This window comes from Gossypium hirsutum, chromosome D13 (genome assembly GCF_007990345.1).
Source record: "Gossypium hirsutum isolate 1008001.06 chromosome D13, Gossypium_hirsutum_v2.1, whole genome shotgun sequence".
In the NCBI taxonomy this organism is placed as follows: Eukaryota; Viridiplantae; Streptophyta; class Magnoliopsida; order Malvales; family Malvaceae; genus Gossypium; species Gossypium hirsutum.
Window position 1 is genome coordinate 56,178,953 of NC_053449.1, and position 72,089 is coordinate 56,251,041.

General features: G+C 33.5%; 1 protein-coding gene, 1 long non-coding RNA gene and 1 other non-coding gene across 4 annotated transcripts; 2 read left to right on the forward strand and 1 right to left on the reverse strand.

The window, feature by feature from the left end:
- Nucleotides 1-1,056: 1,056 nt before the first annotated feature.
- On the forward strand, nt 1,057-46,045 carry LOC107937285 (caffeic acid 3-O-methyltransferase). The gene is made up of 8 exons (XM_016870152.2): nt 1,057-1,478; nt 1,578-1,706; nt 5,314-5,345; nt 5,428-5,528; nt 29,091-29,518; nt 43,247-43,557; nt 44,048-44,112; nt 45,441-46,045. The coding sequence occupies exons 4-8, from the start codon at nt 5,484-5,486 to the stop codon at nt 45,756-45,758; spliced, it is 1,167 nt and encodes a 388-aa protein (XP_016725641.2). The 5' UTR covers nt 1,057-1,478; nt 1,578-1,706; nt 5,314-5,345; nt 5,428-5,483; the 3' UTR covers nt 45,759-46,045.
- LOC121226005 (small nucleolar RNA R71) lies at nt 17,983-18,084 on the forward strand. Its single transcript, XR_005923905.1, has one exon. It is a non-coding gene; the product is annotated as a small nucleolar RNA R71 (small nucleolar RNA).
- LOC107937295 (uncharacterized) lies at nt 32,620-41,476 on the reverse strand. 2 transcript variants are annotated; one of them, XR_005923066.1, is made up of 3 exons: nt 41,019-41,476; nt 38,736-40,873; nt 32,620-38,649 (listed from the first exon to the last, which is right to left on the reverse strand). It is a non-coding gene; the product is annotated as an uncharacterized lncRNA (long non-coding RNA). The 2 variants fall into 2 exon arrangements; XR_001694640.2 differs by having other exon boundaries at nt 32,620-40,873.
- Nucleotides 46,046-72,089: the final 26,044 nt, after the last annotated feature.

A 72,089-nucleotide genomic window follows, 5' to 3' on the forward strand; every position in this document is an offset into this window, starting at 1 on the left:
TTCAAATCTCCAATTTATCCCAAAAAAATTATAAAAAAAATTTATAAAAATTACAAAACAATCATAAAAATATTAGAGATTATAATTTTTAAAAATAATTTAAAAATTAAAATTATAGAAAATATAATAATTATTAAAAATAATTAAATTTACAATTGAATATAGAAACCAAGATGTAGTCAATAATGACATTCAACTGAATATAAAAAATCACGAAAAAAGTTTTGGAAAAAAATCTCAACATTGTTAAAAAAAACTATAGATACTTATAAATATATATATATGAATATCTTATTAAGTGGATGTCTATTATGATCAAGATAAAGTTTTGATGTACTTTAAATTCTAACAGTTATTAGAATTAGATCTTTACTTTTTTTTATACTTCTTATGGCTATAAATAGAGACTCTGATGAAGAATTGTAAATCACCCTTTTGATCAATAAAGTACATTATTTATTGTTTTCATATTTTCTTTATTCTTTATTCTTTCCATCTCTCTTAATTTTATAACAATATCTAATTTTTTTTTTGTTTATTTTTCTATATATATTTGAAATTTTTGCAGTTTTTTGAATTTTCATTTTTTTGTATTTTAAGTATTTTAAAAAAGTAATGTATAGTTTTAAATTTTTGGAAATTTTCTATATTTTTCTGATTTTTAAACTTTTTTGAGATTTTCTAAACTCTTTGCTCTTTTTTTAATTTTCACTTTTTTGTATTTTATGTGTTTTTAAAAAAGAAAAGTATATTTTTAATTTCTAGAAAATTTCTATATTTTTATGCTTTTTTTATTTTTGGATATTTTTATTTTATTTTTTAAAATTTTTTGGAAATTATATATATATTTTTATGATTTCCTAAATTTTTTTTAGATTTTTTAAAGTTTTTGCTTCCTTTTTTTTTGAAATAAATTTGGCCACTTTATTAATATAAGGAAAGCCAAGTAAAAAATATAAAATCCTAAAAAGAAAACCCTAATCCACCTACCATTGCCATCTATCGTCTTATAATTGCAAACTTAGGTGGTGCATTGGTTTTGCATTTCCTAAAACCTGAAACTAGACCCCTAACTTTTGCAATGAGAAAGTAAAACGTTTCTATATAATACTAAAAAATAAAAATTGAAAAAACCATAATCCTAAACCATAATCCTAACTTTCCTTTACCCTTCTATTCTGTCACTGTGTTACCGAATGTTTCCTCGTCGATGGACCTGGTAACCATAAACTTTCAATCTTCATAATTTTTCCCTAGATCCCACCATTTTTGAGTTCCTCGGAGCTTCGATCACACCTTACCTTTCTCCAGACTCAGTTCACCACACCATCGATATTACTCCTTCTAAACACATCCCCCTTGTTCTCTTAAAACTATGGGCTCAACCTCCAACGGTGTTTTTCCTACCCAGTAAGCCGGACAGATGCTTCTTTTCCCCCAAGTAGCCACTGCATGCGCCGCCTCGTTAGCTTCCTATGGTACGTAACGAAACGCAAAATCCCTTAAGTTTCTTACTTTTTCTTGTATATCATTTATAAAACCTTGATTACTGATCTGTCATATTCTGGATTTTGTAGCTTTTTCATGATGATCCTTGAATCTCCTTCGATGATAACTTTGTCAAATACTATTTCTCCTACAAAAACCACTCCTTAGAGGCATGCATAAGCTTCAGCGGTTGTCGGGTTACAGATATTGTTTATCTAGTAAGTACTTAAACCCATAACTAACCCCATATGATTCCTGATAGTTATTCCTGAAATTGCTTTGTTGCTCTGTTGGTTAAACGCGGTATCAAAATTCAACTTTACATGACTTTCTATCGGGTGTGCCCACTGGGTTTTTTTAACAGCTCGTTTTCAGTGAAATCAAAATAGTAGAGATCGAAAGATAATTTATTCTAATATTATTTTTTGGTCTACAGTATGATAGAAATATCGTATAAAAATTTCATTAAGAAATTTTACCGTTTACATTCCTAACTTGATACAAAGGAATAAATTGCATAAAGTGCAAAAGTTGAATTCTAGTAGCTAAAGGTATTAAATAGCTATAGAATTTTAAATTAGAGGTCCTTATATGTAAAATAGACCATTTAGAGTAGTTAGTAGATAAGAATGATTATTCATAATTGGAAATTTAATAAATTAGTAAGGTTAATTTTGGAAAGTTAAATAAAATAATGATGATAAATAAATTAAATAATAATTATTATCATCTATTATCATCATCTTTCATAAAAAAAAAACATGGAAACCCTAGCCATGGAAGCTTGAGTTTTAGCAAGCTTATTTTGCTTATTTGGGTAAGTATTATTGTCCCGTTTTTAATTATTTTTATGTTTCTGAGATCGTAATAGCTTAATCTAGGTATCTCAGGGATTAATTTGCAAAAATTTTAAAGTGATAGGGTTTTTCCATGGATGAGTATAGTTGAATTTTGAAGTTTTATGATAGAAAATGAAAGGTTGTTGTTAGATAAACAACTTTTGTAAGGAGAACTTTGATGAAATTGTCAAATAGGGGCTAAGTTGAAAATATGAAAAATTTATAAAAAATTCTGAATTTTGTGAAATACATAGGCTGCTATTGATATGTATGAAAATCGACTAGGCTTGAATAATGATTAAATTGTATGAATTTCATTTTTGGATCCTAGGGACTAAATTATAATTAATTAAAATATAGGGGCAAAATAATATTTTTCCAAAGATGTGTGTTGGATTAAATTGAATATGAATCATATTAAATCGAGTTAAATTCATTCATATAGATCCGGATAGACCTAATACGGAGTTAGATCGAGGCAAAGAAAAAATATAGGATTAGTAGCCTTCGTATCTACGAAACTTATCGAGGTAAGTTCGTGTAACTAAATTGTATATTTAAATATTGTAAATTAAATATTGTTGTATGTGATTTGTACAAACTTCCATGTGTAATAATGATCACATATCTGATAATTATCAAGTCCCATTTGAACCTTAGAAATTTGAAGGATACAAATGACATGTCATTAGGGTTCCCGATATGGTTGTAATCCTGCATGTGTTGCGAATACACCACAACTCTCTTAAGCTTCCTGATGCTTGGCTCTCATGAGCTTCTCGATATTTGGCTCGCAAGAGCTTCTCGATATACAGCTCGGGCTTCCCATTATTTAGCTCACATAAGCTTCTCGTTATATGGCTCGAAAGAGTTTCCCGTTTATATGCTTATATAAGCATACAAGTACATGAATTGACGGATTATAGATTTGTACACTTCGTGTGTACTACCCGTGTATCCAACGATATTTTAAATGGTTCAACGGGCAAAGTTCTGATATGAAACAATATGAGTTCAAAATGAACAATTACGAGTATATACTTGAATTACATGGAAATGACATTACATGATATATTGAAATATGAGATGGATGATACATGTTTGTGAATCTTACCTAGTGATTATATACATCCATGTTTATTGGTTATGGAAAGTGTTACATGGCTAACATGTCGAGGATATGTGTTTAGGCTTTTGGCCAAATCGGTTTGGTTATATTAACATGCTTACCTTAAATGTGATTAAATGGTAAGTTAATTTCCTTGTTATATGAACTTACTAAGCTTAAATGCTTACACTGTGTTATTTTCCATGTTTTATAGTAATTCAGAAGCTTATTTTGGTTGGAAGCTGATTGGATTAACTTCACACTATCCATCGGTCTTTTCGATATAATTAGTAAATAAATTTTGGTTATAATGGCATTTATAGGTTAATTTGACCAATGATGGCATATAAATGTTTTGTTGGAACTAGCCATTTGAATGGTTATGATGGATAAATTTGATGTGTATGTAAGTGACCTTATCATGTTTGATGTGTGATTGATTGAAATGGTTAGGTTGAATAGGTATATTTGGTAAATTATGCATATATCTATTTGGTCATGTAGGTGAAATTGGTTATTTGATTGATATGAGTTATGTTGTCATTTAAAGAGCCTAAGGGCATATTGTTGGTATGTGATAGTATTACATGTTTAAGTATTGATTTTGGCTTGATTTGAATGCCTTGTTATGGCTTGTTGATGTCCAAAAATGTTGATTTAGGTTGATGACAAATTGAGTGAGAAATGGCTAGGAAAATGACCTATTTTTTGTTCACATGGGCAGAAACATAGAAGTGTGTCTCAGCCGTGTGTGACATATGGCCAGGTGACATGACCGTGTATCTCCTGTAACTTAAATTTGCACAAAACAGAATGCTCACACGGCCTAGCACACGGGCGTGTGACCCAAGTCAGAGAGCTCATAAGTTTGGACACGGGCTGGGAAATGGCCGTGTGCCCCTATTTCGAATGCTAACACGGCCTGAGATACGAGTGTGTCTCTTAACCGTATGAGACACACGGCCTAGCCATACGAGCATCTGTCCCTTGCACCTTTGAAAAATTTTAATGTTTTTAGAAAAATTCTTTGAGTACCTGATTTAGTCCCGACTTGTTTCTAATGTGTATTTTAGGCCTCGAGGGCACACATAAGGGACATTATATTTGATTTCGATTGGATCCTAATATGGATGCTATATGATATGAAATATCTATTTATTTGATCTGTAAATTCTAGTAATGCTCCGTAACCCTATTCCAATAACAAATTCGGGTTAGGGGTGTTACAGTTGTCTCCATATTGAATTTGCATGTTGTTGCTTCCTCCAGCATGGCCAGTTCTGTAATTTATGCTTTAGTAAAAGCCATAATCTCGCATGAACTTTGTCGAATACCTTCGTGATAGTATTTGTTTATGTTATACCATATTTCCCATAGTGAAACTGCCAGACATGTAAATTTGTATGCATTGTTGATATTGAAAGTCTTAGCTAACCATTATTTCCATGTTTGATTGACATGTGTTGGTGCCACTGTTACTACCAATTATTGGAGGCCTATTTTGCAAGGTTGCAATCTCTAAATAAATGGCTAACTAATTCATCATCTTCTCTGTATAGTGGGCACAAGGCATCATACCTTAGTCTGCAAGCTTTTAAATTACTTAATGTAGGCAATAAGTTGTTTGTGATTCTCTATATATTAATCCGTACCTTGCCGGGGACTTTTAAGCTCCATATCTTTGTATAATAATTTCTAGTAATTTCCAAAAATATTTTAATTTCATTCCCCAGCAGGTTTAGTTTTTCTGTAACACATCATTTGTAACCGCTTTTTACCATATACTTCCCTGATCTATCCCCCTGCCAAATTCTGATATCTGGTTGCAAAGAGTCCATTAGATTCATGTTAACTAAATTATGTTACCTTGTTCTTCAGGGAAAAGCCTCCTCAAGGTTTCTTCCCTCCAGGTATTAGATTCATGGTCAATTAGATCTGCAACTAAAGTGCACCTATAATCTATATTTTGAAACTATAACTTTTCTTCTCCAGGGAGCCAAGCATCATTCCATATATTAATTGGCTTTCCATCTCCAGTTTTCCAACCCATGCCCGATTCCAGAACACTTCGAGTGCCCTATATACTCCTCCAGGTAAATGAAGGGTAAACACTTAATTCGACATTAAGAAAATCACTTATTGGGTAGTATTTAGACTTCATTACTTGCGTGAGTAAACTTGTGGGGTTGGTGATTAGCTTCCACCCTTGTTTTTCCAACAAGGCTTTATTAAAACTTGATAAATCTTTAAAACCAATCCCTTCTTGCGCCTTAGGGACGCATAATGACGCCCAACTACACCAATGAATACCCTTATTTGTTTTTAAATTTCACCACAAGAATTTGCACATAATGATCTCTAACTCTCGACATAATAAAACTGGTAATCTTTAAACTTGCATAGCATAGAGTGGAATGGCTTGCAAAAGAGATTTGATAAACACCTTTTTTACTCCAACGGATAAATTATGAATACTCCAATTTTTTACTTTCGCCAAGAATTTTTCTTTAATTTTAACGAAGGTGTTTCTCTTCCTGCTTCCCACCGTCGTTGGAAGTTCAAGGTATTTTTTTTGGGTTGTTAGCTATTCAAACCCACAAATCACTTCCTATCTGCCTTTTGACCGTATCATTAACATTGTTACTGAAATAAATTAGTGACTTCTTGAAATTCATCATCTGACTTGATATCTTTTCGTATTCATTGACCACTGACCTTATGGCTAATGTCCCTCCACTGTTGCTTTTCCAACTAAGATGCTATCATTAGAGAAAAAGAAGTGGGTTATGGATAAACCACATCTTCCAATTCTTGCTTTTAATATTCTTCCTTCACTTCATGCGTTATTTAGGAGTCTTGATAACCCCTCAACGCAAAGGATGAAAACATATGGGCTTAAGGGGTCTCATTGCCTTATTCCTCTAGAAGGGTTTAATCCAATCGCTTTCCCTCCATTAAACACAATAGAATATGAGACACTTTTAATGCAACACATGATTAAAGAAACCCACTTATCGTGGAAACTAGGCTTCCTCATCATATTTTCAACGAAAGTCCACTCTACCCTATCGTATGCTTTTCTCGTGTCTAGTTTTAGGGAAAAATTTCCAATCCCATATCGTTTCTTCTTAAAGGAATGCAACAATTTGTATGCCACTAATACGTTATCATTAACATTGTTACTGAAATAAATTAGTGACTACTTGAAATTCACCATCTGACTTGATATCTTTTCGTATTCATTGACCACTGACCTTATGGCTAATGCTCCCTCCACTGTTGTTTTTCCAACTAAGATGCTATCATTAGCGAAAAAGAAATGGGTTATTGATAAACCACCTCTCCCAATTCTTTCTTCTAATATTCTTCCTTCACTTCGTGCGTTATTTAGGAGTCTTGATAACCCCTCCATGCAAAGGATGAAAACATATGGGCTTAAGAGGTCTCAATGCGTTATTCCTCTAGAAGGGTTTAATCCAATCGTTTTCCCTCCATTAAACACAACAGAATATGAGACACTTTTAATGTAACGCATGATTAAAGAAACCCACTTATCGCGGAAACTAGGCTTCCTCATCATATTTTCAACGAAAGTCCACTCTACCCTATCGTATGCCTTTTTCATGCCTAGTTTTAGGGAAAAATTTCCAATCCCATATCGTTTCTTCTTAAAGGAATGCAACAATTTGTATGCCACTAATACGTTATCAATAATTTGTCTGCCTGGGAAAAAAGTCTCAATGCAGTAACTAATAGCCTTTCTAAACCTATTGACGATAGCTTTCGAGATTATTTTATATGCTACATTGTAAAGGTTGATTGGCCTAAATTGGTTCATAAATTTTTGATTATTGACTTTAGGGATTAAAACTATGTTGGTACTATTAATAATGCTTAGCTCTTTCTAATTGTTCAAAATTTCTAAACAAAATCTAGCTACGTCCTTCCTTATAATATACCAATAGTTTTGAAAAAAGAGAGCAGGGAATCCATCTGTAACTGACTCTTTTAAAGGAGACATTGTTTTTAGGGCTTCCCACAACTTATCTTCTTTAAAGTTAGTTAAAAGCTCCTCATTAAGATGTTCAAGAATGAAAAGAATGCAAGGTTGATCTTCTGCCCATAATTTTTCACAATCTTGCACATGTTTTGTGGAAAAAAGATCCATGAAATATCTTGTTGCTAAATTTAGCAATTTGTTGTCCCTCTCAATCTATCTTCTATTCTCATCTTCAAGCTGTTTGACTGTGTTCCTCTTCTTGCAATAAGACACATGGTTGTGAAAAAACACTGTGCTACAATCACCTATTTTGAGCCAATTTGCCTTTGCTCGTTATTCTCAAAAAAATTCTTCTTTATCACCTTCTATATTTAAAGCTAGTTTGGCTTCAGTGATCTCTGCTAATCGCTCTTCATCGGGATCTTCATCATTCAACTCCTCAAGCTTTTGGGTTAATTCTTTTCTCATTTTGTGACGCAAGCTTTTATTGGTTCAGGCCCATTCTTTTAAGGAATTACCCAAAATTGAAAGTTTCCCTAGAAGTTCTTCATTAATTGAGCCCTAGATTCTTTTTACATGTTACTCAAATTTTTCTTCAAATACCCATTTGGTGTTCAAATGGAAGGTAAGTTTCTTCTTCTTGTATCATTACGAAACCCCAACATATCTATAAGTAATGGGTAATGGTCCAAAAAGTTGTGTATTAAGTGACATAAAGAGTAACTAGGGAAACAACTTCACCATTCTGGATTTGCCACTCCTCTATTAATTTTTCTCGTATATTATTTACCACTACTCATCCTCTTTCCCATGTAAACCATTGCCTTGAAAAACCAAGATCAATTAATTCACGATCTTCAAAAACTTCCCTAAAAGCTACCATTTTTCTTTCTTCTCTCAACCTCTCCCCTTTTTTTTTCTTAAAAGAGTACATTATTTCATTAAAATCTCCCATGATTAGCCAAGGTAGTTGACAAACCTCGCGTAAACACTGTAGCTTATTCCATGACTCCCTCATTAGTTGCTCTGTTGAGGACCTATAAAAACCTTTAAACCTTCATTCGGCCTCTCCGCTTTCTTCTTTGAATTTCACATTAATATACGAGTTAGAAAGAATTTTCAGATCAATAATTAAATTTTCCTTCCATTCTAAGGAGAGGCCCCCTCTAGATCCCTCCACTTTTACATCAATATTGTTTCCACAACCACACTTTTGCCATATTCGTTCTATCTTTTTTTAGCTAAATTTTGTTTCTATAATAATCAAAAGCTGGACCAAATACTGTCTTAAAAGATTTTTGAGACGTCTTACTGTCCGTGGTTGCCTAAAACCGTGGACATTTCAGCTTAAGATTTTCATTGTAACCAATCGGCCTGCTTTTTAGCGACCACCGATAAATTATTGTCAAAATTGGTTTCCATACTTTTTGTGTATGTCTCCTAATGTTGATTCCTCCTTTGTCGTTTCTTCCCATCTATTATGCCAATAGGGTCCTCCTCTTGTTCTTTGTCCATTCCTATGATGGATTGCGCTCCATCATATCACTACTTCCATCTCCACTGACATCTTTTCGGTAGTTCTCCATAATTTCTTTCCCATTGGGCCTTATAATTACTTCCTTGCCCCTCAGTCTGGTTGGTTGAACTTCTGACTCCCAATCAATAATTCTCTACCCGTACATTCCTTAGACTCGTCTCACTTTTGACCATATTCCTTGGCTCCTCTTGCAACCATCGACTCTCAAACTATACGTTCCTTTTTGGAGGGGCCCGTAGAGAAAGATCCCATTCCATGTTTATCTTTTGTATCTCCATGTTCAATCATAAAGTATATAAACTTTCTCCACGCCCTAATCTTCCACATAAAAATAAAATAATGATAACTTTTCGTATTGGAAAGTCACATAGGTAGAATTATCCTTCCCATATATTATGCACTTCTTATTTTCAACGGACTACGGACATCTAAGCAGACTTTAATTCACAAATATTTCTTCACACCTTTTGTTATTATCATTGCATCATATTCTAAGAACCTTCCGATGAAGTTACCCAGTTGTTATGCCATTCCTTCTGACATGGAACCAATGGGCAAATTGTGAATTTGTACCCAAAAGTTACGAATAATTCAAGGATACTTGAGTTGGGTCTTCCCCTTTCTCCAATTAGTGGAAAAGAATTAAATGTTTATTGAAGAGCCATGGCATTCCTTCCATTACCCTCCTTAGGTCCAACTCATTATAAAACCGAAAGAGGACATTTTTGTCTTCGATTTCTGTTATAGAGACACGTTCTATTGGGTACCATAATTCAACAAGGACAAATCTCATAGATGGGAAGTGGATTGCACTATCTGTTAGGATCTTTCCTACCAAACACAAATTAAATTCATCCTTCTTTCCTTTTCTTCTTCTTGATCACGAATAGGTTTTTCTTCTTCATTGGCTATGCTTAAGTTAGCCAATTCTTCCTCCATTGCCTTGTATTTTTTTAAAATTTTGAATTGACTTTAATGTACCTCATGTTTGGAAACTTCAAGTATTAAATTGATATAAAAAAATCTTTAAATATTAAAATAATATTGTAACTTTGGGGGTAAATAATACATTAACCCTTTTCCAATTTTAGCCATGCGCCATTCTCTTTTTAACTTTGAAAAGTAACAGTGACGAGTACAAACTCACTTGAAATAATATTTTCCTTCAAAATAGCATGTATATATAATATGCATTATGTTGGAAAAATTCGATTTAGAAAATAATTTTTTATCATAACGAAAAATAAAATTTTGAAAACCAAGTTTGTTTGTGATATTTACATGAATAAGCTTTTTTCCTGAAAAATACTCATGCTTTGTGCGAGACAGATCCTAGATGTTCTTGACTTTCAACTGAACGATATTCTCCACTATTCTCGTACCACGAATTGCCTCGAGTGTTAGCTCGAACAATTACGAACTAAACACAAAACCAGAAAAAATTTATTGCTTTCAGTAGAAAAGTAATTCTCTCTCTCAATAGAAACCGGCAGAATTGTAATTTCCAGAAAATAAAATTTATTCGAAGGAAATAAATTCTCACTATTTTTTTAGAACAATATTCAAACATGAAACTTCTGTAAACAAATTTACCAGTGCTATCTATTTATAGGGAGAAATAAAAGAATTTGGTTGAATTAATAAAACACAAATAATATTTATTTAATAGAAAATAATATTTATTTAATAGAAAATACCCTTGTTAAACTATTGGGGTTGTCGCTCCTCTCATCTTGTATGAGAGGAATTTAGTCTCTCCTGTATTGAGTCTATTTATATGTGTTTCTTGGGTTTTATGATTTAATCCAATTCAATACATGTTTTTTATTTCTCAAAATAAATATTATTTACTTAATTAGTTCAATTAGATAAATTAATTTTCTAATTAAATATTTTTCTCAACACAGTTCTAATTCCATTAAAGTCACGACAACTTTACCGTTAAAAAAATTATGAGGAAATATATTTAATTTCTATATTCAACAGATTCAAAATGACTAATTACTTTAATTTCATTTTCAAACTTCAATTATATAATTAATTAAATAATAATTCAAAAACCTTAAATTAATTCTCAAGTCATTTCTGTACTCAGTGAGGAAACATATTCATTTGTGAATGTGACCCATTTCTCAAACTTCATCATTTTCATCCATTTATGTTCATTTGGTTCTATATGCAACTTATTTATGATTTTAATGAACTAACGGATTGATCGATTAGACATATGTAATTAGGGTTCAAATAATTTATAATTAAGTTTAAAATTTTCACTTATTAATTATATGTATTTAGTTAGGAAGTCATTCCACTATAGTATTGTGACTGAGTTCTCCCCAATTACATACAATTACGAAAGTTACTTTACCAATGCTCGTCCAATGAAATTGTTATCAGTGTGTTACCCTTATAGGACATTCTTAATCTCTTTGGGATAAATTTTTTCTCCCAATAATGTTCTATTTTATATCATGGTAACCATTACATCTTCCTTCATGAAAAGTTCATTACTATCAAATAATAATTAAGTCATTCATCACAAAGACAGATGACTCGTGGCTACACTTACCTTTTCATCTATTATGTAATGTTGATGAGAGGATATCATTTACCCTTTAATTGGACTATGAATTCCACTGTTGTTAATGATGCTACATACTGCAGAAGTCATATACCCAGCACACCAACATTTGGTTAATTATCTATTTAAACTCAGGCTTTTACTTATATTAATGTATGACACACTGTGAACGTCACAAGTGAATAAATCCATAAATGGATTTAGGGTCTATTCTACTTGGGTTATGTACGATATACTATCAATTATCTATTTAAACTCAAGCTTTTACTTATATTAATGTATGACACACTGTGAACGTCACAAGTGAATAAATCCATAAATGGATTTAGGGTCTATTCTACTTGGGTTATGTACGATATACTATCAATCTAGTTAATCACATCTATGTCTCGATCTTTTGGAAGTCATCTGCTCTAATGCCCAAGACAAAACATTTTCCCAATTGGACTTGATAGATGACATATTAGTTGTTCAATTGGTTTGCTCATTTCTGATTAGACTAAGGATATGTTTAGGTTCATCTACTAATACAAGCTAACTTTCCTTATTATGATCCAACCATGTGATACTACTTACTATTCGTTAAACATTAGATAACCAATGAGTCAAAATTTGCTTCCATTTTACTTTCCATACAAAAATATTGAAGAGATTATACAAAGGGTATTAATGTAATTAATGGATATTATTAAACAAATTTGTTCGAAAAATAAAAATATACAAAATAAATATACTACACTTAGTGCACTAAATCCAACAAATTCTTCATGTCGTGTACGCAAATTTATCAAGAGGTGTTGTCTACAGGACTCTTTAATAGCTCTGTATTTATGAAAGGCCATGATTGAGGTTTTGTTTGAGATTCTAGATGCTAAGTTGGCATTGGGTTCCATTGTAGATCGTAAGGAAAAATATTGGGAACAATGGGCTCGATTTAATTGGCTACAACATGGCAACTCAAATATTTCTTTATTTCTTAAGTTTGCTTCTGTCTAGAGACATGCTAATTGGATATCGGGTATTGAAGAATCCAAAAAGATTTGGCATGAAGATGTAAATTCTATTATTGAAGTGGAAATCCAGTTTTCAATGACCTTTTCTGTTGTCACACTACAAACAACCTTGCACATCTGTTCTCCTCTGGTACTCATTGAGTTTTTTATGACCAAAATTGTTCACTTGTTCGGGACTTTTTTGCTGATTAGATTTGGGGTGCAGTGAAGAGTATGGAATTTTTAATGGCCTATAGGCCTAACGGCTTTCCTGCTTTGTTCTTTCAGTCTTATTGGTCTGTTATTAGGACTGACATTGTTGCTTAGCCATATTGATTGATCAGATGTCTATGGCGGTGGTTAAACATACTAATATTGTGTGTTGATCCTAAGGTTAAAACCTACATACTATTTTGCATTTTTGGCCAATCAATCTCTATAATATTTTGTATAAGATAGTTACAAAAGCCATGACAAACCATATGAAATTGGTTATGGATTCATGTATTGATCTCGCTCAAAGTGCTATTGTCTTGGACTATTTGATTTTGGCTAATGTTCTAATTGTGTATGAGCTCCTACACTCGCTCAAGCAAAAAATAGGTGGGTGGGGCAAGTAGGCTGATTTGCACTCAAATTAGATATGAGTAAGGCCTACGACTATGTTGAATGGAAATTTCTTGAGGGTATGCTTTCTATACTTGGATTTCATAGTTGATAGATTGCTATTGTTATGGATTGTCTTACTTGTGTCCTACTTGAGTAGGCCAATTTTCGGTCAATGGGAAATGTTTTTCTTCTTTTAAACTAGGGAGAAGGTTATAGCAGGGTTGCCTGCTCTCGCCATACCTTTTTTATTTGTAGTGAGGGTCTTTCTTCCCTCCTCAATACAACTCAAAATGATGGTGTGCTTAAAGGGACATCTTTTATTCGCTGACGACAATATTTTGTTTGGTAAAGCCATTTCAGTTGGTGTTTCTGTTATTTGGTCTATAGTGGGTGAATATGATGGCTACTCTGGTCAGATTGTGAATTATGATAAATTCATGGTGTTTTTTTTGTTCAAATACTACAGTTGCTTCCAAATTTGATGTATTGTAGGTTTTCCATGTCCTTTTGGTTATGAATCCAGAAAAGTATCTAGGGCTTCTGTCTATGATTGGGCGGAATAAGCGGTCATCTTTCTGCCATTTTATCGATAAAGTTTGTAACCTCCCAAACTTGGCCTAGACATTTTTACTAGATTGATAACGCTACATTAGCCATCGAAATGGCTAAGCTAACTTACGTTGCTTTTTAAGACTTAAAAAAAAAACTCATTTTAGAGAAAATCGTAGTTGTACTTTGAGTTAGCTTAAAAGCATTCATTCATTAGGTCATGTATGCTTAGGATTCATTTTATTGTTGACATTGTTGTTTTGGAAAAAAACCATTTGCTTGTCGCTCTTCTTTAAAAAAAACCTCGAAGTTAAACTAATGCAACCAAAAAAACCATTTTTCAAGTCATTTTGGAAAATTAGTTGCCTTATCGGTTTGTTTTTCAAAAATAGTTCCTTTTCAGTGTAGTGGAAACTAGGGAATAGTATCAAATTTTACTTAAGCCCGATATCATGCATTATCCAGTTATTATGCTTAAGTAATTCATGCATGCAAAAATCCCTAAAAGAAAAGTTACCAAGCCACAGACTAGAAATAATTAAAAATTATAAACTAAAACCAATAAAGACTTAATAATACTTATTAAGAAAAAGAATCTGAGGTCCAAGGTGATTCTTTGAATGCTGAGTTCGGTCTTAATTTCGAGGTTTACCTAAAAAGTTAAACACTATTGGGGAGGTAAGCTTATGAAAAGCTTAGTGTGAGTCAAACAATTATTTAAACAGAGAAAAACATCAAATACAGTAAAACATATTAGTATTAAGAAAAGAATACAGAACCATCAATGGAACTTCATATCATTACATAACTATTATCAATATCGATGTCAAACGGTGTATAAGCATCAGTCATCATTCATTCGAGTAACAATCATTAATTCCGACACCATTCAATACAACAAAATACAATAGTAGCATAAATCAACAACATTCGAATATGTTGTGCACGTGATGCAATGCAAAAAGGTTCCTACCCATACCATCCGTTACACACCACGAGTTCCCCATAACCCGTCATCCGAACTCCAAAACATTATGGGCTTAAGCCCGTTGTGGTTAAAACCACCAATAACAATATGTAGAAAATTCTGCCAGTAAAAGTGCAGACAAGTTGCCAATAAAAATGCGATAAATCGCCATTCCCCTCGGTACTCTAAGTGCAGTGCATTGACTACGAATAATTCGGACTTAATATGCCACCGGTACTCTATGGAACTCCTTTGTCAACCAAAAAAAACCAACCCAATGCATATCTAAACGTCACACAATCTCATACATAATCATATCTCAATACTTTTCACATTTATTTGACATGCTTAGCATGTCCTCAAAAATCACATACCTTCAATAAATGGAAATAGTGTTCCAATCATTCAAATTACCATTGTGTTGGCATCAATCAATATCATTCAATTTCACATACTTTGCGAATTTTCTTTGTGCATAAATAGCACCCTTTTCAGTACACAATATAACAAATATCTCATACGTTTAAATCATACATAAGCTTAATATCTCAACACATATCATTCAGTCAAACATTCTCATATCTTATAACTCAAATATGCAATTACAAACTTAATAAAACATTCATACTATCAAACTAGCAATTTTGCCAACATGTTAATCTTTTAAGGCTCGAAACATACCTGGTTCGACCATTCACAAAAAAAAATATAATTTGGCTATTAAGCCAATCCAATCAGAAAGCTAATTTATCAAATGTAACATGATATTTAACATTTTCAAACAATTTTATGAGTTTAGGACCCACACCTTATTTTTCGCTTCCTCACAGCACACTAGCGAATCTTCCAATTTTCCTTAATAATTCCTTAAACGAACCTAAACCAAAATTCAGTATAAATTTGATAAATTTACCATTAAACCAGCCCCCAAACACCCACTTATGATTTCAAACCAATTGTTAAAATTATGACTATTTTATGATTCGAAACTAGTTAGATTCCTTACATTGTATCGATGCAAACAGTACGTACAATCGTTCTTTGCCTTTACGGATGATTTGAGGCATTTGGGTCAACACCTAATTCAATAATATACTGGAAAATTAGTAACTAATTAATTATTAAATTTCTTCATTTAATCAATTCATAAATTTTACCCAACAACTTTGTCAAAATAACAAACTAGTTACCCTTAATAGCATTTACGCTTCACGATTTGTGGGATCCAAATGGCCAATTGATCAAGTAGATTTTTTCGTAATTGAAATGGGTCTAAAAGCTGATTAGGAAGGTTAAAGAGCTCAAATTAATGCTGGAAAAATATATGCAAGAACCAAGAAACAAAAAAACCCCATTTCTTGCACATAGCCGCAAGCACCACCACCCATGGTGGCCAAAATTGGGGATGAATATTAAAACGGTTTAAGATCTCATTAAATTCTAGAAAAATACCTTTGAAATCATTTAAAATCTCCCAAATTCCAGATCTGGAAATTTAGGTTTTTAATAGGCAAGATTAATTAAGAAATTCAAGAGAGAAGAGACCTTCCTAAGCTAGTCGAGAGAAACGACAATGGTACTTTCTTAACAATGCTCAGGATCGATCTTGGAGTTCAAGATTTTAGATTTGGGGCTAATTTTAATGAGGAAAAATGACAGCAATATGGTGAAAAATATGTTAACAAATCTTGTGGAAAAAAGAAAAAGAAAAAAAAGAAAGAGATTATAAAACTAGGTGTAGGCGACGACAACAATGGAGGAAAGGGAAAAAATAAAATGAAAGAGAAGGAGAGGAACGACTAGGGAAACAAGGAGGAGGATTAAAGGTTGATTATTAGCGAAAAATTAGTATTTATACCTAGGTTAACTAGGCTTGGATGGCCCACACATTAAAACAAGGGGTTTTTGTCAAAAAATTAAATTATTTGTCAAAAAATTAAAATCTAGAATTACAAAATCAACCGAGATGATAAAGTTACGCACTTTAACCAACATATCTTCAAGTAATCCCTTAGGTTGTACTAAAGACCTGTTGGCTAATTGTAATGTGATATGCATATTTTTAAGTTCCCTAACCTGAGTTTCTTGTATAGAGATAAGGGCATCAAATTTATACTTGACCCTAGATCACATAAGGTCTTACTGAAGTGAATATCCCTTATCTCTACAAGAATTGTAAAACTCCTTGGGTCTTTCAATTTTGGGGGCATTTGTTTAGAAATTATCGCATTGTAAGATGCGTGATTTCTTTTAAATATTTAGTGCATTTAAGAAGTTTTTCAATTAATTCAATTAAGAGTAAGTTAACATTAAATGATTTGAATAAGCTTAGAAAACTTACAAATTCTGCTTCATCCAGTTTCCATTTATCCTCTAACCGTGAGGGGAATGGTACCGTGGTTGGTGTGGGTTCTCTGTTCGGCTCATTTATTGGCTCAGTTGCTGGGTAGATTACCTTCTCTGGTTCAGGTTCAGCATCATTATTTCGAAGGACTTCTTTTTGAAGATCACTGGCGTCCTCTTCATCCTCCTCTTGAGTTGGGTACTCTGAACTATTTAGTACTTTACCCGAGTAGATCACGATTGCCTTCACATGTTCCTTCCATTCTCTCCGAGAATTATTCTTGGTATTAGTTGGGATCCCAGTGCCAATTTGATTTCTAACATCTCCCATCATGTTCATCAATTGGCTCATTCAGTCTTTAAGTTTAATCAACGTCTTAGTGTTTGGGTGAACTCAAACTGTTCCTGTTTTACTTTGATCCTCATTGACTGTATCTCTCCTTCGATTCGATCCATTCGTTGACCACATATAGTATGGTCGTTTGGGTTGGTCTTTTCTAGATGTTTCTGTAAATATAGAGTTTGGTAAGTAGTATTTTTAATAGGGTTAGAACTATTACCTCCTCCCTGATTTTCGCCCCATCTCAAGTTTGGGTGATCTCTCTAGTCGAGATTAAATGTATTTGAATAGAGATTTCCATCCCTATTCCCTATGTAATTCACATTCTTAGTTGGGTTATTAAAATATTAGAGAAAAGGTTTATAACTGCCAAATATTGAAGATGCGCTAGATGTGGACTCTATTCGGTTAAGTCTGTCCAGAATATGTTGATACTTGTCATACTCCTAGATAGATTTTACTATAGATTGAATTTGTTCATAAGAAAACCTTTCGTTCGACCACTAGCAGTAATTCATCGCCATGTTCTCTATAAGATTATACACAACCTCGTATGTTTGGTTCATTGAGGCTCCTCTTACGGCTCCATCTAGTCTTGATCGCGCGTGTGCATCGAACCCATTATAAAACATCTATGAACATTTTTGTATTAACATCTTAAATCACTTCCAGGCTTCCTAAAAGCTTTCTCCTTCTAGTTGTTTAAATGTGGCAATCTTTCTCTTGAGTTGGACCATTTTGCTAATAGGAAAGAACTTGTGTAGAAACTTCTTCGCAAGTTCGTTCCATGTTGTGATAGATCCTGGTGCTTGTAATTCTAACCAAGAAAAAACGTTATTGATTAAGGAGAAGGGGAACAACAGAAGACGAATTAACATCATTAGTGACCCCGTTAGATTTAAATTTATTACAAAGTTGGAAAAATCGTTTTAAGTGTTGGTTTGGGTCATCCGTCATGGTTCCTCCAAACTGCAAATTGTTCTGGATCATTTGGATTATGGCCAGCTTGATCTCAAAATTATTTGTTGTAATAGCTGGCCTTGTAATGCTACCTTGTACCAAATCCAGATTTGGTAGCGCATATTCTTTTAAAGTTCATTCTTCTCCCCCATCAGTTTAACGATAGTTGTGGTGGTGGTGGTAGATCTTGCATGTTAGCTTTGTCAAGGTCATCGAACAATGAGTTTTCTCATGGTGGGTTGCCCGCAGCAAGTGGGTTATTTTGCACCTGTTGCTGTTGTTGCCGTCGATGATTTTTATGAGTTATTGTTTCTGGATCAATGGGCGGCTTTATAGATGTGCCCCTACTTCAAGTCATACACTGAAACCACAAAGAAAAATAATGATGTTAGTTAATAAAAGAAAATAAAAATCGTATCTATATTTTAAAATGTTCCTAATTATTCTATTACATGCAAAAATTAAAATTAATTCAATAGCATTGCCTCCTCGACAACGTCACCAACAACTTGACCGCCTCCCGACATACTAACGTCAATAGTATGAATATTGCTACAAAATATATGGAATTGAGGCGATGTTCGCAAATATACGGGTCAGGTTGGAATATAGTTTTTACAATGAAATATGTGAGTAATTCGGGGATCGTACCTAAGGAAGGCGAGTACTAAATTAATAATAACCTAAATGTTAATAGATCTAATTAGTAATTTAAATAAGTTATAGTACGATAAAACATAAAAGGAAAAGAATTGGATTTTATAAGAAAATAAATAAAATCACATAAAAGAATAAAATTCGAGAACTAATATGTTCACTCAATCAAATCTAAGCATGGGAGAGTAACTCGCTTCGGTGGTTATAACTAATTCCTATTTCGGGTTCTATTCAACCAACTAGTCACTAACCTAGCAGGATCTATTGATCTTCCACTAAACTAACTAGACCTCACAGTCCAGACCAGATTGGAGTTAATCTGCTACAACAAATTGCAGTTGATCAGTTGTCAAGCCTATACCATAAATAGGGTCCTTGTCCAAATGATTCATTTGGAACTTTGAAATAGGTACCAAATGATTCATTTTTACCATAAACAGGGTCATTGTCCTGAAAAGCATCTTTTCTCGTCGCAACGTCGACTGACAGTAAGTGCTGCCGCGATGTCGAGTGGCCTGACGCCATGATGTGACATACTATTTTGGCGATGTCATGACTTGGAGGAGATGACATCACGACATCAACCCTGAACTTTAAAACTTTGCAATTTGGTCCTATTTCAAGTTTGGGTTGACAAAGGAGCTTTCGTAAGCTCGATTAAGACACGGAATTGATTGTGTAACATGTTTTAGATGTGATTGACACTTAGTTTGCTTATGTAAATGATTATTTATTGCGTATTTGACTGTAGTTGCTTCGAAAACAAATGTGACATCTTGTAGCTCAAACCTGATGATTGGGTCAGGCGAGGGGTGTTACATAGAGTATCTATGCATATTTGACACATAATTTAATAAATGAAGCTCAATAAGTCTTAAGCATACTATATCCCTTTCAGTTTGGGCTAACCTTTTATGATAGAAAATAATAAAAAGTTTCTTATTATATATATATGTGATGTCGATATTATCCAACAATCTCCCACTTGGACCACATGTAAATAAACTATTTACCTTATAATCACATATCACCATATAACTTTATCAGCTCAAAATTTTACTATTATATCCGAAAGGTATTCCGAATAACATAATCTATTAATTTTGCAATGGCTTTCTTCAAGGTCATCATACACATGCGATTTGATCTCCCGCACATTTTCATCTCCTTCTTTTGATTAGAGGTACTCTTCTCTGTAAGTGCTGGAGGAGAATCAACCCTTAATGCAATGTTGAGATCTACGAGTATGAGAACTATCATAAGATTCTCTTGCCTTGACTTGAAGTTTGTGCCATTTAACATATAAAATATAATCAATCCATGTAATGATGTTGTTAGATATAAAAGTAGTTGAATCAAACAAAACAACCTCACATAAGACTTCAAATATAAACCAAAATTATAAATTCAAATAAAGGTAAATCTCATTTCAAGATACTAGACACTCCATTAACATTTCATTTTTGGAAAAAATATTAACTTGTAAGTAATATCTTGTTGTAGTAATTAAACACTGACAATAAAAACACGTCGAACAATAATTCTTCCTTTAGGTTGATTTATTACTCACATGTAAAATCGAATAATCATGACATGTTTATTATCATAGTTGTACATATAATTTTGTTAAATATTAACCTTCTTTTGGACCGATCAATATTAACATGACTTAAGTTACATGTACACAATTCTTAATATTTTAAACAAAATAATTTTAACAATAGAGGTCATCTTGGCAACTTATTATTTCAACTAAGTTATTTTAAAGAGTTAGTATTTGATACATTGATGATTAGAGATGATCATGGGCCGGGCCGGGTTCGGGCCGAGCTCGGACAAAATTTTAGGCCCATTTTCTAAGCCTGGGCCTGACTTGGCCCGAAATATGGGCCTAAAAATTTGTACAAGCCCGGCCCGAACCCGGCCCGACCCATATTAAATTTTTTTAGCTTATTTCATTAAATAAAAAATTTTAAAACAAATATTAAAACAAAAAACAAATAAAAATTTAGACTAAAACAATTCTTAAAACAATACACAAATTGAAAATATAATAAAAAGTGGTTATATTAAAATTGAAAAAAATTAGAACTAAAATAATAACCAAATTTATAATAAAACAAAAGTATATTTGATTAAAAATAAAAAATATATATTTAATATATAATTCAGGTCGGGCTGGGCTGAGCCCGGGCTAAAAAAGTTTTACCTGAGGCCCGACCCATTTTCTAAACGGGCCTTTTTTTGCCAAACCCATATTTTGGGCCTATATTTTTACCCCAACCCTCCCATTTTTCGGGTGGACCGTCGGGCCGGGCTGCCATGATCACCTCTACTGGTGGTGTACTATACCTTTATAGGATAATTATCAACCCTTAAACTTACTTGTAAAGTCTAAAAACTCCATCAATAATGTATTAATTATTATTCTTATTTAAAAAAAAGTATATACAAACACACCAATATTCGAATTTAATATTTTCATAATAGCCAAAGATGAAAATTAAAAATTTTGATTGTACTATAATTTACAAAATAACTCAAAAAATAAATTCTGCAACCTAATTTCGATTAGTGAAAGGACAGACTAATTTCGACCGGCAAAACACTTATTCCTAAAACAAACTTGCTTCAATAAAAAAAGAAAAACTTCAAAACTTTGACAGATTTTGGTCAACATTGGGAGATGAATTGGGATTCTTTTTTAATCACAAAAAGAAAACCATACTTAGGGCAAATTACTAATAAAAGCCCCTTTATTTTTAAAATTACCGAAATGAACCAGGTTCTAAATTAATTACCGGAATGGACTAATTTCCCCCAAAACGCTCCATGTCAGCGTGATGTCAGGGGATAAAGCAGGAAAACGCTTCCTCAAGGAAGCGCTTTGTCCACATGGACAGAAAACGCGTCCTTGAGGGCGCGCTTTGTGTCCACGTGGACAAAGCGCTTCCTTGAGGAAGTATTTTTCCCATTTTTTATGGTTAGGGTTTTCTACAATTAAGGTTACGGTTTTGGGGTTTTGAGGTTTTTAAATTTTAAGGTTTTAAGGAAAAAATTAAATAAATAAGGGTTTAGGGTTTAGGTTAATTATAAATTTTAAAAAATTAGATTGGGGTTTAGTGTTTATGGTTTTTAAGGAAAAAATCAAATAAATTAGGGTTTGGGGTTACTTGAGTAAATTAATTATAAATTTTTAAAAAAATTAGATTAGGATTTAGTGTTTTGGGTTTTTAAAGAAAAATCAAATAAATTAGGGTTTGGGGTTTAGGGTTACTTAATTAAATTATTTGTTAATTTAAAAAATCTCCCATGTGGACGCTCTTTTGCTACAGTAGTTTTTGAAAAAATAATTTTGAGAAGACGTTTCTGAGCAAATAGTGTCAAAAACGCTTTAACTAGGATGCAGTGTTAGCAAAAGTACTAAAAGAAGCTCTCACGTAAACGCTCTTTTGCTACAGTAGTTTCTGAAAAAATAATTTTGAGAATATGTTTCTGAGCAAATAGTGTCAAAAACGCTTCAAGCAGGATGCAATGTCAGCAAAAGTACTGAAAGAAGCTCTTTTACTACAGTAGTTTCTATTTGGCCTAAGGCTATAAATGAGCCAATTTTTTTCTCAGGTTGCATAAATTACAGCAAAAAAAATTAGAGAGGCTAAGAAGGATAGAAATTGAAGATGAGTGAATGTATTAGTGTTGTTATTTACTATGATGGTGAGGTTCGTCACACCGAGAACGGTGTTATTTTTTTATCAGAGAATACAGTGCGACTGGTGTTTAACCAAAATATACATTTGACAGAACTTCGTAAAAGAATTAGGCATAAAATATTCAGAACGATGCCAATGAAAGTTTTGTCTATTAGGTATCGATTTTGTACTTCTATTGATCTGGTGACATATGACTCGTTTGACATCAAAGGTGGTTGTAGCTTAAAGGCAATGGTGCGGACTCATCTCGCTAGTGGAGCACCATATATTGAGTTATATGTACAATTTGCATCGCCAAATGATGCATTTGCGACTGTTGTTCGAGAGGATTACACGATCCCTTCCCAACACTCCATTAGTGGGTTACAAAACACGGAACCACCCGTGTTTGGTAGCGGTATAGAATACACAACCCTTGCACGACACTCCGCCAGTGGATGGGACATGAACCTCGGTGGGTCGATGTTTGATGCTGGAAATATGTACTACGGAACGACATCAACTTCTTGTGGTTGGCAATCTACATCCAATTAGGGATGTTATGAAATGCCAAGAAGAAGGGATGATGTATTTCCTACGTCGTCCACCAGTGAGGGGACTTCGTACGTTGCAAATGATGGTGGGTTAGAAGATGAGTCCGATGTGGATCCACCTAGACAGCCCGGCCCAGATGGTGCAGAAGTTACATTATTTTCTAAACTATAGCCTATTCCAACCGAACCTGAAGATGTTGAGATGAAGAAGAAGATCCATGATTCAGGGCATACTCGCATCTAGCCCACATGCATAATGTCAATCTATCTGCAGATGATGCGTTGGAGTTTCCAGATCTACCACACAGAATGCGTGATCGTACAAGTTCATTATTAGATTTGGGTGAATTTGAAGTTGGTAAGGAGTATTCCAATAAGGATAGTTTTCTTGGTGTATTGAAATAACATAGCATCAATAACGGTGTTAACTACCATGTGGTTAAATCCAAATCTGATAAGTTTGAGGCGAAGTGTGCAGTGCAAGATGGTATATGTTCATGGAAAATCTATGCCTCATTGAGGAAAAGGACAGGGTTGTGGGAGATAAAAAAAGTATAAAGGTCCACATAAATGTACTACAGGTACAATATTTAGGGTTTTTGAATAATACTGTTATTATGTAATGTTGCATTATTTAACGTACTTCGTTGACAGGTATTTTACAAGATCATTCCAAGATGGATTCTGCTATGTTAGCTAGCTTAATACTGCCCACGGTGAAGGCAGATCCTAGGGTTTCAGTGCCGGCCTTAATTGCCAATATTCGTAGCCAAATGGAGTACACGTCCTCTTACCGCAAGGTTTGGATAGCTAAGCAGAAGGCATTGAAGAAGATGCATAGTGGGTGGGACGCTTCATATAATGAAATATGGCAGTTGTGTCAAGTTCTAGAGAGATATGTCCCAAGTTGCATAACAGCCCTTGAAACGAAACATGCGTACTAGAACAACCGATTGCTATGTGGATGCCAAGTGTTCAAATGTCTGTTCTGGACTTTTAAGCAATACCGAGACACATTTCTATACTGCAAGCCATTGGTACAAATTAACGGTACCTTTATGTTTGGTAGATATACCCATCGGCTATTGCTTGCAGTGACACAATATGGCAGTGGGAGAATTCTTCCAATGCAATAACACCTGGGGAGTCAGCTGATGATTGAGATTTTTTTCTATCTAGGTTAAGGAGGCATGTGTGCCCCCAACTTGATATCTGCGTTATTTCGGATCGGGGCACCGAAATACTAGCTGCAATTGAGTGACAGAGAAGCCTATGTCAGCACACACACCATCGGTATTGCCTAAGGCACGTTGCTTCCAACGACTACAGGCAATATCCATCTAAAAGTGAATGACGACAAGTGACCAATATGGGTATTTAGTCTCTATTAATATAATTTCGTTTTTCATTTTGAATTTATTATAAATGAAAGAGTGGTATGTAATATTTGCTATGAACTTATATTGGCAGGGTATGAAATAAGTAAGGACCATTTTCATGAGATGTTGGCAGTTTTGCATTCAGTTAACGACGAAGGCGCGGACTACCTCTGTAACATACCTTTCGAACAAGCGCACACAAGCATACGCACTATTTACCGATAACACCGGTTGTGCGAGAAACATATTTTCGTTTAGCGGTGCTATTTCCAAAGCTAGCAGCGAGTTATGCAGGCCAAATGCAGGGAGGCTATGTATGGTGTAGGAAGGTATTGCAAGAAATTAATAAGGCGAAGGCGCGGGCGAACACCATGCATACAGTGTGTCACGATTGAGACAACCTATGGTTTCGTTTGACGGAGTTTGACAGACCGCACCAAGGTATTACTGGCGGGTAATATCGTGTACACGTGAGAAATAGGACTTGCAACTGTGGGATGTTTGATGCACTTCGTTATCCATGCACTCATATAATTGCAGCTTGTCAGAATCTCCGTCTGGATCCCATGAGCTATGTCGACGAAGTGTACAAATTAGAATACATGTAGAACATCTGAAGACACGTATTCGCACTGGTCTCAGATGAACGTAAGTGGCCATCTGTATCGCTTGCTCCCTTTAAGCTGTTACCAGATAGAAAATTGAGTCGCAAACCAAATGGTCGACCTTGCTCGACTAGAATACATAACAATATGGATATCCAAGAAACAGCCAATCAACAGAAGTTGTGCGGATGGTGTAGGAACCTAGGCCATACAAGTAGATCATGTCCAAATCGCAATAGTTGATAGTTGTTGTAAAAAAACTATGTTGTATTATTTATATTTTATTAAATGAAATAATATAAAAATATTTAAAATATTTCCTTTTATTTTATTACATGAAATAATATAAAAATATTCAAAATGTTTGTACAAATATATTAAAATAAATATTAATGTTCGTGGCCGCCGGATTCAGTGTCACATGGAGGTCGTCGACTGTTACGCGCTGGATTCCTCCTTTGTCCAGCTTTCGGCGGGGGTTGTGGTTGCTCCAGTAGGGATTCTGATTCTTCCGGTAGGGGATCTGGTTGTCGGTGTTAGGAGGATAAAGGTGATGGGGATTGGTAAAAATAAGAGCTCCCCGATGGCCCCTCGTGCGATCCCTCGTGCGACGACGGCATATAGATCGATGGTCCACTTGGAGTAATCAAAAATGCAGATGAACCGGGCCATGCATTCTAACCTGCCATAGGACTAGAAAAAGGAAACATATAAGGGTTAGGATACATAAAAGGACTAGGATACACACCTGACATCATTTGAAAAAGGCTGTGCTGTGGGTGTCGTCGGTTAAAGTGTTGGGCCCAATGACTGTGTAGGTGTTGTTGCTGGGCCGAGTGATTGTGATGGGCCTGCGTCGTCGTCCCTTCTTCTTGGATTGAAAGGGCCACGTCGTTCCTTTTGGACACGCAATTACCGTCGCCTCTCCTTTTCCGACAATAAATATGGCTTGCCATGGATCCTAAACCATGGCATGTATTCCGGCACGCACGCTAACTCTAGAACAATGATCAGTTCCCGAGTAGGTATATAATTATACTGATATTCTCACATTTAGATATAGTGTGACCAGAATCTCGGCCAATCCGTATGCAATTGTTGTAAGTCGATTCTGTGATGATCATCCAACACCTTAGGTGCCACAGGAATCGGTTGTCGGAATCTAAATTACCATAATACTCTGTCTGACTGGTGCATCTCCACGATAGCATAGTTGACCAATGGGACCTTCACATGCCAAATGTTCGGATTTTGAAAGAATTCATCTTGAATTACTGCCCGAATTGCCAGATCCTCGTATGGTGTCCATTGAAACTATATGAACATGATGGAAATATTAGTTATATACATAATACTAAATACTAAATACTAAATACTAAATACTAAATACGAATCGATTATCTCATTATGTATATCTATTTTATTTAATACTTACTTGTGCTTCCGACCGTTGGTCTAATAGAAGCCGTATATCTTCAAGAGAGGTAGGCAATCCAACATAACTTGCTGAATAGTTCCACCTAATTAAATAAATTTTTAGCATACGATTATATTTTAAATTTACGTAATAATTGTAAAATCTAATATAAAATTTACCTCATTATGAGTGGGAATGTATATGGGTGGTCCACTCGAGGACGTAAAAATGAAAAGCGAAACCGTGCCCGTGATTGCAGTAATGATAGGCAACCTCCGACATGTTGCCAACACGGCAGACCCCACTAATTCACCAGTTGCTCTAAATCAACGAGTTTCAGCAGCCATCTCAGATGTACAAGGTTTCGTGGCAACTCCGGCATCAGATAACCTCTAATTATCTCAAGAATGTATGCCCGAGCATATCGTATTCTTTCTAGTTCGGTAGAATCATCATCTGGCTCTTGGAATGTGTCTCGTAACCAGCCCATCTCAATTTGACCTCCGTTAATATTATCCGGAATAGCACCCAAAAGCTCGTAGCATACCGCTCCCCAATCACCAGATTGAACGGACCCAATGACTGCGTACCCGTCCACCGGCAATCCAAATTGCAAATTCATTTCTTCCAAAGTGATAGTACACTCTCGACATGGAAGATGGAACATGTGTGTCTCGGGTCTCCACTTCTTCATCAACGGACTAACGAGTTTCGGGTCCAACTTGCACCCCCGGCCTATCGTCGCCACATGCCAAAAACCCGCTTCCCGCAGGTAATTCTCTATCAACGGTGATAGAGGACCAGGCATATTATGGATATAGCATTGCAATATCCGATCTACAGACTTTTATAAGAAATAATAAAATAAAAATCATTTAAAATTGCATAAATAAAAAAAATCTTAAAAAATATTTAAAAATTAAATTTAACACTTACCATTTTCATTTGTTCGACAGATATGTGTTTATCATCGAGACGAATTAATTCTTCGGCCATTGCTAACACGATCAAATTTTTTTGATTTAAAAAAATAAATTCAAAAAAATAAAATTAGAACTTTTTTGAAAAAAAATAAAGAGAGCTTTGGGAGAAATTTGAGAGAATATTGAAAGATTGAAGATGGAAATGATTTAAGTGTGAAAAAATCAAAGGGGGAGGTTTTATAGTTTTTTTTTTTACCGTTGGGGGGTTACCAACAGTCAAAAAAATAGCCGTTGGTACTGTTCATACACGGGGAAAATGCTTCCACAAGGAAGCGCTTTTTCCACGTGGACACAAAGCGCGCCCTCAAGGACGCGTTTTCTGTCCATGTGGATAAAGCGCTTCCTTGAGGAAGCGTTTTCCTGCTTTATCCCCTGATATCGCGCTGACGTGAACGCGTTTTGGGAAACCGGTAATTAATTTAGGACCTGGCCCATTTCGGTAATTTTAAAAATAAATAAGCTTTTATTGGTAATTTGCCCCATACTTAACCAAAAAATTTTCTTTTCCGTCACACTCTTGCCAAAATCACCATAACTTTTTTTTCCTCTTAAAATCGTTATACTGATTTCTTCAACAGAATTTTATTCTTAAAAAACATTATTAATACATAAAAAATTCTAAAAACTGAATTCATTAATAATCAAAACCTAAAACTTAACATATATTAATTGAAACACCATATCGAAATCTTAAACTTAAGATCGAATAATTTCAAAAAGTAAATAATTAAAAAATTAATTTAGTTCTAATGAATCGACATGACTTTTATACCCTTGTTGAAACGGTAAAAAATTAATATAAATTTTAATAAATTAGAATATGTCATGTCAAATTATTAATAACAAAACTAGACGTGGAAGCATACTTGAATTTATTGATATCTTGAAATCTTGTGTCTTTGACTGTCTCTATTCTGAATATAAAATGTAAAAAAAGTTACGTATGTGTAATTTGAGATCATAACCCTACTATATATTTTTTGTATATTATTCTGAATTTTTAATGAGTCAATTATTAAATAGAAATTAGTTACTAGAGCATCTACGTATAATTAACCTATAATTTATTTAATAATTGAAATCAAATAAACTTTAATCATATTAGATAACTTTTAATTTGGATTAACATCATAAATAATAATATGTATTTATATATATATATATGTGAGGTTGATGTTATTCAACATTTTGAGGTCAATGCATGCTGTAGCCCTGCATATTAAATAAGAATTGATCAAGGAAAAACAAGTTGTTCCACAAGAAAATATGAATAAAAATTGGATCCGTGAATTAAGAAGATGAAAGATAAGATTTTCTTCTTTCGTTTTAATAAATTATTCCAAATCCCAATCTTGGACTTTTATGATATGGGCTCCATATAAGTCAGAAAAAAATAAACGTTTGCCACTGTTATAAATGTCGTTTTAGAACTGCCTATTCATAAATTTCTGTGCATTTGATTAAACTTTCTGCAAATTCTTACCCAAACCCAGAATTACGGGAAACTAAAAGTCAGGATGATGAGTTCACAACAAAGTACAACAAAGGAAGAGGAAGATTGCTTACGGGCAATTCAATACGCTACTTCAACAGTGCTTCCTTTTGCTTTGAAAGCCGCCGTTGATCTTGATTTATTCGAGATTATAGCGAAATCGGGTCCAGGTTCCATGGTTTCTGCTGCTGAGATTGTCTCCAAACTTCCAGCTAAGAACCCTAAGGCTCCCGAAATCATCGATCGTATACTTCGATTTCTGACGGCCCATTCGGTCTTGGATTGCAAGCTTGTTACTGATGAAGACGGAAACACGACGAGAGTATATGGTATTGCTTCTATCGGCAGATACTTTGCTCAAAATGAAGATGGAATTTCCTTAGTTCCAATGCTGCATTTGACTATGGATAGACATATGATGGAGTGTTGGTTAGCCTTCTTTTCCTGTGACTCTTTATATCATATTTCTGGTCACCTCTTTCGTCCCTTTCAAAAATATTAAACTAACATAATCCTAGTCCATTTCAAAAAAATAACTAAAGATAATTAATCATTATAATTAATATTTTTCATTAATTATAAATAAATAATGATATAATAATAAATTTGTAAATATTGAAAGGTTAATTTGTTAATACTATACATATAAACATTGCTTGACCAAAACAAAGACATGTAAATGTAAATATTGAAGGCTAATAAATATTGCTATAGTAATACTGATTTCTTAATATTAGTAATGTAGATATTGCTGGACTAAAAAAAATCATGTAAGTATTGAGATTTGATTTGTTATTGTATTAATTAAAATTATATACGATTGATGAAAAATAATAATAATGGTGACTAATTATCTTTAAGTACTCACTTTAAAAAATTACAAGGATTAAATTACTCTGGATTTTTTAAAGTGCCTAATTTTTTCAAAACCAAAATTTAGAGGGGCTAGGAATATATTTTTACCAATAATTTTCTGCCATTAAATATATATATTAATAAGAATATTATCTTTATTTAATATGATAAAAATATTGGTCAATTCAATATTACGATTATAGTGATGTATTCAATTGTTAGATTGTTAGGACATTAATCATACAAAAAGTTTTAAAAGTGTATAATAATTATTTAGTTTTACACAGCTGATTCATTCAATTGTTATATTTTTATATTATTTGTCCTATTTTAAAATGTGATAATGAATATCAATACTATTTTAAAATCTCTGATTAAGTTGATGTCACGAGCTAACCAAGTACTTAGTTGATTAGGAAATAATTAGTATACCTTTTTATTAAATGACTACTACAAATTTTTTATGGATTTTTTTTTATTTTTTCATACTTTTATATAGTTTTTAAATAAAATAATTGTTACCACATAAAGTCGTTAATTGCTTGAACTATCATAGTTGAATGAAAGTGCTTGATGATAGTGACTACTACGGCTTGGGACTACGAAATTTGTGTAAAAAAAAACAAATAACACAAATGTTTGTTTAGGCAGTTCGGTTTCCCTATGTCTGCGAAGCCTAACTTAGTTAGTCACACTTTATCACTCCCAAGTATAGATATCTCACCTTTGTACCTAAAGTCTAGAACACTTACCTCTAAATTCTCCCATTGAGAATTTAGATTGTAAACTCTAATGGTTTTGCAATTCAATTGCACTCTCTCAAAATATCTCCACAATGAACAAAACAAAATGCTCTCAATAAAGCTCCCTACTAAACTTAGACAAGCCTCAAAAACATATAGGATTCAACTTACTAACATTGAAATTAAATTAATAAAAAGCAAACCCTTAAAAATAGCAATTACATAAGATACTAATAAAAGCATAATCTAATAAAGATGTGGTCTTTTAAAATCAGTAGCAAGATCTCAATCAATTCTCAACATAACACGGGTTGAATTGATTCACTCGAATCTAATCCAATCTTCAATAGCCACATATTGCTTTCCATAGATGGACCATAACATCTTCAACATATCAGCACATTCACTAATCTAAAGATTTTGCTTCATTAAATTGGCAACTCAATTATGGAAAGTAACTTCATTGCCTTAGTGGAAGTTTGCACTAGGCACTACCATGTGCTAGTCAGCTTATTTAGCACAACTTGTCACATCCATCTTCACAAGGTAAGCTTCAATCCATCTTGATCTTCCTTAATATAAGCATAAAAAAGATCATAAAGTCAACCTATATCTTCTTAGATAGCATATCTCAACATAAAAGGTAAGTAGATTACATAAGAATCCTTGAAAAGTAATATTGCTTGATTCAATCTCTTCTCTAGTAATAAACACAAGATTGGCTGCACAAAATCCTCAAAAAGAGATGAGCAAATCATTAAGATATTTTGGTCAAACATGCCAACAAATAAGGCAAGTTTCATGTCTAGTGTAGTGATTCATCAAAGTGGAAACTTCAATCAGCCACTTCAAAAACTTGCCTCAACAAGAACTAAAATTAACATGTCTAGAGATTGAACTCATGTTTAACAAATTTATGAATTCATTACCACTACACCAATAATAATTCTTGAGTAAACTTTAAAAATATTAAATTTTAACATAAAATGTTTTCGCTCACCAAATTTTTGTATATAGATAATGTCACCAATTGATTTTTTGTCACAAGCCAACTCGACACTAATTCGATTGATACAACATCATGATTATCAATTGTAGTGCATTTAAATTTGTAAATATGATGTATTTATGTATTTAAATTTTTTTTTGCTCACAATTTAATCTAATCTTTTTTATTTTAATATGGTACATATTGTACCATCCCAAGCCTGACTCGATCGTCGAATACGAACCATAGGATACCACATTCGTTACCGAAGCAACTGTAATCACAAACATTCATATGAAAACATATTATGAATAAAAATTAGGCAAAAAACAAATTAAACATGACATTTGATAGTTACTGAGTCTCAAACGAGTTTATAGAATCTCGAAAACCAATTCGAGAACAAATAATGATCATACAAAAAAGGTTTTCAAAATTTGAAGATAAGCATCAATACCCACATTAGGTACCAATACCGTTTTGGCATTCTGTTCATTTTACAAAATTTATCTAGAGTTTTCTAGTATCTATACTTAGAATTTGGTATCGATACTTTAATACAAATACTGATACTTATTATGGCATCAATACTAATTTAGCAATCTATGTAACACCCCTAATCCGTATCCGTTGCCGGAACAGGGTTATAGAGTATTACAAGAATAAACTGATTAAATACAGACATTTCATATTATTATTTAACATTCATGACAGATATTATTCATAAAGTCCCTTATGAGAGCCCTTGAGGCGCAAAACATACATTAGAAACAAATCGGGACTAAATCGGAAACTCAGAGAATTTTTCGTGAAATTTCAAATTTCAAAGTAACTAAATCGTAAGTCCGTATAACGAAAAATTTACTTACCATTGATTTACATTTATAATACACATACAAGAATACATCCAAAGTAATTTGGCCATTAGCCTAACACACATAACCTCAACAAACATGTTAGTCATGTATTTCATGTAAATATCAATAACAAGGATGAGTTCATCAAATATCGAGTTTCCAAGTATTTCATGTATATACATATAATGATTTCATTTTGATTTCATATGTACTTATGTTAGAATTTCACTCGTTGCATCATTTGAAATCTCGATAGATACTTAGGTAGTACACACGAAGTGTACAATACTATAAATTCATCAATTCATATTCGGGACTTTTACAAGTACATAAACAGAAAGCTCTCTCTCAAACCTATATAACGGGATGCTCATGTGAGCATGTAATGGGAAGCTTATCCGAGCTTAATAACAGGAAGCTTATAAGAGCCATATTCAGAATGCTCATGCGAGCATATAACGGGTAGCTCCGAAGAGCACTTAATCAAGAAGCACCGGATAACCATATAACAGGAAGCTCAAGTGAGCAATAATGAGAAGCTCACAAAGAGCCTATAATCAGGAATCTCACAAAGAGTTATATACGAGACGCTCATAAGAGCTGTAGTGTGCCCACAACACATGTAGAGCCATGATCGATCGAGATGCTCTGAAGAGCATTTAACGGGAAGCTCACAAGAACTATTTAACGGGAAGCTTGATATGGCTTGTAACGAAACGAGACGCTCTTTCAAGCTACAATATGTCTGCAATATATGGAGGACCACTACAATTTCAAGAAACAGAACCCTATAGTCAATCGAATTTCATTCATTCAAACGAGATTTAACATTTATCGGGTATTTTCCAAATATGTGATCAAATTTTATATACATGGCCAATACACAATTCACATACAAGTCATTCAAATTAATTCAAACATATAATTACACAATTAAGTTACACGAACTTACCTTGACAAATGTTCGTGAATCGTAATATACTAATTCGATACTTTTTCCTTTCCTCAATCCAATTTCGTATTTTATCTTTCCAGATCTATACGAGTAAATTTAACTTAATTTAATACAATTCATAATCAATTCAGTTCATTTCACATTTTAAGCAAAATTACCATTTTGCCTTTATACTTTTAATTAATGATGATTTTGTCCCTAAGCTCGGAAAAATAAAATTCATTCAATTTAGTCTTTATTCCTAGCCTAGTCAATTTTTACTTACAACAATAACAGTCCATGAATTTCTCAAAAATAAAAAAAATTTCATGAATTTTACAACTTATCAATTCAGTCCCTAAATCATGTTTTCATCAAAATTTCCTTAACAAAAGATGTTTATCTATCAACAACCTTTCATTTTATACCATAAAACTTCATAATTCAACTATATTCATCCATAAAATAATCCTAGAACTTTGATAATTTTGCAAAACTAGCTTACAAAACTATTAGCATAGTTTCACCATTAATCTAATTAAATCATCAAACAAACATTATCCTCATAAAATCATGCCAAACCAATCCACTTATTATAACACATACATAGTTCTCACACAATCACATACAATTTCATTCAAAACTTTGCTAACCATTAATTTAGTTAATCATATCATCACTTATATAACTTATCATCAAGCACTTCCAATTATATATATATATATTCATATATACATATTCACAAGAACTTAATCAAGTTCAACTAACATGTAAAATACCTATATACATTAATAGAGCATACACAAACTATTTAACTTCTATATTCGAGTATTCAAACATAACAAAACTCAAGTAACATTCTTAAGTACATGCCAAATTTAATTAACCACAAGGAGTTCACCGACATGTTGAGTCCGAGATATTTACTAGATGCAAAAGATGATAAACAAAATAAAAAACTTAGTCTAACTTGCAAACGAGAAACAACCAATTATTAAGTAATTAACTTAACAACATATTTATAATCATATTGTTGTGAATAAGTTATGAATTATACCAATACATAACATTATATTAAATGTATCTGTTATACTATTTTAATATACTAAATCTTTCAAACTTCGTACCCGTCTACCAAAATAATGTTTGCTTAGTGCTCGTCACCATGTATTTGGCACCCAGTGCCTCATCGGACTAGTCGAAGTATTTGCGCTCATCACTCATTTATGTATTTGGCACCCAGTGCCTCATCGGACTAGCTAAAGTATTTTTCTGCACATTTTTTAGTAACAATTTCCATTGAATTTTAATTCAATTCACATCACATCAACCACCATTCTAAACTCAATTCATCCATTTATCTTAACTCAATCAAAAATCAATTTCATACTTTCATGAAAAAAATACTACTTTCTATTGTATTCAGTTTAGTCCATCTCGAAAATCAACATTTTATACCAATTTAATTAAGTTAATCAATCTCACTTTTTTAATATTTAATAATACTAAATAATGAAGATATCTAGTAATTTAGATGTGTTATAGTGTGGGATTACAAATCATAAACTCTAAAATATTCGTATCCTAATCGTTTACTAAATTCTCATGGGCCAATTATCGAATTCGTATCAATTCAACCTTTGTAGCTGTATACACGCTTTCATATTTCAAATAGCAATTCATATACATTTTAACCATGTAATATCAACATATACATATCAATTTCATAATCAATCATAACATCCACTAATTTCCATTCAACTACACTAATGTACCTCAAAATGGTACCTAAATCATACCAATTCAATTTATACAAATCTAACCCATATCATATAACATGCAACCATTTATAATCCATTCAATTTCAACCTTTGTAGCTGTATACACTTTTTCATATTTCAAATAGCAATTCATATACATTTTAACCATGTAATATCAATATATACATATCAATTTCATAATCAATCATAACATCCACTAATTTCCATTCAACTAAACTAATGTACTTCAAAATGGTACCTAAATCATACCAGTTCAATTTATACAAATCTAACCTATATCATATAACATTCAACCATTTATAATCCATTCAATTCCATAGTATTTACTTCATACCATTAGTCAATTGCTACTTAGACTATCTATTTCACATATATATATTTCACAACATCAAACATTACCGCATTAAAGGCTACAAGTATAACTTATACTGATACTATCTCACAACATAACCATTTGATACCACATATATGTTCATATCTATTATATATTTCATATTTTTCGATTTAATCCTTTTGATGCCAAAAACATTATATAATAATTCAACTATAAAGTAAAACAATATAATACAATTATATCATTAATTAATAAAGTAAGTCCCGTATGAATTTACTTGACAAAAATAATAACAAGCAAGACGTCGAGGACTAATCCATAATTTGTCTTTTTCTCAATTATTCTTTAATTAATTCAATTCTCAATCTATAATAATTCATTTTAATTTATCAATTCTAAACATCTTATAACAGCATATTATAACCATGTATCAATTCAATTTCATTTTTCAGATATCTCTTAAATTTTTTTTATTTTATTCAATTTAGTCCCTAAAACTAATTGCTATAACTTTCAAATTTGAGCTTCAATTCTGAAACCGATCTATATTACATCCTTCTACAACCTTCTATTATAAAAAATTCAAAAACATAATATCAATTTCAAAATTCATACACCTTAGTCCCTATGTTAAAAAATTAGCAATTAAATTTTATAAACTAATCATTTTTCACTTATAAGCTTAAAATCTACCAATTTAATACCAAACACTTCAAATATTCATCAATGACAATTTTTAAAAACTTTAAATGTTTTAAAAAAATAATGCTCAAATTAACTAAATCAAGCTTCTACGATCTTAAAAAAAAATTGACTTAAAATAACTTACCAATCAAACTAACAAAGTTGAAAAAGCTTGAAATCCCTGTTTCTTTCTTTGTTTCGTGAAGAAGAAAAGATGAACATAGTGGTCTTATTTTATTTTCTTTTAGTTTAATATATATACCGTTATTAATATTAATTAATTTAATATAATTAAAACAAATCATGTTTCAATATACTAATATAATAAATTTATAATAAAAATAAAAATTAGTGGAGTACAACTTACCTCCACCACCGTTTGGCCACATAAAATGAGTAAAATCACTCCTTTGGTCCCTTGATTATTTAAAAATCTATAGTGGTAAATTTTTGTGATTTTTATAATTTAGTCATTGTTCCTTAATTAACTATCTAAATGACAAAATTAATGGACCAAACTTTAAATAATCTTTATACTAATCTTGTAAATATTATTATTTAATATTAATAGGCTTAAAAGTAAAAAATGGAGTCTCAGAACCACCATTTCTGACAACATTGAAAAACGAACTGTTAAACATATTCCATGTGTTATTATGGTCAATTAGTTTTAAACCATGCGTTTTACTATTTATTGTAAGTTATTCTTAAACACACATTTATATATATTTTTTGGTAGATAAGGAAGCTAAATACATATAACCATAACAAGAATTATACCTGACACCAATACTGTCTTGTAGAATCTCTATCTCGATCATCTTGGGGGGAACATCATAAATTCTCAAACCAAGAGGAACATTTCTTCCTAATGCTGCCATAGAATCTCCAACCATATTCGTTGTGCGTGGAGTAAACATTACCTTCAGATGTCAATCCCTTGCTAACAGCTCTCTGACGATTCATGCTAGACTCCCTTTGTCTCCTCTGTCTGACCATTAAGCATATTGATCGCAATCAAACAATCACTTTCCACCAATAATTGTTTTACGCCTCTTTTCCAAGCTATATCCAATCTGTCCATGATTGTCCATAATTCTGCATCAAGTACAGAACAAACGCCTATATTCCGACTATAACCAGTAACCCATCTACCTTGAGGATCCCAAAACAAACCCTCAGTTGAGGCTCGACCAGTAGTCAAGTGTCTTGAGCCATCTGTATTCAACTTGCACCAGTCTCTAGGTGGTGGTGGCTAACTAGTAAAAGACATTGTTGGATCATTCTGTTGATTTCTCCTACTGTCCGCCAACGTGATTGATTTCGCAAAGGCCATACTTCCAGCAACCTTAATTGAAGCCTCACCAAATTCTCCATTGAAGAGCGAGTTGTTTTGTTGTTTCCATATTTTCCAAGTTATAATCCCAAATAAAATATTCCAACAGACACCTTGGACAATAGCCTCATTAAAATCTAAAAGATTTTTTATCAACCATTCTTCCAAATTTAATGAAAGGAAAATATCCAACTTGTCTGATGGTACAAATTTTACCCAGACATTTCAAGCTACCAAGCAATCTCTCTCCGCATGCAAAGGTGTTTCAACCCCACTCCCACATAAATCGTAAAAATGGCTATCAACCATTCCCCTCCTACACCGTTCTGAATTGGATAGGAGTCGATTGTGTAATAGAAGCCAAAGGAACTGTCAAACCCTCCGAGAAACATGTAATTTCCATATTAACTTCCATTTTCGATCTCGTAAGGACCAATCACCATGTGCGAATTTACTGTATCCACTAGCTACTGTGCATGTCATTATTCGTTAACCTCCATGCTGTTTGGTCTTCCCCTGTATCGTCTTTTGGGGGATGAATACCTACAATATACAAGAGAACTTCCCTTAGGAGATCCCTTTCAAAATACTCCTAATTCCATTCTCCTTCTAATATTACCATTGCATATACTGTGGCATCCTGAAAAATAGGTCTTGCATTAGTGCAATACTTAGATAAAGGTCCCAACTCTTTAATCCAGTGATCAGTCCAAAACCTTACTCTCTTACCGTTTCCTATATGCCAAAAGAGGCTACTTCAAAGTTTAGCCCAAACACTCGAAATAGATTTCCAAGTAAAACTGCAACATCATCTTTCAATGTTTTGTGGACAATCCTCATCAATTTTATATTTTGACTTGAGTATCCTGACCCACAAGGCATCTTTCTATAATAGGAAATTGAAACCAAGTTTAAGAAGGAATGCCTTATTTTGATATTGAGTATCCCCCTCGGTCTAGTGGTAATATTTTTCCCGACCAACCAGTGCTATTTTCTGAGAAATATTATTCGATCCCCAAATAAATTGACGAATAAACTTTTCAACCTCCTGGCAAACACCCAATGGGATAAGAACCGACTGCATAAAATAATTGGGAATTGATTGCAATACTGATTTTGCTAAGGTAACCCTACCTGCTAATGACAGAAGTTTCCATTCCTATCTAGAAAGCCGCTTCTTCAATTTCTCAATGAAAAATGCATAAGTGCCTTTCGTAACTCATGAGTGTAGTAAAGGAACAGCCAAATACTTACTGAGATCATCCGTTCTTGTCACTCCTAAGTATTCGCTTATCTCATTTGTTACTGAATTATCCACCATGGCTGAGAAATAAATTTGAGACTTCTGATTATTGACTTTATGCCCTGAGAAATAACTAAATTGCATTAGCATTTCCTTGACAATTCTAGCCTGTTCAAGCTCTGCTTTACAAAAGAGCACAAGATCATCCGACAAAAATAGATAAGATAACCTAGGTCCATCTACAGAAAACTGCATAGATTTTCATAACCCTTCTTCAATTGCTTGTTGAATATAGTGACCCAGTCTCTCCATGCACGAAACAAACAAGTACGAAGATATTGGATCACCTTGCTGCACCCCTCGAGTTGGTATGAATTCAAGATTAACCTCTCCATTCCACAATACTTGCATTGAAGATGTTACACAATTCGTAACTAAATTACAAATTGTTGATGGTAACCCAGCAGTCTTAAGAGTATCCTTCAAGAAATCTGATCAGATTCGGTCATAGGCTTTCTTTAAGTCTATTTTGATCACCATCCAACCAATCCTATCTTTTGAAGTGCACATCGTATGTATAGCCTCCTGAGCAATTATAATGTTGTCCATAATTGAGCGACCCGACACAAAACTAACTTGTTTTGGAGACGTAAGCTTCATCATGATTATTTTTAGCTAGTTGACTAAAGTCTAGGTAATGATCTTATATAACACTGAACAGAGGCTGATTGGTCTGAATTGAGAAAAAGCCTCAGGGTTATTCACCTTTGGAAGTAACACTAGCAGGGTAGTATTCAGACTTGGATTCAAAGGTCGACCCGCAAACACATCTTTTACTACACGACATACCATCCAAAGTTGCCTTTACTTCCAAATCTGTCACCTCCATACAAAGGTTATGTATTTCACCATCATTTAGTTGGGGAAAGTAATTCGCACGCATCAATCTCCCGCTAATTGTTCCTTCTATAGTATAGAGATTTTTGAAAAAATTAATAGCTTCTTCTTTCAAAACATCATTGTCAAAACTCCACGACCCATTGCTTAATTTTAGAGCCTAAATCCTATTATTTCTCCTCTTATTCAGCGTCTGTCTATGGAAATATTTAGTATTCCTATCCCCACTAATTAGCCAATCACAACGTGACTTCGGCTTCCATAACAGTTCCTCCAAATCTAGAATCAATTCCATATCCTGCCTTAGACAAAAATCCAACTTCCTCAAATTCCTCATTAGTTTATCTTCTAATATACGTTCCACCCCTTTAGTCCTAGCCATTACTTCTTTCTTTTGAAAAGACTACCAAAAGTGTTAAGATTCCATTCCTTTGCTACACCTACAAAATTATTGACAGTCTCCATAATATCCCCATTAAAATTCCAGTTTCCTTTAACCAATTCAAGAAATATTTTATGAGATAACCAACTATAAAAAAATGAAATGGACGCAAACCTTTTTTCTTCTCTTTCCCATCAAACGTAATAAGTAAAAGTCGATGGTCTGATTTTAATCCATGGAGATGTCGAATTGCATAATTTGGAAATTCATTAACCTATTCCATATTTCCAATTCCACGATCTAGCCTTTCAAAAGTTGTACCCCTGTTCCAAGTGAATTTGGGGCCAGAGAAACCTAAATCAATCAAATTGTGATCAGACAAAAAAGCTTTGAATCTCCTGCACCCATCTCCTCATCAAATTTGGACATTGATAATCAACTGTGTCCAAAATAGCATCCAAGGTTCCCTTGTAACCCCCACTATCTTACTTAGAGCATTCCATAAAATTTCACGTTTCCTCACATCTGGACTCCCATATACAACTATCCAATGAAATGCTTTGGCCTTTTGAACCATAAAGAGTGACATATGAATGAATTGGAAATGGCTTACCTGGATATCTATCGAAACGGATTCATTCCATAGCACCCAAATACCACCAGCAAAACCTCGCGCCTCCACTCTATGAGAGAATTTAAAACTCGAATTCAAGATAATTGAATCTGCTCGAACCCCACTTATCCTGGTTTCTAACAATACAACCACATCCACAGCAAAGTCACAAATATATTCTTTCAGAATATGATTAAATCGAGGGTGTGCGCATCCTTGACAATTTCAACTAAGAAATTCGGAAGCATAAACATATAAATTAGAAAGAAAAGAAAATCCAACCTCGAATTTAACATTTAGCCTGGAAGTTCCGCTCATCGCCTTCCGCTTCTAATAGCTCTATCCCATCTTCTCTTAGCACTTCAATATTCCTTATTGCAGAATCAATCTGCTCAGAGATGTTCTCCACTAGATCCACCACCGGCATCATAGCATCAACCTTCTTCTTGTTTCGCAACCCATGATGGTTTTGGTTTCTGAACTTACCCCATTTCACAGTATAAGGTTATGGTGGGACGAAGGAAGATGGCCCACCTTCCAAAAACTTCAACCCCAACGTATTCGACATGTTCTTACCCTTAACCAACATAATATTCGGGTCCCAATTCTCCTCCACCACAACCACCTTGTGATTCCCCTTTTCTTCTATAATTTTTTTTTGTTTTCGCCTAACGTATGAAAAGCCACCATCGTCCCAATTTTGTGAAGACTAGTTTCCTCATGTGGCTCTTTAACTTGACCACTTTTTTGTTGTGGCCCACTAGATCTAAACTTAACCCCATTCAATCCTTTCTTCCTAAGCCGAGATCCTTGCAATGCTTTTCCTTTGTTTTTGGACCCACTCAAAGATGACCCACTAGCTTCACCCAAGGAAAAGCCTAACCTGGGCATAATAACATTTATTGTACTCGATGAATTCCCATCCATATTTCCAGTTGTACCATCCCCTAATTCCTCATTCAAATCAATAATCAAGGAAAATCTTCATCCATTATTCATTTTTTGTTGATTAGTCTACATTTTAGCATTCCTCCTTAACGCGAAACAACCATCCAAGACCCAAATTCCTCTGTTTCCTCCCTACGATTTGGTTCCGTCATCGTTGACGATTTGACAACAGTAGCTACTCCTGATCCATCGGTGGGTTTTCCTTCTGTAGTTTAGGACACACCTCCTTCTGGTGGTCGTAGTAGCCACAACCAAAACAATCATTTGGTAAGCCTTCGTACTCTATCCTTTGTAATCTCCCTTCCACTCAGATTTTAGAAATTAACGGTCTCTTTAGATTAACACTCACCGCCACTCTAGCAAATTGGCATCGCATTCTATTTTTAGTTTGATTCTCCACCTTGATCACTTGACCTATCGAGCTTTCCACCGCCCCCAAGAGACATTTTCTGTAATAAGAACCCGAGAAAACCAAGAGCCGAATCCAAACCATTAAGTGTTTTGGATAACTCACAGAAGTATTGAAGGACGATGACCATGGTTGTATTGTTAAATACTGCCCATAGATCGTCCAAGGACCATCAATCAACGCTTTGTCATAATCCTCCATTGCTTGAAATTTAACGAAGTAGTAATCGTTCTCTAAGTCCATCAGTTGAAATGAGTGATTTGGCTTCCACATACTATTAAGCTTGGAAACCAAATTGTTGAATCCAATTTTCTGCCCAAGAAGTTTTATAATCACAGTTTTGGCCATACTCCTCTGAATCCACGTGTGCACTCTCTCAGAGAATTTGATATATGGAATTCCATTAGCAAGCCCAGTTGTCACATCCCCTTCTATCAGTTCAAACTTGTCCTCATCAAAGTCCTCCTCCTGATTATCATTCGATACCCAACCAAGTAATTTATCTTTAAAAGAAACGACTTTTGCTCTCCCTTCATCTACCTCCATATCACCCACGTTCGGAGGATCATCCTCCCGCCGGCATTCTTTCTTTGTAGCCCTTGCCACTCCGGACTCTCCTCCCAAAGTTTCACCTGATTGCATTTTTTTTTTCAGTTTTGTTGATTAGACGGAAATACACTTTTCTACTAATGGAATCACACCCATTTATATTTTTAATTCATAATTTTTACACGCATACATGTGTAATAAAATTTTTAATATTTATAATAGAAATATGTTTATGATAATGTAACGCTGTAAATATTACTTAAATCCATGTTTACTCTCAAAACCTTTGTCATGATGTCTTGCTGTGATTGTTAAATTTGCCTTAACTATTTTCAACATCACTTTCTATGTCTTTGAATATATATATATGGAATTTGTTACTTGTCTTTAATAGCTTCACTTTAAATTTATTTTAAATTAACTTGAGTTTTGATAAATATTTAATTTAAAGCCGATTAAGGCATTAATCTTATGAATTTATGCGAGGCATTACATATCTATATTAACTATCAAGATTTTAGAATTACAAATTACAAACAAATTTTTAATCACCGTATTTTTCATTATCTTTTGGGTTTATTAAACCATGTAAAATTTTGTGTAGGAACTTCTTGAAAGAAGCAACATTGGAAGGTGGGTTGTCATTTGTGAGGGGATTTGGAGTGGACATTTTCGAGATGGCTGCAAAAGATAGAAATTTAGCCAATACTTTCAACCACTCAATGTCCAACCACACTGCCATAGTCATGAATAAAGTCCTACAAATCTACAAGGGTTTTGAAGGATTAACCCAAGTGGTTGATGTGGGAGGAGGATGGGGCACAAATCTTAAGCTCATTATTTCAAAGTACCCTCGAATTAAGGGCATTAACTTTGACTTGCCCTTTGTTGTTAAAGATGCACCCAATATTCCAGGTAACCCTACAATTGATTCAATTTTATTCATGATTTTTCCTTGAAATTTAAACTAGGAAGAACAGTGGGAATGCTCCATCTTTTATTTTATTAAAAAAATAGAATGAAATTGAGTTGAGTAATAAATTGTAAAATATTTCGGCTTGAATCAAAATTTAGTGCTCAAAGTTTGATTGAAGCTTAATTGAGTTTTACTCTTCAAATTTTCACTAAATTTTATATAAAAGAAAATAAATTACTTTTACCGAACTTATTTACATAATAGAAAATAAATTTGATGTCCAAAATAGAACTTCTGATTCAAATATTTGTGTTTTCAAGTTCTATTTTGAATAAAATGTTTACAAAATTATGGTGTAATCACTTTTTTTTTTAACTAAACTCAAGTAATTTATAAACATAAATGTTTCCACAAAACCATGAATAAATTTTTGTTTAAAGTTTCCTCAATGAACTTTGATAACTTTTAATGGTATTTTGTTGATGTTAGGTGTGGAGCATGTAGGAGGAGATATGTTCAACAAAGTTCCTAATGCAGAAGTTATTTTTATGAAGGTTAGCGATTAAGATCAAGTTTTTTATTTTATATAACAACTTTATTTGTTTGCTAAATTTTCTAATTTTATAAAGACATGATTATTATATATCTATTACAACATTTGAAATTCACATCATATTTAAATTTTAAAAAAAATTAAATTAAAAAATATAATATATTAATAAAATATTAATTAGTGAGATTTAACTAATGCATTTAATAAAATTTATATATATAATGTCATTTATGAAAAATTATTTTATTTAATAAAATCTCGTCAATTACAATAGACATATTTCTCTCTCTCTATATATGTAATTGTATTTTTTTCTACTTCAATAAAATTGATGATTAACAAAAAAAAAATGATATTTATATAGTATACTATATTCGGAAAAATGAGTTAAATCAATTTAGTTAATCCGAATCTATTTTTCACCAGTGATTCAAACTAATACTTTCGTTTTCTATCTCTAAAAGTTTGATTTCTTTATTAAAAATTAATGTTGCTAATTTTCTTATACTTATCTCATTTGGTTTGTTTGTTAAAATATAAAATTATAATAATAGTCATTATGGCTTAGCACTACAAAAACTGTGCAAACGAAATAATGAACATCAAAAGTTTGTTTATGCAGTTCGATTTTCTTACATCTGCAAAGCTTAACTCAGTGAGTAATTTTACTATCTTTAATCACGAATACAACAAGTGTTTCAAACTCTATCAATCCCCAAGTATAGGAATATCACCTTTGCAGCTCCAAATTCTTCCCTGAGAACTTGAGTAGTAAATATTCAACAATGCTTACAATAACAGTTTGCACTCTCTCACAAAAATAGTTCCTTAATGAATAAATTAGAATGCACTCAATAAACTCTAATACAAAACCTAGACAAATGTTAATGCATATATCAATTTCGGCTTGCTAACATAGAATCTAAGTGAATATAAAGCAACTCTTTGATACGTCATTAATAATCAAAGCACAACCAATCGTAGATTTGCTCTTCAAAATCAATAACACAATCTTGATCAAATCTCCACGTTCCATTGACTTAATTGATTCACCCGAATACTATCCAATCTTTAAAAGCCACGTATTGGTTTCCATAGATAAATTATAATATCTTCAATATAACAATACATTAATAAGTTCAAATATTTTTTTATTAAATTGTCAAACCAAATAAAACAAGTAATAAACCACTTCAGTAGTAAGGCACTGTACCACTCAACTCAAATCTTCGCATCTTACCTCAACATTTTGTTTAAAATACTGTATCTTGTTTCAATGAATTGACCCAGATTATTTAAAGTAATAAATATATATTGTGGTTGGTTTAGTGGATACTTCACGATTGGGGAGACAAAGAATGCTTGAAATTGCTAAGAAATTGTTATGAAGCAATATCAGAATGTGGAAAAGTGATAGTAGTGGAATCAGTATTGCCAGAACTGCCCACGCCTAATATTGTCACAGCCACAACACTCAGTTTTGATGTGGGAATGCTTCATTTGCTCCCTGGTGGAAAGGAAAGAACATTCAAAGAGTTTGAGACATTGTTTGTTCAAGCTGGTTTCGCTGCTTTCAAACCTATTTGTCGTGTTTACAATTATTGGGTCATTGAATTGTTGAAAAATGTGAACAATTCACCACAATAGTTATTATCATTTCATCTGCCAATAACAGAGGTAAGCACCGTATATCATCCCAGAATCGAAGTTGAAGAGGAAGAAGAGAGACGAAGATACGAAATAGAAAGAAGGTATGAAGCCAGTAAAAAAGAAGATAGAGCAAGATTCCAATAAATTCAATTACAAAATCAAGTGCGTCAGCTGTAGGTACTTTGTGTTATTATTTTGGTTAATATTGGTATATTTGAATTGTTTACAAAGCATTTGTAATGAATACATTTCTAAATTTAAATATTATATATTTGAGTTTTATTTTAGTATAAATTTCTATTATTATTGACTGTAAAATATAAAAAATCAAATTGAAAATGCAAAAATAAGGAAAAGAAAATATATCATGCATATTTATTGGTGTTTTTAATAAAGAAGCGTTTCAAAGTTATTGCGATGTTTAGTTGATAAAACTCTGCTAAAGTACATATGTAAGTGAATGCAATAAATTCCACCACTTATTATCTTTCTCCTTTTGGCAGCATTTCTTTGATGCAAACACTGCGAATTTTTTACCATGGATTTTCCCACAGCGATTTTGTGCCCACTGCTATATTGTTAGTGGTGCTCCTATAACATCGCTATACATGGGGAAAAAAGCATCATGAAGTATTGGTTCTGTTGAGCACACTTACCTCTATGAGATTTTTAAAATTAGTTTATTTAATTATAATTTAGTGATTACAATATATTATATAATTAATTAAATTCATAACTATCAAACTTATATAATTGTGAAAAGTTAATTTTTTTTTTATAAAATTTATGTTCTTAAAATTCGAATTATGCTTATAATTATAATTATTATATTTGAGAAATGATTCACTTTCTCTAATATAAAACTACACTTTTATAATGCTTTTATGAAATAATTTCATAACTTTACCTTTTTATATCATCCTATCTAGTTGTTGTTTGTAGTAGTAGTAGTAATAATAATAATAAGGCTTAAAGGTGTGAAAAGCTCTCAAACTTTTTCAAAAAAATCAATTAAGCTCTTACTCTTTTTTCTTTTTTGTATTCAATTGGGCACTTGTACTTTCAAAGTGCATAAAAAAGGCCTTCAAATTTTTTCAAAAAAAAGCAATTAAGTCCTTGCCTTTTAATTTTTTGCACTCAATTGGGTACTTGAACTACTAAAATGCACAAAAAAAGGTCTTCAAACTTTTTCAAAAAAAAAATTATTGTTATATGAAATTTAAATTTATTATTATATTTTTTGAAAATATTTATGTATTTTATATATTTTTAAATTTATTTATATATATTTAAAACATTTATGTATTTTTATATATTTCTTTGAATTTTTTAGAATTAGGATCAAATTGAGAATATTTGTAAGTTTTGAGAGTTATTTTTTAAAAATTATGACTAAATCAATATAATATGTAAAAGTTTAGGGCTAAATTTGTTGTTATATATATCAATTTTTAACTATCACTTTAGCTTGACGTTTATGATTTGAACGGGAGTTACTAAAATGATCAAATTATATAATACGGGTATTTAAATTGTAAACTTTTTATTTTAAATACCTAAAATAAAAAATGATAATTAAGTAATTATATGTGCAATTTACCTTAAAATAAAACTCCAATTTAGACTACCACCTTTATTTTCAATCTCACCAAGACAATCTGATTGATAATCCAAAGGAGGCTATAAAGTCTTCCGTACTGAGGTGACCCAGCCCGACTTAACTAACAAACTAATCTACTCTAATTAATTAAATGGTTATTAATTAATTTAAGTGGGAGTATTACTTTAAACCTCGTTAGAGATAATCTGATTGATAATCGGACCCAACCCCACTTAACTACCAAACTAATCTACTTCAAGTCTACTCTAATTAATTAAATGGTTATTTAGGGTTGTTAATAATTCCCTAGGAAATAAGGCATTCACAAATAGAAGTCTATGTAGATTAAAAATCAATTAAGTATTCCATCTTCAGTAAGAATCCACATACTAGGTACAATCGTTAGGGTTATTAATTAACATTAAACTGTGATTGGTCACGTTTAAATAAATTAGGATAAATTAATAGGCCAACTAAATTTCATTTTAAACCCTACCTAAGATCATTACATTCTTAGTAAATTTAAGTTTTAATTATTAAACTTTAAAAGTTATAAAATAGTCATTAAATTATTTAAAAGATTTTATTTAAGTCCTTGGCTATTAAAATCACACTTGTATTGTCTTCTTTATTCGCACTATTTGCACCAATCGAAATCTCTTCTTCTTCTTTTCTTTTACAATTTAATTTTTTTTCATGAAACAGCTTTGAGTGTCACGAATCTGTGAACCCAAAATCCAAATGGCTTTCATTTGATCTTCAACATTGGCCGATAAATCAACTTCGATAAGTTCTTCTACTCATTGACGGGTACTGATCCATCGTACTGATCATTGAATTATCACTTAGAGCTCACTAGCTGGATTTTAAAAAAAAACATAAACTCAACAACCCAATAACTTATCAGATGAATAAGCCTATTTGACTTTATTAGTTAATTGAATAATTCAAATTTTATTTTAAATCAAATTTGAACTCAAGTCAAATTTTAAAATTAAAATTTCCAAGCCACTCCCAAAATAAAATTTTACAATTTTGTGTTAGAATCACAAAAATCTAATATAAATCTTAATAAATCAATATCCATCATGTCATACCATAAAGAACCAACCTAGATATGGAAGCGTGCATAAACCCACCGATTTTTTGAAATCTTCGAATCTTGTGGTCTTGATCTTTCAAAACAACACACAAGTATTTTAAAGAATGTGACTCTCTCTTTTATGAAGATGAGATGTCAAAAAAGTTACGTATGTGTAAATTGAGTGTAACACCCCAAACACGGCCTAGATGTTATGACTGAATTCGGGAGTGTTACGAAGAAGAGTTTTGAAATTAACGATACTTCAATAAAACCATGTTTAGTTATTTTGATAAAACGTCCAGGTTTTATAAAACATATTTATTTATATTTATATATTACTGAAACTGTTCTATGTTGTCCTTTAAAGTTAACCATTTATTTTACAGCGGAAGTTTGAAAATCGTTTAAAACAACACCAAGCTCGTGTTTCCAAAAACCATTTGTTAAAACCATTTGTTTGCGTAAAGTGCATTTGTCAACGTTGTGGAAAAGAAAGCAAAACAAAATTCAAATCCAAAAGTTGAAACCATACAGTCCAGAAAGTCTCAAAAGTTACAAACTCTCAAGAAAACCAGATTTTAAAATAAAACCGATAATATTAAATAAGATTAGTTCTCTGTCAAGTGTCACCGCTAAATCTCTGCTGCACTGACCCGTCTAAGTTAGTGGATTACCTGAATAGAACAGACAAATAGATATGAAGTTTCATAAACTTAGTGTGTAACCCAACAGAAATAGTCATGCAACATACACAGAATTTCATATACAGTTAGATATAGATTCGGACCTAAGTCCATAACAGTTACAGATATCAGAATCAGATAAATAGAACAGATATACAGAATCCTACCCCCATCCTCTACACACCATCTTCGACCATCCTATCACCCCATGTGGGGCTAAAAACACCCATCCATCCTAACTACCATATAGTGTTGATGCGACACATAACAGAATAATATGCAATCAAGCTGCCAGAGAATAGGCGAAAGGTCACCATACAGATCACTTCTTCCACATATGCAAATCCTACCCAAACATAGATACAAAATATAGAATTAACATGCTTAACATGCTCGTATATAGATAACATATATACTTAAATAGGATAGTCAGACATACTTATCAATGTCCTACTCAGATCAGATTATCAGAATATCAAATCACATGAATTAGGGATTGGTTAGCCCTTACTGTCCCTACGGTAGGCCCACAGTCGATCGAAACGACCCATGCGGCCCTAGGGAAAATTTTAGAATCTTGGGCCCAGATGCCCGTGTGGGCCTACATGCCCAAATTGGCCTTGCCCGTGTGGCCTACACAGCCTGGCCCAAAACTTACACGCCTATGTAGCCCACACATCCAATATTCACACGGTCGTGTCTCGCACATGGCCAGCCACACGGTCGGGCACACGCTCGTGTGGCATCAATAGTGTCCTTTTTCAACTTTTATCGAACCCTAATTTTTTCGTGTTTAGGGTACACACTTGATACTATTCTGATGCGAAACCACTCCCAAGACCACCAGAACCTAAAAATCAATAATACAAAGTCCCAAAATCAACCTAAATCCTCAATTACCGAACTCACAAACCTACCAACAATGAAATTCAAGTGGTCATAACTTATCTTATTTCCTCAAACGATTCCGACTACAATTCTGTAATAGGAGAACCACACTCTTCGCGATTCATTACTGCCAAACCCATAAAATCAAACTAACAAAAAAGCAAAACCAACTTAAATAAAATTTAACTCAAGCCTTCAATCTAAGAAGAAACTTACCACTTTCATTTACCTAAACGCGCAAAACAATCAGAGATTCGTATTATTACAATTTTGAAAGGGAAATTTTGACAGGAACAAAGGAAGAGAAAAAAAAGATTTTTGGTGGGGAAAGAACAGTGTAACATCAGAAACTGAAAGAGGGAGCAATTTTTAGAAAAATAGAAAGTCAAATCCCACTACATCCATATCCCTTAACCACCCAACTAACTTAGAATCCCACTACCACCGAATCATTAACAACCACCGTCGCCAAAAATTATCACCCACACTTACGCAGGGATTATAACATGGGACCTCCAGCAAGCTAACTCCTTACCACTCGAACTAGCAACCTCATTCTGATATGAGTTTGCAAACACTATTGTATAAGCCCACCCAACAGGGATAAAAGCTTGGATAAAAAATAACAAAATTTTCCAAAAGTGGAACATGAACCCAAGGCCTTAAACACAAATCCGTATCAGTTAACCACTGAAGCATATACTCATTTATGTCAGATTTCACAAAAACAAAAATAAATTATTCAGGGCGTTACATTGAGGACCATAACCCTAATATTTAACTTTTACATAATAACCTGAACTTTTAATCAACCTATCATAAATTAGAAAATAGCTAGTAGAGTATCCACACATATTAGGCTCATACTTTATTTGATAACTAAAGCCCAATGAGTCTTAACCGTATTAGATCTCTTTTAATTTGAGCTAACTTTTTATGATAGTAAATAATAACATGTAATTTTCTTATTATATATATGTGATGTCCATGCCATCCAATAATCTCCTACTTGGACCACACACACACACACACACACACACGCACATAATTGCATATAATCATAAAACCTTATGTGCTCAAAACTTTACTATCATATCCAAAAAATATTACGAATAACCTTGTCCATTAATTATGTTAATATATAACCAATACGACTTTCGTTACATATATGATAACTAAATCTATCACTGATCACAAATATTAACACAACCAAATGACATAAATCAAGTATGGATTTGTAGAATGAAAATTACAAGCAATGTGATTTAAACATGTGTATTTTCAATTGGTCCCCCTTAAACCTTAGTGAGATTAAGCATTACAAAAACCAGTGTAAGAATAAATCAAATAAACCTTATTTCTACATAAAATAACCTTAATATCGTAAATTAAAATAACTAAAAAATGTGTCTATAATAGAAAAATATTTAAAATTAGAAACTCCCACTAAAATCAAATATCCAGAAATGACATTACACCCACATGAGAAGTGTGCTCATAAAAACCTCAAGTGATAGCCCCTCAGTAAATGGATCCACAATCATTACACCCATATGAGAAGTGTGCTCATAAAAACCTCAAGTGATAGTTCCTTAGTAAATGGATCCACAATCATGGAGTTAGTCCCAATGTGCTTTATAGGCACTTGACCACTCTAAACTCTTACTTTAACAACATTGAATTTAAAGTATAAGTGCTTTGATTTTGATGTGCTCCTGATGTTATTGGAATAAAGGGCTACCATTTATTGTCACAATTTGAAGCCTAATGATAAAATTTTGCTTCCATATTCCATACAAAATGGAGTCTGTATACCTGATGATCTCTAACTTATCAAAATCTGATATGTGAGAATGTAATATTTGTTTTCTAAAAATGTTGTATGAATCGTTTAATTGCTTTCCAATTATCCACACCCAAATTGCTCAAATATTTGCACAACATTCTAGCAATGTATGCAATATCTGAACATATACAAACTTGAACATACATTAGACTTCTTACTACTGAAAAATAAGAAATTTTATGTATTTTTGTAATCTCAAAATCATTCTTGGGGTATTGATTGAGACTATGCTTACTCCTACTAAATTTGTGATATATACAATCATTAACCAAAGCCATCTTGAAATCGAATGAGATAATCACTTGGTAAATATTGTAATACCATTGATGAAAGGCTTACTTAAACCCATAAATGAATTTCTTTAATTTTTAAACCATTGATTTTGCATCATCAGACAATTTTTTTTTGGTTGTACCATATAATTTGTCTCATCAATGTTGCTATTGAAAACACAATATTAGCATCCATCCTGTCATACCTGATTCTCTTAAGGACCTGAATTCAAAGAAAAGTTGGGGAGTTGATTTTATAGAAATAGAAATTTTTTTACTCTAATTAGATACTTAGAAACTTAAGTGGTTGGTTGGGGATGGTACAATTTCAATCCTGGTTTAGTTAGATTGGAACTAACTAGTCCCATAGTGGGAGATAAAATGATTAGGATTGAGTAGTTGTTTTGGTTTGTGGAGACCATGCCAATGAAATATATATATATATGTGTGTGTGGAAACAAAATGTTTCTTAGTTCTCTTGACCAAATTTTCTTTCTCTAAAGTATCATCTTCTTTAGACGCTTTGAAGAAAAAGAGAGTGTTGTTAAAAGAAGCTCTGCATGTCACAACCATAGTATGAATTGAAGTCTGGTAGTAGAGAAATTGAGGAACTGGTAAGCTTTCTTCCCTCTGTGTACTTGTGGATTGAAGAAAGAAGTAAAGTAAAATCTCTTAAAAGCTTCTGTATAATTACGAATTTTAGGTTTTTAAGGGTTGAACACATTTAGTTTAACCAATAAATGGTTGACATGCTTAGCTACTGGGACAAAGAGGCTCTGGCATTTGGACAAACTAAGTTGTCAAAGACAAAATAAGTAAGGTGAGTTTACGTACTCTACTTTTTGGGTGATCTATGGTGCTGTGGTTCTAGATCGAAATACCTTATTGTCTATTACATATTGTGTTTAGAAACTTGAATGTAAATGAAAAGTGTTGAATAGGTAAGCTACGAGTACATAGACTAATAGAAACATGTGAATGTTGTAAGAACGAATGTTGTTTGTCTAGTGGCCATGTCTCAATATTTAAATATTTTACGTACCGTATGTGGGTATATAATGTTGTTGTGTGTGTGCGAAATGCATGAATTGCATATTTATAATGGTAGAGTATGAAGGGAAAATTATTGATGGGTTAGATTAAGTTAGGATTTAGGAAATAGAATTTCCGTTTACCGTCATTCAAAATTGTAACCTCCCCAACCCAGTCTAAATGTTAAACTCAAATTCAGGAGATTACATCAGCCACCAAGATGGCTTAGTACGATCGAAGTTTAAAAAAAATAGTTAACTTAAAACATTTATTAGTGTTAAAAGAAAATTTAGTCTATTCTCAAAAAAGTTGGCGAGTTATTAAAAAAATGTTTTAGTTTAACTTCCTTAAGTAACAATAATTTCTTTAGGAAAACTTAGTTTATTTATTACTCACTATTTATTTACAAATTAACAGCGGAAAGTGATTTTTAACTTAGTTTTAATAAAACCTATATTTCATGATTAATTAATTAAAAACCATATGTTAAATTAAGTTAATTGTTTTAGTTTAAAAATAAGTCTCATGTCATAGTTAAAAAATAAATCCATACAATCTCTGAATAATAATTTATCAAATAATAAATCTAAAATGTTTATATAGGAAAACATATCCTAGTCGGGCCCCTCTAAGTGTCGTGTTCGCATCCTAACCTGGTTGGTTATCTGAAAAGATGGAAATTAAAAGGGAATGAGCTATAAAGCTCAGTGTGAGTTCCATCACAAGCAAAACCAGTGCAAATAGTCGATAAGTCATACTAAATAATAACATATAGAATAATTACGGATAATTAACAAATCAGAGTATCAGTTTTTTGGATTAACCATCAATAGCATCTTAGAATTCACAACAATTTTAGAATGTCGATATTTTAGTTCACTTAACAATTTATACATAAGTATAAATATGTAATAACAGAAAATCCAGTTTATACGCACATGCTTCATGAATGTCATATTGTTTCAATTTAATAGAAAAGATCTTACCCTACTGCTGCCCACCACAATGGAGTCCCTAAATCTCCAATCACCTACACGCGGTGTTATGGTTTTAACCATCAATAGTTTACAGATAAACTGTCAATGCCTCTAGACACATAGCAAAAACATTGTAGATGGAATCTACCTATGGATGTGGTTATACAACAAAATAATACAGGTAAAAACTACCACTAGCTATGGATGCACAAGATGTTTGTAGATAATCGTTGGATTGTGGATGCACAACAAAAATGCCGCAGATGGAATCTACCTTTGGTTGTGGGTTCACAGCAAAACATCGCAAATGGGATCTGTCAATACAATAGCAATATGACATGTTCGAACAGATCAATACACAACAAAATAATGCAGATAAACTACCAATACTTCCTCCGTACATATCGTCCCACCCATGAAATGCAATATGACATGTTCAAATAGATCAATACAATATAACATTTTATATTCTTTTGGCACAACAATACAATAGCAATAGTATGCTCATAGTAGCTCGATTCAGTAGCAATTAATATGTCAGAGACAAATCAATTCTGTAGTAAAAGTCATACTTTTCATGTGTTCGGATTAATAGTAACATAAGGCATGTTGTATGTATGATCGTAAGTATAGATACAACAGTATATATAAATTGTTCACAATTCATGTAATTATGTATATAAATGCGATGATAATTCAACCAATCATGGATTCTAACATAAATCATACTATTAGGGACTTAATTAAACAAAATTAAACATTAAAACAATTTGGGAATTAATTAGGGACTAAGCTAAACTAAACATAACATTTTGGATCAAAACTATAAAATTTGAAAATTAGGGGCACACAATCGTGTGGCCAAGCCGTGTGCAATACTTTAAGCCATGTGGAGGGGATACATAGTCGTATGGCCAAGTCGCGTGACAAATTATGGCTATGTAGAAATTGGAAAATTAAGCTATATAGAAGGCAATACTGTATGGCCAGACCGTGTGGTTCACGAACCATACTAAGGTTTTCAAGGTACATGACTGTATGGTGAGTCGTGTGATTCATACGCCTGTGTGGCAAATCGTGTGGAGGGGTCTTGATCCTATGAAAAGAGAACTATTCTAGGGTTTTGGGGGGACATGGAAATGTGGTCCAAATGCCTATATGGCCCTATCTTACGCACAGTTTTGCCCCAATTCGCTTGTAAAAGAGCACACACCTTTCACCAGAAGAGCGAGGGATGTCTCTCTCATTTAAATCTTATCAGGGTACCTAAAATGGGTTCTTTAAATGATATTTATACACAGGTTAACATTTGTTTTCAAGAATTAATCAAGATTAATGGAATATTTCAGAAAGAATTGCAAAAAATCGAAATTGAATTGAAATACTAGTGTGGATTGATGTTATTTCAGAATATACAAGTTCTACTAATTGAAAGGGTTAAACTTATCGAATTTTTGATGAAGGTACAAAGGTTATAAATGATGAGCTCGACAACGGATAGGAAAATATTTTAAAGGAGATTGATTTTGATTCGGGGCAAGCAAAGAAAATTTTTTAATAATAAAATAATGTGAAATATGATGAAAGAAAGGGGGAAGAAAAGAAAATATGAAGATATATAGAGAATAGATGGAGAAATTGTAATTGGAATGAAAGAAATAAATCAAAATCCTAATGTAATTAGGAAAAATGACTAAATAGCTATGTTTTTAATCTTTTAAGGGTTATAGGGTATTTTACCCTTTTGACGAAAATAAAAGGGAAATAGGGGTGAGGTTGGCATGACTTGAACTTAGGAATCTAATGGGGAAAGGAGAATGCTTAACCAGTTGGGCTGTTGCTCACATTTGCTTGTTTTCTACTCCATTTAATATTTCTTATAGTATGGTTCTTATCTTAGGTTGCTAAAATTAAAAAGAAAAGAAATGAGAGAGACGGGGTTTGAACCTAGGATCACTAAAAAGTGTACTAGCTACTTAACCATCAAGCCTAAGGCTTATTTCTTGATTAATCATTTCATCTAACCTTTTATATTTTGAGGCATTACAAAAATTATGGTTGCAAAATGTGATGTGCGAAACTCCGATCCTTAAAAAGGGAACACTGTGGTGTTTAGGCATCTAGTACAGAAATAGAGAAATTGAGGAATAGGTGGATAGATAGGGAAAATGGAATTTTTGTTAGATTTTACTATTCAGTTTTGCTAGGTGAAAACCGTGAGTTACGAAGCTTCGAGCCTTACGGAGCGGACACTGTGAGGTTCGAGCATCACCGTTAAATATGAAACGAAATGATATCATCTAACTTACTAGAGTGATACTTTGACGACGATTATTAGGTTCCATAAAGTAAAACTGTGACGACGGTTAGTAGCTCTATGGGGCGACACTAGAACGACAGTAAGGTTTTCCGGAGTGACACTTCAAAAGTGGTATAAGGTGTAAGGCCATAGCTCGACTATGGAAACTAATACAGTTCGTTGGGACAATAAATATGGGGATTATAAGGTGTAAGACCATGGCTCGGCTATGGCAACCAATAGAGTCCTTCGGGACATAAAACACAAGATAGTCCATTAAGAAATTAAACATGGGTCCATACTTAGTAGGACCATAGCTCGGCTATGGCGTCAAGTCTGCCCAATGATACACTTGAAAGTTGCTAGGACAAGGTAATAGAGATTGAGCTACAACTCGTACAGAAGAATGAGTGTAAACGAGGTAGCTTAAAGATCTTCTAAAATGTAAAGAGGAGGAAAAACATGTAAAAAAGTCTGAAGTTGTAGGTAAGCCTCTTAATGAGGATTAGCTATGATAAGTGTAGGAGAACCCGAGGGTGTGAAGTTGTAGGTCTTGGGTGAATAAACTTGAATCAGGGATTATAATAAATGATCTAGTGGAACCTAATCCAAAATGGCCTTCGTGTAAAAAGGCAGCCAGAAACAGGTAAGTCTGTCGAGGTCCACACGAAGCTAATGATTACTCGAATGCTCTAACTATCAGAGTTAATTAGGAATCTGCAGAGAAAAAGAATGTTGATTAGAACTAGGTAACATCAGTTAGACCATATGTGCTAATAGGAAAAGGAGTCCGACAAGGACTACTTGGGATGTATAATTCTTTGAGAAGTGGTAGGATACAATTCTATATAAATTAGATGTTAAATTCTAGGTATCCAAAAGATTGGAATAGGATAATCCAAAATTCTCTGGCCAGTCTTCGAAATTAAGGTGAATATTAGTGGAAGACATTCTCTTCATAGAATTTCACTAAGTTCAAGTAAATTTCAGAAATTGTTGCTTACTTGCAGGAAAAAGGTTTAACTCAGGAATTGAGCGGAGGACATAGATATTGTTCATGTGTATAGATGGAAAAATTCCTAAAGGCTACGCCTTAAGGATTAAATAAGATTTATTCATGATATAAGCTAAAGTTAGAATTATATATACGTACTGCCAGTTCTGCTAATGTAATGGAATTGTAAGAATTGTGGCATTATAATGATGAATTTTTTTTTCGAAGTTAAATCTTATAATTTAATAGATTCAAACTATTCAAACAAGCCAGTCTAGAAGTGTAGCGCCCTAAAATTTTAAGAACTTAATTGTAAGAATCTGCAGTAATTAAATTCTGCTATCTCTGGTTCTATGCTCTACTTTTGTGTTTAAGGTCTCGAGTTCAAGTTGTATCGTTAAATGTTTTATTCTGTTAGAATAATGTCTGTCCATGCGGTATATGGTTAAAGGTAGTTCTGTAAGAATCTATGTCAAGAATGAGTCTGCTGGTTCATTGGTTAAACATTTGTCTGTATTCTGTCTAGTTCCGAGTTCGAGTCGCATCGTATGCGTAAAGAAAATTTTTGCTAGTTGTTGGAGGTATGTTGGTGGTTAATTTAAAATAGTCTAAAGAAATTGTATCGTTTCTTCTTCTTCTTTTTTTCTAAGTTTGTTTTTCTTTTTCGGTCCTCTTTCTTTTCTTTTATTTTACTTTTTACAGAATTTAATGATGCGTTAATTGAGAGTTCTTCGTTACTTGTAAGGTCGACTGTACGATTATTGGGTAAGTTTCATCATTACTTTTCTCTCGTTTTGTGAGTTCCATTGTGTTAACAATGTTGAAACCATTTTTATATATTTGAAAAAATGGGCATCGATTTTGAAAATGGAGTCGCCACCAATCTTTTATTGAGGTGTGATCGGATCACCTTAAAATGATTTTGGGTCTACGAATTTTGAGAAAACAAGCTCGGGAGTCGGTTACGCACGAGGAAGGGTTAGCACCCTCGTAACGCCCAAAGTTGGTACCGAATTGATTGTTTGATGTCTTAGTGTTGAAACTTGAAAAGATTTTTAAAATACGATCCCATGAAATGAAAGCTTAAAAAATTGAATTGGCTAAATAGACGTACCCTTTTCAAAAAAATAAACTGCCACACTCAGTGAGTTAGAGTGCAACAGTTCAATCTTCGAAGTTTGATTCGTCCATTTTTTAAATTTTAAAAAAATCATATGTTTTAAGAAGGATATTTAATTGTTTAGGTCAATCGAGAAATCAGAATCCAGTAAGTTAGGGTTCAATTTCTCGAAATTTCTAAACATCAAATATTGTCTTTATCTTAAAATCGAGATAACAAAATGTCATATCCAGTAAGTTAGGATCCAATATTTTGAAATCTTAAGAACTTTATTTTTTTAAAAAAAAAATTTGTATGGTTTTAATAAAATGAACACTTGATTATCTAAATTCATTAAGAAGAATTGAAGCTCAGTAAGTTAGGGCACAATTCTCTCGAGAACTTATGAACGCCAAGCTTTTTTGGGAATTATGAAATAGAATGATTGTAGTGCTTTGGTAAAGTGCAATTCTTACAAACAACATAATTGAATAGCAATATATAATGCAAAAGATAAATAGCAATTTAAATTTACATTAAGGAGCAACCAAGCATATAATACATCAAAATTAATAATTAAACATCTAATAAATTAATAATCAAGTTTCTAAGGATACTTTGATTTAAAAAATAAAATAAAATAGAATAAAAATTAATATGAAGATTTAAAAACAATTTAATAATAAATAATCAAAATGAAATAAATGATTTGTAAGAAACATAATATTTATGTATAGAAAGTATGTAAAATTTTATGAGTTGAAATTTATAATATATTTTATGCACACCTATGTACACCAAAAAAAAAATTCCATATAAATTATACATATATATATTATAATCATGAAATATTATTGATTTCTTTAAAAACTAAATTCATATTAAGTTGAAATCTATTTCAAAGTAGAAGGACCAAATCGGCAATAAAACGCAAGCATTGAAATAATTAAAACCAGACACAAAAAAAGGCACCGTTTAGGCTTGGATCCAAGTGAAAACAAAGTTAAATATTCGGTACAAATTACAAAGATTAATGGAAATCAAATTGAAACTATTTGAAACACAGAGGGACCTGTTGAATAAATAGACCAATTGATCCATAATGCGCGGATCCTACCCCGGACCAGGTCACCGCTCGGATCTGGTATTCAAAACGACGTCGTTTCAAAGCCACCGTATTGGTTTCAAACGACGGCATTTTATCTTCATGTTTAAAGGCTAAAAAAACCTAAAAAATCTTTTCCATTTTTCAGAAATCTAAAAAGAAACAGACACCCTCTGGGCAGTTCGACAAATCGTCTCCTTAAGGTCCCTCCAAACCTCACTCAACTCCGATGACAACGGAGAGAGAAAGGATGCGGTCACAAGGTATGTTTCTCCTTTTTCCTTTTACTATCTATTTTCTTAACAAATGATTGACGAATGCAAAATAAAAAAGAAAAGAAAACGAATAGCTAGCAAATGAAAAGTAAAAAGAAACTTAGAAATCACCTCTTCAATTTCCTTAAGATTTTGATTTTTTTGTATTCACTTTCTCTCAATGCGTAATCCGTTTACAATATCCGAATGGCACTCTTACAGCCAGATTTACAGAAAAATAAAACAAAAATAAATAAAAGGAAATATGCTCCAGTTATTTTTTCTTCTGTTACTGCTTGTTTTCGTGTGTTTTTTTTACAGGTATTTGCTGGTGTGGAGATGGCGCACACGCGCGGAGATACAACATGCGCAAGGCTCTGGTTCAAGTTTGCCTACGACACAGGAGCAGAGGACCGCCGTTGCTGCTGCACTAGAAATCTTCTAGGGTTTCAGAACTTGGGCCTTTTAGGCCATTATAATTGGGTTATTTTCGGGTTAGAATAAACTGGGCTATGTATTTGGGCAGTTATTCGGGTTTATGAAAATTGGGTTTGGGGTCCCTTTAGGTTTAGCTGATTCGAGTTTGTAAATGGACTGCTATTGGATTTCAATATTTTTTATTTGGCTTTATTTTTTATTTGTTTTTCTTTTTGAAATGTATGTGGGCCGCGAAAATTTGGGTTATTACAAACAATATTCTATCAAAATGGGATTTTTGCTCGGTTGCTTGGACGTTCTGTTATTGGTTGGATTTCAGGTGGTTCTCAGTCTTGAACGGGTTAGTGCCGCAGGAGCCCGGTTAATCTTTTACCTTTCTTTCAAGTGTTATGTTAGGATTTTCGATAACTTGTGATAATAGAACTTTGGAAAATTATTTATTAACTTAATAACTGATCTTTATGATGAATATCATATGAAACATAGTTTAGTATTATCGTGTTTTGAGCAGTTTTTTAGTATTGATAATGTAACTCTCTAAACTTGAACAGGACTTTTAGACCGGGTTTAGGGTGTTACATTTAGTGGTATTAGAGCTAGGTTTGTCAACACTTGGACTGTGTTTGGGCTCAAAAAGTGTAAAAAAAGTAGTTTAGTATCTAAAACTTTAGTGAGTGACTAAGCCTCTGACGCTGACCCTATAAGCATTTATGTTCTGTTGTAAAGATTGTAACACCTAAACTGTTGTTTGGTTAACTGTTTTGTTGTGAACTGGTGGAATCATCCTGTTGGATGTCTGAACTGATCTGTGTACTTTGACATTGTAGCTAGTTGTCATAATGAGTTCGCGCGATATTCATGGACGTGGTATTCAGGGGCGTCGACACAAACTCTGGCTCTAAATTTTGTTCGGCCCCGAGAGAGTTTCAGCAACCATTCAAAGGTTGTGGTGCTGGTAGGGGTGGTAATGGATCTGGGACTTGACAGAGAGCACTGGTTAGAGGTGTAGGTCAAACTGGGGCTCATTAGCCAACTCTAGTATATGCGATCAGACACAGCGAAGACAGCGATGATGCTAGCATCATTGTAGGTATTTTATTTATTCATTTTGTACCGTACTATGCCTTCATTGATATTGGCTCACACACTTATATATAACTAGTGTTGTGTTTTCAAATCTAGGTTTAACTACTGAAAATACTACTAGAGAGTTTTCTGTGATTAGTCTATTAGGACAATTAGTACGGGTTGATAGAGTATACAGGCAGGTACCTTTAGAGCTCTAGGGTATAGTATTTCCACCTGACTTGATAGAGTTACCTTTTAACAAGTTTGATTTAATTCTGGGAATAGATTGGCTCGTTGAGTATCGGTCAGTGTAGTTTGATTTAATTCGAGGATTACGAGGTGGTCGTGTTTGGTAAGAGTCGAGATTACCTCTCTAATGTAATCTCTGCTCTTATAGCAGATAAGTTAGTCCGAAAGGGGTGCGAGGCACCTTGCCTATGCATCTGATTCTATTCCTGCAAAGCTGCTGGTGGGAGATATCCACACTTTGAAGCAATTTTTGGATGTTTTCCTGAGGATTTACCTGGGGTACATCCGGATAGAAATGTGGAGTTTGGAATTGATCTGTTATCAGGTACTACTCTAATGTCTATTGCACCCTACTGTATGGCACCGAAAGAGTTGACCGAGTTAGAAGCGCAGCTACAAGAACTCATTGATAGAGGATTTATTCAACCGAGTGTGTCTCTATGGGGGCACTAGTATTGTTTGTTAAAAAGAAAGACGGGTCGATGAGAATGTGCATAGACTATATACAGTTGAACAAGTTGACAATCAAGAACACGTACCCATTACCGAGGATTGGCGACTTGTTCAACCAGTTTTGAGGAGCATTCGTCTTGTCTAAAATCGATCTACGCTTTGGTTACCATAAGCTCAAGGTCAAAGAGACTGATGTGTATAAAATTGCCTTCAGGACTCGTTACAGACATTACGAGTTCCTGGTAATACCTTTCAGTTTAACGAATGCCCCGGTGGCATTTATCGATTTAATGATCAGGTGTTCGAACCATAATTAGATCAATTTGTAGTGATTTTTATCGATGATATCTTGATCTACTCTAAAACTAAAACTGAACATGATGAGCATCTCCGCATCGTGCTTCAAATATTCTGAGAAAAGTAGTTGTATGCCAAGTTCAGTAAGTACGAGTTTTGGTTGAAGAAAGTCATTTTTCTAGGTCATATAGTGACGGTGGACGGGATCCGAATTGATCCCAAGAAGATAAAAGCTATTATTGAGCGGAAACAACCAAAAAATGTATCTGAGATCATGGCTTCTTGGGTTTAGCCGGTTACTACCGAAGGTTCGTCGAAAGATTTTCTTTAATTGCATCACCTCTGAAAATACTGCTGCGTAAGAATATTCTAGTCATGTGGTCTGAGGCACAACAGTCTAGTTTCGATAAGCTCAAGTCCGTTCTAACACAAGCTCCTGTCTTAATTCAATCGGAATCGGGTCAGGAGTTTGTGGTATACAGTGATGCTTTACATGTCGGGTTAGGTTGTGTGCTTATGCAAGACGGTAAGGTGGTCACTTACGCGTCGTGATAGTTTAAGACCTTTGCTCTGAAAATCTGGAGACATTATCTGTACGGTGAAAGGTATATTATTTACACCAATTACAAGAGTCTCAAATATTTGTTCACCCAAAAAGTGTTAAATCTTCGACAGTGTCGATGGGTGGAATTACTTAAAGATTATGATTGCACGATAGAATACCACCCGGGTAAGGCTAATGTAGTAGCTGATGCCCTTAGCCATAGAGTAATGACTGATCTAAGAGCAATGATAGCTTGTCTAAGTTTGGTTGATGAATGGGGATTGTTGGCAGAATTATAGGTTAAACCGATTTGGGTAAAGCATATTCGAGCTGAGCAATTAAGTGATGAGTCTTAAGTTCAGCAGTTGCAACATGTTGGTTCAAATGAGACTTCTGATTTTAGCTTGACTAGCGGTAATGTGTTATACTTTAAAGGTTAGATTTGTGTACCCAAAGACAATGAGTTAAGGTATTCGATCCTACAGGAGGCACATAATAGTCCCTATGCTATGCATTCTGGTGGAAACAAGATGTACCGGGATCTCTGAGAGCTTTACTGGTGGCTCAGACTAAAACGGGAGGTAGTCATTTTTGTATCCCCTTTCTGACGTGTCAAAAACTTAAGGTCAATCATTATTTTCCCTCTGGACTGCTTCAGCTAGTTAAGATTCCACGATGGAAATGGGAGAGGGTAACAATAGATTTTGTTATGGGGTTACCTTTAACCCCCACTAAGAAAGATTCAGTTTGGGTCATCATTGATCGGTTGACCAAATCGGCCTACTTCATTCCCATCCGAACAGATTACTCCTTACAGAAGCTAGCTAAACTATATATCGCCGACCAAATCGACCCTCGCGATTTATGTCTCGGTTCAGGAAGAAACTCCACGAGGCTGTAGGCACATGACTTAACTTCAACATTTTGTATAACCCTCAAACCAATGGACAGTCAGAACGAGTTATTCAGATCCTGGAAGATATGCTTTGGAGTTGTGTGATAGATTTATGGGGTAGTTGGGAGGAGTACCTATTGTTGGCGAAGTTTGTATATAATAATAGCTTTCAGTCTAGTATTCAAATAGCACAATACGAGGCCTTATATGGTCATAAGTGTTGTAGTCCACTATGTTGGACAGAATTAAGTGAACGCCGAATATTGGGTCCTGAACTGGTTTTTGAAACTGAGAACACTGTAAAAGTGATTTGTGATCGCCTGAAAGCAGCCTCTAATCGACAGAAGTCTTATGTGGATTTAAAAAGAAAGGATATCAAGTTTTCTATAGGTGACCAAGTGTTTCTAAAGGTATCACCTTGGAAAAAGGTTCTCCGATTTATACTCAAGGGTAAGTTGAGCTCGAGGTTCATTGGAACTTACCATATTCTAAAGTGTGTTGGACTGTGGCGTATCAGCTAGAATTACCATCAAAATTAGAATGACTTTATGATGTGTTTTATGTCTTGATGCTGAGATGGTATCGATCTGATCCATCGCATATTATTCCTATCGCTCAAATCGAATTGCGACCGGATTTAACATTCAAAGAGGACCGTATCCAGATCTTAAAATGTAATGTTAAGGTGCTGAGGAAGAAAACTGTTCCTCTAGTAAAAGTTCTATGGCAAAACTACGGTACGGAGGAAGCCACATGGGAACATGAAGGATTGATTCGCCAACTATATCCGTATCTGTTTGACTCAGGTAAAATTTCAAGGTCAAAATTTCTTTTAGGGGGAGAGAGTTGTAATGCTCTAAAATTTTAAGAATTTAACTATGAGAATCTGCATATAAGAATCTGCAGTAATTAAATTTGGGTATCTCTAGTTCTTTGCTCTGTTTTGGTGTTTAAGGTATGGAGTTCGAGTTGTATCGTTAAAAGTTTTTTTCTGTGAGAACAATCTCTGTTTATGCGATATATAGTTAAAGGTAGTTCTGTAAGAATCTTTGTCAAGAATAAGCCTGCTGGTTCACTGGTTAAGTATCTATCTGTATTTTGTCTGGTTTCAAGCTCGAGTTCCATCGTATGCATAAAGAAAATCTTTGCTAGTTTTCGGAGGTATGTTGGTGGTTAACTTAAAATAGTCTGAAGAAATTCTGTCATTTCTTCTTCTTTTTTTCTAAGTTTGGTTTCCTTTTTCGGTTCTTTTTTTCTTTTATTTTTCTTTTTACGGTATTCAATGTTGCATTAATTGAGAGTTCTTTGTTACTTGTAAGGTCAACTGTGCGATTATTGAGTAAGTTTTGTCGTTACTTTTCTCTCAATTTGTAACTTCCGTTGTGTTAACAATATTCTGTCAAAATGGGATTTTTGCTTGATTGTTTGGATGTTCTGTTTAATCATTCGATTGATTACCTTTTTAGGCGAGAATATTGCAAGAGGCATTATTCTAACGTGTTTTATTTCAGAATATTTGTATAGATTGATGCTATTTCAGAATATACGAGTTTTACTAATTGAAAGGGTTAAACTTATGGAATTTTTGATGAAGGTACAAAGGTTATAAACAGTGAATTTGACAACTGGTAGGAAAACATTTTAATGGAGATTAATTTTGATTTGGGGTAAGCAAAGAAATAATTTTCAACAATAAAATAATGTGAAATATGATGAAAAAATGGGGGAAAAAGAAAATATGAAGATATATAGAGAATAGAGGGAGAAATTGTAATTGGAATGAAAGAAATAAATCAAAATCCTAATATAATTAGGAAAGAGGACTAAATAGTTATGTTTTCAAACTTTTAAGGGGTTGTAGGGTATTTTACCCTTTTACCGAAAATAAAAAGGAAATAGGGGTGAAGTTGGCATGACTTGAACTTGGGAATCCAATAGGGAAAGAAGAATGCTTAACCAATTAGGCTGTTGACCGCACTTGTTTGTTTTCTACTGCATTTAATATTTATTATAGTGTGGTTTTTATCCTAGGTTGATGAAATTAAAAAGAAAAGAAATGAGAGAGACGGGGTTTGAACCTAGAATCTCTAAAAAAGTGTATTAGCTACTTAACCATCAAGCCTTTATTTCTTGGTTACTTATTTCATCTAACCTTCTATATTTTGGGGCGATATAGAAATTATGGGTGCAAACTGTGATGTGTGAAACACCGATCCTTGAAAAGGGGACACTATGGTGTTTGAGCATCAAGGATAGAAATAGAGAAATGGAGGAGTGGGCGGATGGATAGGGAAAATGGAATTTTCGTTAGATTTCACAATTTGGTTTTGTTGGGTGAAAACCGTGAGGTGAGAAGCTCTGAGTCTTACGGAGCGGACACTGTGATGTTCAAGCATCACCGTTAAATATGAAATAGAATGATATCGTCTAACTTATTAGAGCGATACTGTGATGATGATTATTAGGTTACATAGAGTAACACCACGATGACAGTCAATAGCTCTATGGGGTGACACCTCAAAAGAGGTATAAGGTGTAAGACCATAGCTCGACTATAGAAACTAATAGAGTTCGTTGGGACAATAAACATGGGGATTATAAGGTGTAAGACCATGACTCGACTATGGCAACCAATAGAGTCTATCGGGACATAAAACACGGGATAGTTTGTTAGGAAATTAAGCATGAGCCCGTACTTAGTGAGACCATAGCTCGGCCATGGCGTTAAGTCTGCCAAATAATGAACTTGAAAGTTGCTAGGACAAGGTAATGGAGATTAAGCTACGAATCGCATAGAAGAACAAGCATAAACGAGGTAGCTTAAAGATCTTCCAAAATGTAAGGAGAAGGAAAATCATGTAGAAAAGTTTGAATTTGTAGGTAAGCCTCTTAATGAGGATTAACTATGATAAGTGTAGGAGAACCCGTGGGTGTGAGGCTGTAGGTCTTGGGCGAACAAACTTGAATCAAGGTTTATAATAGATGATCAAGTAGAACATAATCCAAAGGGGCTTGCAACTAAAAAGGTAGCCAGAGACGAGTAAGTCTGCTGAGGTCCACATGGAACTAATGATTACTCGAACGCTCTAACTATCAATGTTAATTAGGAACCTACAGAGAAGAGGAATGTTGATTACAACTAGGTAACATCGATTAAACCATATGGTGCTAATATGAGAAGGAGTCTGACAAGGACTACTTGGGATGGATAATTTGTTGAGAAGTGGTAGTATACAATTCTATAGAAATTAGATGTTAAATTCTAGTTATCCAAAAGATTGGAATAGGATAATCCAAAATTCTCTGGCCAGTCTCCGAATTTGAAGTGAACATTAGTGGAAGACATTGTCTTCATAGAATTTCACTAAGTTAAATTAAACTTCAGAAATTATTGCTTACTTGTAGGAGAAAAAGGTTTAACTTGGGAATTGAGCAGAGGACATAGAAGTTTTTGATGAGTATAGATGGAAAATTTCCTAAAGACTACGCCTCAGGGATAAAATAATATTTATTCATGATATAGGCTGAAGTTAGAATTATATATATGTACTGCCAGTTCTGCTAATGTAATGGAATTATAAGAATTGTGGCATTAGAATGATGAATTTTTTTTTCTGAAGCTAAATATTATAATTTAATAGATTCAATCTATTCAAACAAGCCAGTCTAGAAGTGTAATACCCCAAAATTTTAAGATTTTAATTGTGAGAATCTGCAGTTATTAAATCCTGGTATCTCTAGTTCTTTGCTCTACTTTTGTGTTTAAGGTCTGGAGTTCGAGTTGTATCGTTAAAAGTTTTATTTTGTTAGAACAATCTCTATCCATGCGGTATATGGTTAAAAGTGGTTTTGTAAGAATCTATGTCAAGAATAAGCCTACTAGTTCACTAGTTAAGCATTTGTCTGGTTCTGAGTTCGATTCTCATCATATGCGTAAAGAAAATATTTACTAGTTGTTAGTGGTATGTTGGTGGTTAACTTAAAATAGTCTGAGGAAATTCTATCGTTTCTTCTATTTTTTTCTAAGTTTGGTTTCCTTTTTAGGTTCTCTTTCTTTTCTTTTAATTTTCTTTTTACAGTATTCAATGTTGCATTAATTAAGAGTTCTTCGTTACTTATAAGGTCGACTATGCAATTATTGAGTAGGTTTTGTCGTTACTTTTCTCTCATTTTGTGACTTCCGTTGTGTTAACAATATTCTGTCGAAATGGGATTTTTTTTTTGGTTGCTTGGACGTTCTGTTCAATCAACCGATTGATGACCTTTTTAGGCGAGGATATTATAAGAGATGTTATTCTGCCGTGTTAGTCTAATTTTTTCTATTTCATACAAGGTGAGTATGCGGATTGAGTTGGGATTGCATCGAAGCTTTTGACATGATATTGAAGGTAGGATGATTTTTTTTAAAATTATTGAAATCAATGGTGTAATTGACTATTGGATGGTTAATTAGGTTTCGGGTAGTCTCCGCGTAGTTTTTTCGTCAAAGCAAAATCAAGTGCGTATTGAAAACTTTAAATTCTGTAAGTTTCGATCGCTGAAAATGGTGGCTATCGACACCACACGGCCAGAAACATGGGCGTATGTCTAGGCCGTGTGAATGGCATGGCCGTATGGCAGGCCGTGTAATGGGACATGTAACTCACTGTTTGTGGTATCAAACCACAAGACCAGGGACATAGATGTGTACCTAGGCCGTGTGAGCCACACGGGTAGGGACACGGGCATGTGTCCCAGCCATGTAACTTACTGTTTATGGTTCAGAATCACACGGGCAAGACACATAGGTGTGTACCCGGGCCGCGTGTTATGTTACTAGGGCCCGAAACCTGTTTTGAGGCAGTGAACATTGTTTAACATCGTTACTAACTTTCGCATTGTATGAATGGCTGAAATTGATTGTGTGAAAGCTATTTGATCTTCTGAGACTGATGTGTGAATGACATAGTTGTAAGTATACTATGATACTTATTCTGACGTTGAACTGTCTTATCTATTTGTGAAATAACATAGAATGACTGAATACTCAATATAGGTACTTGTGTTATGTATTTGCATGGGTTGGGATATTGTGAAGAAGGAAGTAATCTTTTCTGAATTAGTGGTTATGCCACAATACGTATAAATCAAATTCTGATGCTTTGTTGCAATCTTGACTAGCAGCTAAGCTGCGTATCTACAAAGTGTCAAACATACACTCCAAGGTGTATAGGGTTGGTTGGACATTCAATGTCCATAATGGTGTGTTGGATGGTCGAAGACGGTGTGTAGCGGACGGGGGTAGGAATATTGCATCTTAATCTGATCTGTATTGTATATAAACTGAATTTGCATATATATATATATGTAACAAATCTGCTCTGAATCTGTATTAAACATTTCGTTTATGTCGAAGTAAATCTTTGAATCTGAAAATATTCTATAAGTAAGCGTTAATTGAACAATTTCTTTTACGCACTGAGTTCACAACTCATATTTGTTATTGATTGGATTTCAAGTGGTTGTCAATCTTCAACGGGTCAGTCCTGCAGGAGCTCGGTTAACCTTTTACCTTTCTTCCAAGTGTTATGTTAGGATTTTCGGTAACTTGTGATAATAAAACTTTGGAAAATTATGTATTAACTTAATAACTGATCTTTATGATGAATATCATATGAAACATGGTTTAGTATTATCGTGTTTGCCACAGTTTTTTGAGTATTGCTAATGTAACTCTCCAAACTTGGACTAGACGTTTAGACCACGTTTAGGGTGTTACAAGAAGTCTTGGTAAGTTATTCGAGTTGGTAGTTACATTTGGTACTCAGACCTATAAATTGGGTCGGGTATATAGTGTTACAGTAAATTAGTATTAGAGCCTCGACTTAGTCAATCTTCTAGATATAGAAAGTTATGAAATCTCCCCTATATACATGTTATGATATGACTGACTTACTCCCTCGAGTCAGTATATAAGACTAATGTGTATTATAGAAGTGGATACAGTTGTGCGAATTATGGAAGCCGATAATGATTGTACTATAGCCGAAGGAAAGATAAACGAGACAAAGTATGAAAAATGAAGAAAGAGAGTAAAAAATTTTCTTTAAAAATCGAGGAAATTAATACAAGACACACGACTATTTTAATTATCCCCTAGATTGGACTCTAAAGGTTAGATGCTTCTATGTTTTGAGCATGGATGAGTTCTCTAGATTCCCTCCACTCTCTTTTGAATTTCTTCCCAACTAGCTCCCGAAGGGTTGTAAACATCGAAGCCAAATTTTGTATTGGTAAAATGGTGTAGGTAACTTCGACCTATTGAAGGAGAGGAATATTGAAGACAGCGTAGAAGAAATCAACAGGCTCCCTCTATTTTGAGACAAGAGCCCAAGCTAACTCGTTATCGGCCCCAAAAGGTCATGCCTTTTTGGCGGATTGAGCCACTCTAGGGTTCACACCAAGATAACGATTTGAGGCCCACCAACCATTTGGGTTATTTCCCTCTAAGTAGTTGTAAAAGAATTTTCTAACAGTAAGAAGCTTTTGTTAATTCCAGAGTCCATCCTAGATTCAATCTTTCAACTTGTGCTACTGCGATTTTAGTGTCTAGAGGTTAGGATTAGCGGTAAGTAGAATATGTTGGAATGGACCACTTCATGGGAAAATCAAAACCGCTAAGAAGTTTGCTCTTTACCAAAATAAACTTACTATGATCTAGATGAAGGCTTGGGGCCCAGTCTCTTAGAATAGATTCGCAGTCCTGACGAACACTGAAGTAGACTATTCCAATGAAAGGCCCCTAAGTTAGAATTTTTAGTCAATAGAAATGTTGGAAGACGTCAAGCAAGGGTGGCTCATCCCGACTATTACAGTATAAGAAGTACACCTCCACCAGGACAAACCAGTTAGTTGCCCTAGTACAATTTCGTACTCCTGGAGTATAGCGCAAAAGAACAGATACAATGGAAGGTGGAAACCAACCTCTAGCAAGTAGTGGGGTAGTATGAAGCCTTCGTTGGAATCACTCAATTGTCTTCCACCCGTAATTATCTCAAATTGATAGGTAAAGTTAGGCAATCAGATATCTCGAGCGTCCAAGTAATGTGCCATCTCCTCTAGAGTGGTCAAGCAACTGTACAATGGCATTCCTTTGGAAGTACTTGTCCCTTAGGGATATGGATCATTTATGTTTGTAGAGGTATCACTCCTTAGGTGACCTTTCTTACAACAAGAACCAGAGCCCCTAGCTTTCGTTGTTGGATCTGGTGTCATAAGTGTAGTATTTTCGTTAACATACACTTGTAAATTTTTTCGAATAGATTTATTAATAAAATAAATTCATTGATTACACTAATATACTTTATTTTATTGTCCTCAAATGGTTTTTCCACGTAAAGCAAAATGGAAGCAAATGTTGCTCATTTGTTGTCTAATGCTTAACTAGTATTAAGCAGTTTTACGTGGTTGGGTCGTAGTACAAAAAGACCACTTGTATTAGTAAACGAATGTAAACATGTCCTTAGTCTAATAAAAAATTAGCAAACTGATTGAAAGACTAATATGTCATCTATCAAGTCCAATTAGGGAGATGCCTTGTCTTGGGCATCAGAACAAATCACTCATAGAAGATAGATACATAGATGTGACTAACTAAATTGATAGTACATCAGACAGAACCCAAACAAAATAGATCCTAAATCTGTTTATGTATTTATTCACTTGTGACGTTCATAGTGTGACATACCTAAGTCCTGAGTGGATGGCGGGCTATGTATGCGTGACTCATACACTTTGATATAAGAAAAAACCTAACTTCAAATAGAAAAGGAATTTAAAGCTGGTGCGTTGGGTGTACGACTTCAGTAGTATGTAGTGTCATTCAAAAGAGTGGAATTCATAGCCTAAAACATGGGTAAATAATTTCCTTTCATTGGCATTACATGGTTGATGAAAAGTAAATGTGGCCACAGGTCGTCTGTCTTTGTGATGGATGACTTTATCACTATTTGATAGTGATTAACTTTTCATTAAGGAGAGATGTAATGGTTACTATGAGATAAAATATGATCATATTGGGAGAATGGATATTATCCCAAAAAGATCAAAGATATCCTATAAGTGTAACACACTAATGACAAGGTCATTGGACGAGTACTGAGTAGTTACTTTCGTAATGGTATGTCGTTGGAGAGAGCTCAGCCACGATACTATAGTGGAATGTCTTCGTAACTAAATGAGTTTATAATTAATAGGTGAAAATTTAAAACTT

What these genes read in the sequence shown, in the direction of transcription:
- LOC107937285 (XM_016870152.2), top strand. Translation starts at nt 5,484, where the DNA reads ATGCCCGATTCCAGAACACTTCGAGTGCCCTATATACTCCTCCAG. An exon ending in AGACATATGATGGAGTGTTG is followed by an intron (nt 29,519 to 43,246) that starts GTTAGCCTTCTT and finishes AATTTTGTGTAG; the next exon opens with GAACTTCTTGAAAGAAGCAA. An exon ending in CAGAAGTTATTTTTATGAAG is followed by an intron (nt 44,113 to 45,440) that starts GTTAGCGATTAA and finishes TGGTTGGTTTAG; the next exon opens with TGGATACTTCACGATTGGGG.